Source organism: Sminthopsis crassicaudata, chromosome 5 (assembly GCF_048593235.1).
Source record: "Sminthopsis crassicaudata isolate SCR6 chromosome 5, ASM4859323v1, whole genome shotgun sequence".
Taxonomy (NCBI): domain Eukaryota; kingdom Metazoa; phylum Chordata; class Mammalia; order Dasyuromorphia; family Dasyuridae; genus Sminthopsis; species Sminthopsis crassicaudata.
In genome coordinates this window covers 108,171,759-108,243,847 of record NC_133621.1, presented here as the reverse complement: position 1 = coordinate 108,243,847, position 72,089 = coordinate 108,171,759, and the positions used below count along the sequence as shown (strand labels likewise).

At 36.8% G+C, this 72,089-nt stretch overlaps 1 protein-coding gene across 3 annotated transcripts; it reads left to right on the top strand.

Annotated features, from left to right (window-relative positions):
* The first annotated feature begins 13,146 nt into the window (after positions 1 to 13,146).
* On the top strand, positions 13,147 to 64,105 carry BPGM (bisphosphoglycerate mutase). 3 transcript variants are annotated; one of them, XM_074267873.1, is made up of 3 exons: positions 13,147 to 13,359; positions 35,607 to 36,267; positions 60,886 to 64,105. In XM_074267873.1, exons 2-3 carry the CDS (start codon positions 35,667 to 35,669, stop codon positions 61,062 to 61,064), a joined length of 780 nt encoding a protein of 259 aa, XP_074123974.1. In that variant the 5' UTR covers positions 13,147 to 13,359; positions 35,607 to 35,666; the 3' UTR covers positions 61,065 to 64,105. The 3 variants fall into 3 exon arrangements, with proteins under 3 accessions (XP_074123974.1, XP_074123975.1, XP_074123976.1); XM_074267874.1 differs by having other exon boundaries at positions 13,147 to 13,445; XM_074267875.1 differs by lacking the exon at positions 13,147 to 13,359 and adding an exon at positions 34,304 to 34,435.
* The last annotated feature ends 7,984 nt before the right edge of the window (positions 64,106 to 72,089 follow it).

Sequence of the window (72,089 nt, the reverse complement as noted above, 5' to 3'; positions counted from 1 at the left end):
AGAGCCGCTGCTCATGTTCACTTCTAGGAGCCACAGGTGAAATTTGAATAAAAAGGCTGGGGAAGCCCCTTATATCAGAGGTGCTGTTCCTCTCTGAACACCCCCACACCTCATATAAACATATATGCTGCCTAATATATCTCCTAGACACTGTGTGAAAGTTCTAGGGAGATTATATAATAACACTATAGTACAATATGAAGCTCTAAGGATGTGATATAATAATATTGTATTCTATAACATGTTATTTATGATTTTTATTATATAGGTTATAGTATGTACTATATATTACATACTATATAGTACTCCAGGCATACCTTATTTTATTGCACTTCACTTTAATATGCTTTGCAAATATTGTGTTTTTTATATATTAAAAGTTTTTGGTAATCCTTTTTCAAACAAGTCTATTGATACCATTCCTGAAACGGGATGTGCTTACATTGAGTTTCTGTGTCACATTTTGGTTTTTAAGGCTCTTTATTGTTGCATTATATGTTATGATGATCTACAATTAATGATATTTGAAGGTACTATCGTAATTGTTTTGGGGCACCTTTAATTGTGTTCATATAAGGCTGCACATTTAATTGATAAATGCATTCTCTATCTGTCTCCCTCTTCTCAGGCCTCCCTGAGACACAATAGTGTTGAAATCAGGCCAACTAATAACCCTATAATAGTCTCTAAGTGTTCAAATGAAAGGAAGGTGGCAATCTTCATTGTTGTATTATTTTAAGAAACTGTCACAACCACCCAACCTTCAGCCATCAGTACCGGCCATCAACACCAACACAAGACTGTCCAACAGCAAAATGATTATGACTCAGTGAAAGCTTAAATGAAGTTAGCATTTTCTTAATCAATTAAGTATTTTTAAATAAAGCTATGTTCATTTTAAAAACATAATAACATTACATATTTAATAGACTATTGTATAGTATAAACTTTTACATGTGCTGGGAAACCAAAAATTTTGTGTGACTCATTGTAATATTTGCTTTATTGCTGTGGTCTGGAACCAAACCAAAATATTTCTGAGGTATGACTGGCATGCTTGTGTGTGTGTGTGTGTGTGTGTGTGTGTGTGTGTATACACAGAGAATGGTGTGTATATGTGTATCTATCTATCTATCTATCCATATATTTCATGATGAGAAAAGAGTTAATAATTGAGGGTTTTAAATTAATTTAATTTAATCAAGATAGTATATACTATACATATTATAATAAATAGCATATATATATATATATATATATATATATATATATATATATTCAGTAAAAAGGCAGTGTAGTATAATGGAAAAAGCCATGGTTCTGAAGTCAGAGTACTTAGATTCTAATCTAATTTTTTGCCCTATAGGGATAATGCTCCAGAGGTCCAGGAGGAGACACAACTACTCGTGTTAAAACTTCACTTGAATAACATCATGTTTCCTCAATGAGTGGCCATCCCAAATGAGGAAGTGGGGGAAATGCACATAAAATCTGACTTCTTTTATTGTTGATGGGAACAGAAAAGGCAAACACCTTGGCTTATGGGAATAAAGTAATTTATTACCTTAATTAAGAAAGAGGACATATTGTGATCATTTTAAAGTTAAGTATTAAAATACTGTGCCACAGAAAGAGACAACATATGGACAAAAGTATTTGAAGGGCAACATGATTTGAATCCAGTTCTTGGTATACCGTCTGTAGACAAGAGTAAAAAATTAATCTTTGTTGCCTAATAATCATTCCCCCAATTGACAGTTCTGAACCACATTAACACTGAGAGGCAGTGTAAGGAGTAAACCATTAATTATAAGTCAGAGGAGTCAATTTTATCCTCTGTGATACTCATGGAGAACTCCATAATCTTATGCAAATTCTTCCTCATCTTTGAGCTTCAATTTCTTCATTTATACCTATCTCACACAATTTCAAAGTAGTTGCTATGGGCATCACAAGACATACCATGAATTAAAGTCTTTTGAAAACAATCAAGTGCACACAAAAAAGGAATTTATATTAAAACAATCACATTTATTGGAACAAAATGCAAAACACATCAATTAGTCAATAAGCATTCAGGCAGCTAGGTGACACAGTGGATAGAGCATTGATCCTGAATTCAAATTCATCTTCAGACACTTAACTGTATGACTCTGGAGAAAGTCAATTGATCTCTATTTGCCTCTGTTTTATCAACTGTAAATTGGAGATAATAATAACAACTTCCTTTCAGAGTTGTGAGAATCCAATAAGATAATATTTATAAAGTTCTCAGCACAGGGCTGAAACATGCTAAATAAATGCTAGATGTTAATATTTACATTATTAATAAACATTAATCAAGAGCTTACTATGGGCCAGGTAAACATATAACATACTTTCTGGGGATAAGATATCACTGATGAAAACTAAAACTTCTCCATAGCTATTTGAAAGGCAGTTTGATATAATGGAAATAATTTTATTGGACAGAATTATTTTTTAAAATTTATTGATGCCTTTTGTTTTTACAGTCCAGTCATTTCCTGATATATACCCATACAACACTCACCCTTCCATTGGAAGAAAGAAAAATAGTCATGCAAATATGACATCATCAGCACATTCCACACCCATGTTTCTTCATCTCTCTACCAAGAAGAGGGCTTTTGTTTTAACATCTGTTCTCTGGGAGCAAGACTGGCCATTATAATTGAGCAGAGATCAGTTCATTTTTAGTGTTCTTTTCATTCACATTGCTGTAGAATTGGGTACATTGATCTTTTAGTTTTGCCTAATTCACTCTGTATAATTCCAGGGATTCTCTGAATTTCTCTTATTTTGTTCTTATGGCACAGTTGTCTCTCAATATGTTTGAATATCACAATTTACTTAGAAATCTTCTGATCAATGGATAACCAGTAGATTTTTTTTAGCATTTTTTTTTTTTTTGCTACCACAAAAAGTTAGGGCATTCGCTTTAGATAAAGTCAGAGAAGCTAGGTTTGAATTTCAGTCCTGTCCCTTACATCTTTCATAATCTTGAGATATTCTTGGGATGGGTCTCAGTTTCCCCATCTGTAAAATGAGGTTATAATCCTATATAACATTAATGGCTCCTTCCAAATCTAAATCTATTAAATAGAAAAAAGACAAATTGAACTGCTTATTTTTTAGTTCTCAGATGTTAAGGACCATGCCTAGGTGAAGGGGCAGGCCAATTCTCTGAGAGCCTCCACAGCTGTGAATCATAATACTTGAAGGAGTTACAAAGCAGCCTTTGATGATGTTCCTTATGGATTGGGAATAAAATAAATTGGAGGCAAGAGGGAAGAGGAGAGAGGTCAGAAAATGCAACTGCCTCTCAATCTCCTTATATCATCATCATCCTCTCACATGAAGAGATCCATTCTACAGGTCTGAGTTAGACCTCCAGCAGCCAGGAGCCAGGAAGGTGGCTCCCGTATCACAACACTCAGACATGAATCCTCACCCAACGATTCTATGAATTTAACTTAAAAATGAAAGATTGTCTCAGTTTCTTTTAAAATAGAACTGCTTTCCCCTCACAAAGGAAGAACATCAGCTTAATTTTGAACTATGCTATATTTACAGCTCAGTTGAGATCATTATTAGTCTTTATCACTTCAATCAATTAAGTGGCATTTAGAAAAATATCAAATAAAACCAAATACTGTAGGGGCAGCTAGATGGCTCTGTGGATAGAGCACTAGGCCTGAAGTCAGGAAGATCTGAGTTGAAATCTGATCCTCAGACACTTAATGGCTATATGACCCTTAAGCATGTAAGACCCTTAAGTCTTTTTGCCTGAATCCATTAGAAAAGAAAATGGCAAACCACTCCAGTATGCTTGCCGAGAAAACCTTTTGGACAGTAGGGGGCACAAGCTCTTAAAGAGTTAAACGAAACTGAACAACAATGCATATTTATTTTGGCCAGGGTCCCAACTCTCAGGCATTAAGTCATTTTAAAAAATTTTCCTCACAACAATTTTTACAAGGGTGAGTGTTGTATGGGTACATATCAAGAAAGTATTGGACAGTAGAGTAGAAAATGATGGACTCACATAGATTAATTTACTAAGACACATCTCACAATTTATTAAACAATATTATTTGTTACACAAAATACCACTTGATCTTCAAAAATCCCTGTGAAGTAATTAGAGAAAGGTATAATCCTCATTTAACAAATGAGAAAACTGAAAGACAGTGTTTTCATGAACTTGCCCCCAATCACATAGCTACTAAATGGCTCAACCAACAATAGGATTTGGCTAAATGAGAAAACTGAAATTTATAGGAGTTATATTCTCTATATATGGGAAGGCAAAGATTGATTGTACTAGTGAGTTTTCCTTTGCTATTTACTAGGATAGCTTGCCCTAATTAAATGTTTTACTATTTTATTTATTGTTCTTGCTGGTCTGTGGATGGGAAATGCATTAGGGGCTGGAGCCATTTTAGCTTAACAGTGATTACCTTCTCCCTCCCAGTTACCCAACAGTGAATGGGGGGTAGTCAGAGTACCAGGGTCCAGCTGATGGAACAATCGTATCTCTCTCTCTGACACGCTTTAGAAATTCCTTTTTCTCTGCAGTAGTGACAAGACTCATAGCCTTCATATTAATTTATCTATATCATAGTTATCTGGTAATGTACTTAATAGTGCCTGCTAAATTGTAAATCTTCAAACCTTTTGGGAGCAAAGAAATCATGTTTGGATGTTCTTTCCCACAGCATAGTCTGTAGTAGGTGCTTAATAAATGTTTATTAAATGAATAAATGGATTACTTAATTCCCTCTGGGTAAGGGGAACTAGCTGAGTTCAGGGAAAAGCCTTCCACTCTCCTAATGCCTCTGCTAAGGAAATATAGAACTGGATGACAAGAGATGAGTGATACTTTGTTAATACCCTCATCCTCCTGTTAATGTCTTTGCAGATACTGCTGGATTTGGGGATTAGGAAGTAGTCTCCTTTCCAGATTATTTTAAAGGAGTTTTTTTGAGGGAAGGCATTGTGGGAAAAACCTAAAAGATAGTTGCCTAGATTTTCTTTAATGGCCTGAGGTTTTCTTGGTGGAGAATCTGAATTCCACAATGTCTGTTGTACTGTCTCAGTTTATTACAGGGTGGTCACGAATCACCATAAACTGCATTAAGTCTCAGGAGAAAGCTTCCCCCTTTTCTAGAAATAACCCTTAGTATTATTCAACTACTGGATCACAAGTTGTACACAATGTTCAAACTCTGGTTTTATAGCAAAGCACAGAACATTATGTCTCCTTTAGTCATTGTGCTACATCTTAATAGCTTCCCACAGACATGTCAATATTCTTCAACTTTGCTGATTCAAAAAGTGTGAAAGAAGGCCATTGTTTCTGGCCCCAACACTGATGATTGGGGGATCAATAATAAACAGTTCATCTTTGAACCCTTTTGGGTAGAAATTTTTTAATGAAAGGAGGCATGTAATCACTATATTTATTCCCTAATGTGGAGTGGTAGAAAGAATATTGGACTAAGAAACCTAAGTTCTATTGTTTCCAATTTCTAAAACCACTTACTTTGATTCTTTGGGTCTCAGTTTCCTCAGCTGTAAAAAGAAGAGTTCAAATCCTCTTTTCTGTACTTACTAGCTATGTGAACATGGACAAGTAATTTACTTTCTCTGTTTCTTCATCTGTAGAATGCAGATAATAGATGTAGTAGTTATTATCTTGCAAGGTCCTAAGAATCAGATGAGATAATATATGTATAACACTATCTGAATGTCAGTTATCATTACTAGGAAATACTTTTAGTTCTTAAAAGGTTTTCTTGGTTTTGTTTTTTGTCCAAGTTATATACTCCCTGGGCTTAAAAAACAAATTAAGGGGAATATACCGGCATACAGCAGCAATGAGTTAACCCCCAGTACTTTCTGGGATTTAAGGTAATATATCTTCAGAAGGGCTTGACAGTGAAGCAGTCAACAGACATTTATTAAGTGCTTATTATGTGGCAGGTAACTATGCTGAGGATAGGAAGGATCTGGTCTAGACATAAATTGACTTCAGAAAAACTGACTCATTTTGTCCCCTACCATGATTTAATCATGAAAATTTCTGGATTTTTTCCCTCCTCCCCCCACTAGTTAGTGTTCAACCTAATAGCATGTGTGTTACGGGACCTGTTGGTTGAATAATCAGCACACTCTTTTATTTTTATCAAGAAAAGCCTTTGGGACTTTTATCTTCTAGTTCCAGCTTTTCATTGCTTGGTGAATACCTTCTAGTTTGTTTTCTTTGTCTTTAGCAAGAAGTAAATAGGAAAAATTCAATAAGACACGTTCTACTTTTCCCTATTCCCACATCTACCACAAAGGAAAAAAAAACACTGGGGATTTATAATTGTAACTTAAAATTTTAACTCTTTTGGACCCCCAATTTCTTACATTCAATGTTCTTCTTTAATAAAATTTGTAGCCAAATACTTGAGAACTGTGCCTATATATTAATATAACTGATTTCCTTTGTAATTCTATGTTTTATGCTCAATACATTTAAAAACACCATTCTGAAGACTCCATAGTCTATCAAAATGGTACAGTCATCAATCAGCCAATCTGTTCTATGCCAGACATTATGCTACTCTACTACACTGGAAATGCAAAGAAAAACAAAGAGCCCCTAACTTCAAGAAGCTCCCATTCTAATGGGGGAGACAACATGCAAATATGTATATGCTAGATATACACAGGGTAGGTAGAACGGCATTTCAGAGGGAAAGCATTCGTATTAAGGGGCCAGAAAAAGATGGGATTTAAATTGAGATTTAATGGAAACTTGGGAAGCCACGACATGAAACTGAGGAGGGAGAGCATTCAGGAACAGGAGACAGCTTGTGAGAAATGCCAGGAGTCAAGAGGTGGCTCATTTTATGCCAAGAGGGTGCTGTAATTGGATTTCAGAATATGAGGAGGGGAATAAAGTGGGGGAAGATTTTCAAGGTTGGAAAAAGCTATGTCATAACAGAAGATTCTATATTTGATCCTGGAGTTAAGAAGAGCCCCTGGAGTTTTGAGTAGAGGAGTGACATGGTCAGACCCACACTGTAAGGAGATCATTTTGGTAGCAGAGTAAGGACAGACTGGAATAGGGTTTGGACTAAATCCTTGATCAAAGTCATTAAATGTGTTATGTATGTATATATTTACACACATATATATGATATATTGGGGTACTGTATATACCTATGTGTATTAGATATCTATATTATACATCTATATTAAAGTAGATATATTTGGATGATATGTACATATGTATAACATATATTAGATGTCTATATTACATATGCATGCTAAATATGGGTATTAAATTATACACACACACACATACACACACATATATATAGCAGATCTATTAGGGTAATGTCTGTACATGTGTATAATATATATTAGATGTCTATCATACATACACATTAAATCTATATTAGATAATATATACACATATGTAATATATTTTAGATTGCTATATTATATATAAACATTGAATATATATTAGATGTCTATATCATATATATTAAGATAATATCTATATACATATATAAAACCTATAAATGTCTACATCATATATGTGTATTAAATTTATGTATGAGATATATTAGGATAATGTATATACATATGCACAATATGTATTAAATGTATATATTATATGTGTTTATCATATATATGTATATTAAATGTCTATATATTATATATGTATGTACATATATTATGTATATTTTATATGTATATTAAATGTGTTTATATACACATAGAGAGATACATTTGGTACATTGAGATAGAGAGATGAGGTAGGAGAAGAGATGGGAATGAATACCCTAATTCATGTTCTCCTCAGCATAAAAATATTCCAGATATTAATTTGGATCCAAAGCATTTACAAATAAAAAAAATCACATGACATCACCATAAATTAAGGAGCTTTTAAGCAAACATGCCAGGACTAGTAGCCTTATGTCTTCAAGACCAGATGACCACTTGTTAGGTATGTTGGGCAAGATAGACTCTGATCTCCCTGTCACATAGGAGATTACATGATTCTGTAAAATTTAGATGAGTCAGAATACTTCATCATAGTCATCTGGAGAGGTCATATGTTTATTGCCATGTTACTTCCTTTTGCTCGAAGTATTTCTCTTTTGGAATTGCCTTCACAAACATATTACGCAGCTCATGAGAAAAATCAGTCACATTACATTATAGTCATACCTCAAAAGGCTCCAAAACCAAGAAAAGTAACATGTATTGTGCCATTTTCAAAAAGTCCAATTTTATGATAGATGCAGGATTTATAAAAACTGCTTTTTAAAAATGAGTTTTACTCTCACAAATATACTGTAAGATCTGGACATAGGCCACTTGAGAGGAAAAATAAATATGTCTAGAGGGAAAATATTGTTTGAAATCATCCATCAGAGGAAATAAATGAGTTTTTTTTTTTTTGTTTTGTTTTGTTTTGTTTTTAAGAACAAGCCAATTTAGGAAACATGAAGTAGAAGAAATCCTTGGGGAGAGTTGAGAAAATATTTCACTTGGTAGTTGGGAGAGTTAGAGATGTGGATCAGGAGATTAATACTACCATCACACCAACAAAGTGAGAATGGAGTTACCTGCTTGAATACCTAATATCCTGCCCTTAACCTTACTAATAGAATGACTGTAATTGCAAGAAAGATAAAAATGTCCTGGTCTCCCTATTGTCTTTTCAGAATACGAGTTTATGATGGAAATTGTTGTTCTTTTACCAGACCTGAACTCAGGGATCAAGTGTTCTAGTTATCTCAGATCTCTCTGAAATAGAGCTTTGCTCTGGGGTAATTTTGAGTTCCTGCCCATAGCACCCCAGTGCATGGTTATGACCTCCTCATAGGGCACTAGGCTTACATACACTTCGTTTAGCTCTTGACAAGATGAGTCTTGGGTTTCCTGTTCAAAATTAGGTTGTTGTTCAGAATTTAAAATGGCTTTAGAGGTTACCCATTCAACCTGCTATTTTACAGATGAGTAAACTGAGGTAACAATATTTGAAAATAACTCCAAGTTTTACACTCCTTCTCCTATGCCATGTTGTTTCCTATTTATTGATAAAGTTCTTTTGGCCTTCTGGAAGATCTCTTTTAAATCTTATTTTTAATTAAAGTTTTTAAATTTTCAAAATATATGCATGGATAATTTTTCAACATTAAGCTTTGAGAAACCTTGTGTTCCAATTTCCCCTCCCATTCCTCCCACCCTCTCCCCTAGATGGCAAGTAATTCAATATATGTTAAACATGGTAAAATATATATGTTAAATCCAATATATGCATACATATTTATACAATTATCTTGCTGCACAAGAAAAATCAAATCAAAAAGAAAAAAATGAGAAAGAAAATAAAAAGCAAGCAAACAACAAAAAGAGTAAAAATGCTATGTTGTCAACCACACTCAGTTCCCAGAATCCTCTCTCTGGGTGTAGATGGCTCTCTTCATCACAAGATCATTGAAACTGACCTGGATGATCTCATTGTTGAAAAGAGCCACGTCCATCAGAACTGATCATTGTATAATATTCTTGTTGTCTGTTGTGATACAAGAGCCACTTGCCAGTGGCTGCTGGAGGTCTAATTCAGACCTGTAGAATGGATCTTTCATGTGAGAGGATGATGATGATACAAAGAGACTGAGAGGCAGTTGCTGTTTTCTGATCTCCCCACTGAGAGGCTGTTGCATTGTCTGAACTCTCTCCTCTTCCCTCTTGCCTCCAATTTATTTCATTCTCAATCCACAAGGAACATCTGAGTCACTAAAGGCTGCTTTGCAACTCCAAGTGTTATGATTCACAGCTGTAGAGCTCTCGGAGAATTGACCTGTCCCTTCACTTAGGCATGGTCCTTAACAGTTGTCGTGTATAGTGATCTCCTGGTTCTGCTCATTTCACTCTGCATCAGTTCATGTAAGTCTCTCTGAAATCACCCTGCTGGTTGTTTCTTATAGAATAACAATATTTCATAACATTCATATACCATAACTTATTCAGCCATTCCTCAACTAACGGGCACCCACTCAGTTTCCAGGTCCTTGTCACTACAAAAAGGGCTGCCACAAATATTTTTGCACATGTGGGTCTCTGGGAGATCTTTTTACCTACAAACTATAACCAAAAAAGTATTGTATTCAGTGATATTGAAGAACAAGCTGTTATAATCAGAATTCTGTAGGACAGCTTACCTAGTATTCATAATGACTTGGTTGCCATTTCTGCTGCAGTGGAAACTGGGGTTTGTAGGGCCAAATAAATCAATACTCCACGAGCCCACCAAGTGCCAAATCTCACCATAGTCTTCCATACTCCTACTCAAAGTGTAAAGTGGCATAATGATTGCTGGAATATGAATCAAAATGCCATTTAAATTCAAGGGTTTTGCTCCTGAAGCTCTGAGATTTGCTGCTTCTGAATCTTGGACATTTCATTTCTCCCTTTTGATCCTTGATTTTCTTCATTTGTAAAATTGATTGAGTAAATTTCAAGATATTTCTTGTTCTAAATCCTTTAGCAGGAGAAAGAGGAAGAAGAATGCACATAGTGAATAGGTGTGACATTATATTGTGGTACAAAAGCTCTCTTCCCCTATATCTCTACTTTGGTTAAACCTAGCTCTGATCCCCTAGCCTTCCTATAATCCGATAAAGAGAATGTCTGGTGAGTAGGTCTTACTGGATAAAAGATCATCAAATCCATCAATAAGCACTTCTATTAAAAAAAAAAAAAGTCTTTGTTTCATTGTGGAGGTTTTACCCAGAGAAATAAACAAAATGGTGACATGACATAATATTAGTGCCTGATATATATGTCTCATATTCTATATATATATGGTCATATATATTTATAATCTTGTTATTGTTCAGTCATGTCTGACTCTTTGCCATTTTCTTCTCCAGCTCATTTTACAGATGAGAAAACTGAGGCAAACAGGGTCAAGTGACTTGCCCAGAGTCACACAGGTAATAAGTATCTGAGGCCAGATTTGGACGCCAGAAGATAATTTTTCTGGCATTTTATCTACTGCCCCACTTTGCTGCCCTTCCTAATAGACAGTATATTCTATTTAAATGTAATCTATTATTATAATAGTATTATTAAAAAAAAAAAGACTTAATTGTAGATTCATAAGATCTGGATTCAAGTCTTTGCCATTATTTACTAGCAAATCATTTAATCTTCCTGAAACTCACTTTCCTCCTCTACATAAAATGGGATGATCATGATACTTCTGTTACCTATCTTTCCCAGGTTTTCTTGTGAGGATCAAATATGTAGCATGGTGTATAAATGTGAACTGTTATTAAAGTCAGGAACATGGGATTTGGGGCACAGACTCCTATTTTCTCTACACCCCTCCCCCAACTCTATTCAACGTTCAGGATCTAGTTTATTCTCTCTTCTGCCCTCTGGATGTTTCAGGGAAAAAGAATTACAAATACTCATTATTGTTGGAGAGAAGTTGAATTTGGTTGATGCCAATGGAAAAGTTGTTCCGTGCCAGGCAAGGCGGGGGCTTGCTGTGTTAAGCACTATTTAATATATGATATCAATATATGATTTCCACCATGTGGAAAGAATTCTGTTTTCTGTTTCACTTAAAATCATGTTGCTGATGTCTCGTTCCAGTTAATAATTGGTATTTTGGTAGACATTAGAAAGGAGAATAAACACTAGATTGCCTCTAAAAAGGAGACAGAAGGGAAAAAAATCTTGTGCTAAGTTACAAGACTGGGTTTCTAGGGGCAAGAGAATGTAGGGGAGAGCGCCCCGGGGACCTGGGTTTGAAATTTTTTCCCTTTCTGGGTCTCAGTTTTCTCATCAATAATATGATGGGTTGGACTAGTTGAGGATGTTAAAGTGGAGATTCCTCTGAAGTGTGGTTGTCCTAAATGGCCACTGAGTTCCTTTCCAATCCTAAAATTCTGCAATTTCATGATAAGATGCTTTCTAAAGTCCTTCCAATATTTCAACCAGTGATTTCGAGGTAGAATGGACTTTGGAGGCCACGGTGTTCCACCCTTCAAATTACGTATGAGGAAACTTATTCTGAGATTAAAGTGATTTACCCCTAGGGTTACACGATTAATACATTATCATGCCTGGGACTTCCTGACTCCACCGAATCATCTGTGGCATGGCTGAACTTTTTCCCTCAAGGAAATTTTTAAAAATCGAGGCTAAATCAAAACATCCTGCTAATGAGGCTATCCAAGGATGGCTTTTTAAAAAGATGGTTTTCATAAATGTAGTCTGTTCTTCAAGGGGAAGAAAAAGCTTAACAAAAATAAGAAGCACACGAGCAAGTCTATTTCCTCACTCCAAGCTCACATGGAAGAGTGTCTGTCATACTCCAGATTGGTTGGATTAGATGTCACCGGGTCTATTTTTGGATGGTTCTTGCAGCCGGTGCTTCTAGACTCAAAGGTCCTTGTTCAGGGGGTCTCTGCCTCTATTCCTTCCCACTTTGTAAAGGCTTTGGAGGCACCCCCTCGCTACCATTCACAATACCTGTCTGCATGCAGGTAAGGAGCATGATCTCTCCCTGGCTGAAAGAAGTCTGGAGGGAAGGGGGTTGTCCAGGGCCCAGACTCCTTTGCAGACTGCGTGACTGTAATAATTTCCCCCCCTCCCAAAAAAGTCTACTCAGGAAACCGCGATGTCTCATAACCTTTGATATCCAATTAAGGCACTTAAATCACAGGCGCCTCTACCAGAAGGGTTTTCTGAGCTACAAGACTGTTTATAAGAGACTCATCCCCGTGTTAATGCTAGCTCCTCCTATTGCACTAAGATCATTTCCTTCTTACTACTCGAATCCTGCTTCCAAGGCTCGGAGTTACAGATGGAGCATCCTTGATTAATTACCAGGCCACAGGGTTTGTGTTTTTTCCCCAGTGGCCCCGCTAAGCTTTCCAGCTTCTCCGTTTTCACTGGACTGGGAGACATACCAGGTGTCTCATCACACAGCCTACTGGCTCTTGCAAGTGCCAGTCTCTGCAGAAGGCCAATGAAAAGGTTACTTCCTATCCTGGAGGCTTGGAAACACTACAGGCCTCTGGCCAGTGTCTTGGAGCCCGTCCCACTTGCCTGGGCTGGGGCTGTTGTCTCGGAGAGCCAGCCGGGGGGCCGGAGTGATAGCTCGGCCTGCCAATGGGCAGGCCCAAATAATTTACCCTCCCGCCCCTGGCTACTTCTATATGAGCTTGTTTGAGCCTGGTGAAGCTATGAGGAGTCGAGGTTGTTGCTGGCTGCTCGGAGGAGAGGCAGAGCTTAGTGGTCTCTGGTCAGGCAAGTGCTTTCTGCTGGGGATTGGCAGCTCGGAGGGAAGCAGCTCTTATTTACTGTGTGCCGTGGTCATGTGTTCGCACAGCAAAGTAGGTGCTTTGGGAGGGGATGAGAGAGGAAGGTCATTTTTTAAAGTTGCCTGGTGCAGTTGGACTTGGATGAGCTCGCCCCGTGAAGCCCCCAATGGCTAACTAACCCCTTGGAAATTCCCTTTCTTCCTCTCCACCCCGCCCCCACCCACGGCCCCCTAAGCTCTCCCCTTCCTCTGAGCCTTTCTTGCAGCTGCTTCTCTGGCAGCCGTGTGACATATAGAGGTGCCCTGGCAGCCAGAGTGAGTAGGAGTGAGCATGAGCAGTGGATGGGCTTCCATCCGACTTAGGGCCATCAGCTGAGGCCGATGAAGGCCCCTGATGTGAACCTTTCACGATGTTCAACCTGGTGGCCTGAAGTCTGATTTAAAAGATTAGTCTTAAAAGTCCCTAGGAAAAAGAGAAATATGGGAGAAAATGGCTATTTTAATGCTATAAGTAGGCTATTTAAATGGTACCAAATTGGACTCAATTTAAATATTTTTAAAATTTTATAATGGCATAGTTCAATCCATAGTATTTTATTTTATTTTTGAAAGCTCTAAAATAGGATGCCATCATTAATTTTACTAACTCTACTTCTGGGTTGACAGTGGAAAGAGCTCTGGCTCTCAGGATCTGGGTTAAAATCCCCTCTCTTATATTCCCTTTGTGATACTACACAAGTGCTTTAATTTCCCTTAACTTTGGTTTCCTCATCTGTAAAATAGTTTGAATAGAAAAAATAGATAGTTCCCATACAACTCTAGCTCTATATTCTGTGAATTGTTAAAAAGCAGTAATTTAAAAAACCTCTATGGTGTTATCAAAAACCAACAGGTTAATCCACAAATAAAGTACCTGCTATGTATCAGGAACTGAGGATACAAAGATCTTCCTGCCCTTCAATTCCGTCTTGTCAGCTTACTTTATATATATATACACATATACATACATACATATATAAATATATATAATATACATATATATAAATATAAAAATATATATTATATATATAAATATATTAAATATATAAATATATATAAATGTATATGTATGTATATATATATATATATATTTGCAGAATTAGTAGAATGGTAAGTTTGGGTGGTTCTATAGAAAGAGGTTTTTTTTTTTAACATAATTTTATTTTTTTCCTCCACTTATATGTCAAGAGTGTATCTCTTTGATGACCCCATTTCTTTCTCATTTGATCCCCACTGTTCCTGAGAAAATAAAACCCTACATTGGGTAGAGGCAAGTGGGAGGATGCTGATCTTCATCAGGGCATAAAAAGACAGAAAAAAAAGGGGAGAAAGAGATTCTCTCTCTAGTTCCTGGTTTTCAATACGGCCCTTTAAAGCAGCATTATTACATTAATAATAAATACCTGAATTCTGGAGATAAATACAAAAGCAAAGACTGCTCACTTTCTAGAGGCTTACATTCTCTTCACCTGAAGTATAATATATTCTGCTCCGGTCCTTTACCTTCACTCTGTATGTGTCACTATACTTTAAATGTGTTTCTTGTAGACAACCTATCGTAGGATTCTGGTGTTTAATCCAGTCTGCCATCTGCTTCAGTTTTATGGGGGAGTTAGTCCTATTCACATTCACGGTTAAAATAACTAATTCTGTATTACCTGCCGTTTTATTTACCCTAGATCATGTTTTTCTCTTTCCTATCTGTCTTCCCTCCTCCCCCGTATTTTGTTTTGATGACCACCTCCCACTAACAGTTCTCTCCCCTTTTTTACACCTTTCCCCTAATTCTTCTGTTTTCCCTTCTATTAGTCTTTTCCTTTCTTTCCCCCCTTTCCCTCCTCCTTCCTATAAGGTGAGACAAATTTCTTTGTTTCTTTTCTGTTAGAGCCAAATCTGATGAGAGTAAGAGTCACACAAAGCTCATCTTCCTCTCTTCTTTCCCTCAATTATAATAGGTTTTCTTTGCCTCTTCATGAGATGTGATTTCCCTTATTTTACCTTTTTTCCTTTTCTTCCAGTATGATCCCCTTTTCACCTCTATTTTTTCATATCATAATAAAATCAAATTATGCCCACATTCTCTAAATATACTTAGAAATATAATATACAGAAATATAATTCTCAAGAGTTCTTTGTTTTTTACCTTTTTATGCTTCTCTTGAGTTCTGTGTTTAGAGATCAAATTTTTTTGTTCAGTTCTGGTCTTTTCATCAGAAACAGGTGAAATTCACCTATATCATTGAATGTCCATCTTCTTCCCTGAAAGATAATGCTCATTTTAGCTTGATAGCTTATTCTTGGCTGTAATCCAAGTTCCTTTGCCTTTCAGAATATTATATTCCAGCCCCTTCCATCCTTTAAGGTGGAAGCTGCTAGGTCCTGGGTAATCCTAATTGTGGCTCCTAGGTATTTATATTGTTTTTTTTCTGGGTGCTTGCAATATCTTTTCCTAGGTATGATAGTTCTGAAACTTAGCCATGATAATTCCTTGGGGATTTAATTTTGGGACCCTGGGGCAGTTCTGCTGATTGATTTCCAGTGCTGGGTAATGGTGGCTAAGTCCTGCCTTCTTCTGAGGCTCAGTGGTTTACAATTTATCTTTTATAAAAGGCAAATCTGCTAAACCATCTGCTTGGGTTGCTTTGATTTTTGCAAAGCATTTGTCAGAGTGCCTTATCCTATTTTTGTGGTCAAATGGAAAGATATAGAATTCAGAAATGATTCAATGGCTAGATCCAAAGAATAATGTTCCATATCATTTTGGGCTCTAATAGAGTACACCAGGAATCTGGGTTTGGTATGGTATGCTTAACCCATTTATGGATAACAGGAAACAAGGAAACAAATCAGGACTGAAAAAGATCTTGATAGGCTTGAGCTCAATCTAACAAGATAAAACTCAAAATAAATGTAAAATCATCCTTGCAGTTCAAAAAACAAATTTCATGAGCACAAGACTGGTTAAACATGGCTAGAGCATTTGGAAAAGACCTTGAGCTTTTAGTTAACTGCACGCTTGATATGAATCAACAAAACTTCTATTTGAACCTCTGTTTTGAATATTCCAAGTATTGACGTATATACTTTATAAGTGTATGTATTGTACCATCTGATAAAAAAGTAATTTCCTTAAGGAAACAAACTGATTTTTTTTGTTTGTTCTTGAAACCCTAATAGCCTAGCAGAATACTGGTCAGGGACAACATCCAGAATAATGTGCTCATTTCTGGACTACATTTTAGAAGGAGATCATTAAGAAGCTGGAGAGTGATCAAGAAAATGAAGGTCTTAATGATTTTTGTGGTTTAAGGGTTAATTAGAGGAAGTTGGAATATTTAGACTGACTTGGTAATGATAATGAGGGGATAGGTGTGGTTGGGCACAGGAGAGATGTCTTGAAGTCTTTCAAGGACTGTTTTATGAAAGAGGAATTAAATTTGTTCTGCTTGGTCCTAGGAGACAAAACTAGGAACAATAGTAGAAGTTGTAAAGAGACAGATTTGATGGAAGGAAGAAAATGAACAACAACTTACTAACTACTGTATTCCCAGCTCCTTACTAAGTGGTTTACAAATATCTTATTTGAGCCTCACAACAATGCAGGAAGATAGATGCTATTATTATCCCCCTTTTATAGTTGAAAAAACCCGAGACAGACAAGTTAAATGAGTTGTCCTGGTTGACACAGCTAGTAATTGTCTGAGGTTAGGTTTGAACACAAGTTTCTTAATTCCAGGCCTTGTGAGCCACCTAATTGCCTCTAAGGAAAATATTTCCTGAAAATGTGAAGAATCTAAAAGGGAAATAGTTTTTTCTCAGAAGTGAAGAAATTCACCTTCAAGGGTGAAGGACCCTTCTAAGGCATGTTGAAGAAAGGATGCTTGTTAAGTTATAGCTTAAACATGCTGACCTTTGACTTTCTTTCCAATTCTGAAATCATGTGGCTTTCTCTAGTGAGGAAGAACAATTACTAAACTCATGGATAAAATTTCTATTTGTAATTCTATTTGAAATGTTTTTCAAGTGTTAACGTTTATGTTTTGTGTGTACACATTTTGTTTCCCTTGATAGAATATACTTTTTTTGAGGCTAGAGATTGATTATTTATTAATTGGTCCTTGAAAGCTAAAATCTTATCATCGTCTCTGGCATTTAGTAAGCACTTTATAAATGCCTAATGACTGTTCATAGAGTGTGAAGTTATTGACACCTACCTTGTCAATACAGGCATTCACTAAGTACTGTGACAGTAAGAAAGGCAGAAGAGTTTATTGAAAATGAAGAATGTTTGATGAGTTAAGAGGCTTTGTACAACTGTGGTCACACTAAATTTTGTATGATTGGACAAATCACTTTTGACTACAAAGAGCCTAAATTCTCTTATCTATGAGGTGAGAGTATTCAACTCAGTGGTGTTCAAAGTTCTTTAACTTTGTTTTAAAATCTATAAATCTATAGTTTTAAAAATCTGTAATACAGAAAATTAGTTAGGATTTTCAAACCTTGATTTATAAGTACTTCTTCCTTGTAATGGGCCTTATGCCTTCATTATGTACTGCTATAAACACAAAACAGATATAAACATACAGTATCAAAATGTGTAACTAAAATGTTTTTAAGATGCAGGATGTTCAAAGTTTTTCTAAATAGTAATTGCTACAGAAAATCACTAGTGTGGGGGCAGCTAGGTGGCGCAGTGGATAGAGCACCAGCCCTGAATTCAGGAGGACCCGAGTTCAAAATCTGGTCTCAGACACTTAATACTTCCTAGCTGTGTGACCCTGGGCAAGTCACTTAATCCCAACCTCAGGGGAAAAAAAAAAAAAAAGAAAAAAAAGAAAACTAGTGTGGCCAAAGAGTTTAAATGGACTTCAGAGATCACAGAAATCCTTATACTGTGAATAGGAAGAAAGAATAGAATAGTTAAGATAGATTCAATTTAATTGAAATTGAAATTTGGCTCCTAACCTGGCCGAGCAATACTTTTAGAAAACAAACTGATCAAATGATAATCAGAACCTCAATGCATTTGTGTTAGGGTAGGCTTAAGATTTCTATGTTGCTCCTAGTAAGTTTTTCCAACTTAACCCTCTCAAACATTGAAAGAAAGCCCTTCTCCCATGTTCAACCATATCTTATGTTGAGTCCAGTGGTGTAGTGCTAAGTGTTTAACAACTGGTTCTTCAGAGAAGGACACACTTTATAATTTAATCTGCATTATTAACATTTTCCCCATCACTTTCTTAAGTCTAAACTGTACACAGCAAATGAGGCCTCACTTTATAAAATATGGTAATTTCTAAGATGCAGATGCTCATGCTGAAAATTTAACTGATTGGCTCTTCCTTCACACTTGCTCTAGCACAGACTAGGTAGTAATCCTTTTTCACCTACTCCCTCCACAAAACTTATCTCATTTTACTGCCACCCTTTCCACTAAGTGCTTAGGCTGAGCCAAGGGACTGTGACTGGTGAGGTGCCAAGAACTGGTCATTTCTAATTCTTGTTTGACTGTTGCACCTGGTTTCCCACCTGTTCGATGTTAACCAGAACTTCTCTCCTTTTAATCACTTCTTTCTTCCTGTGATCCTAAGTATGGGGGGAGTTGGAGCTACAATGTGCTAATGGATTGGAACTTGTATGTTATTTAGGGGAAACCAGCTTGTCATTATTTTCACTGGGGGGAGGGAGTGTTACCCCAGGCAAGACACAATCTTTGTTAAGCCCTGGCTTCTGCTGATCTGAGTATTCCAGTACTAGACAATCTGAAATGTGTTTCCCAAGCCAGCTTTCAGTGCCCTCAGATTTGTTTTAAGGCAACTAAGGGAAGAAGAGTGCAAATTTTGGGAGGAGGGGCTTGAAAGGGAAGGCTGCTGGAGTAAAGTCATCTACTAGGTAATGTTCTTGATAAATAGAGCACATGGGCAGGGAGTCAATATTCTCCTTGATTAGATGGGATTTTAAAAAATAATTTATTTATATTTAAGGAAGGGATTAGAAATGAGCAGATGAAAAAGTATTTATTAAGTGCTGGAAAAATAAATAGGCAGATAGGCCCTGCTTTCAGGAACCTGTTATATCCAGATTGGAGGAGACCAGATGGTTGGGGTCATCAGTTAGGCAGAAGTAGAGTGCAGGGTCTGTCATTTTACTGCAACCATTGTAATTAGTGTCTGTTCTAGTATAGTCCCTTGACCATTTATTAGCAGTGTTACCTTGGTGTAGTGGTGTCTGGAACCAGAGGAGATAGCTTCAAATTCAACTTCTCACAATTACTACATTTGTGACTTATCACCATTCCTGGGCCTTTATTTTTTCATCTGTAAAATATTGTCCTACTTGGCTCTCTTCAACAATGAGGTGATTCAGGCCAGTCCCGATGGTCTTGTGATGAAGAAAGCCATGGGATTGAATGTGGATCATAACATTGTATGTTCACCTTTTTTGTTGTTGTTTGCTTGCATTTTTTTCTCTTTTTTCCCTTTTGATCTTATTTTTCTTGTGCAGCATGATATTTATAGAAATATGTATAGAAGAATTTCACATGTCTAACATACATTGGATTACTTACCATCTGGGGGAGGGGATGGGGAAAAGGGAGGGAAAAAAACTAGAATACAAGGTTTCGTAAGGATGTATGCTGAAAATCATCCATGTATTTATTTAGAAAACAAAAGCTTTAATTAAAAAATGATATTGTCCTAAGTGACCTCTAGGTCCCTGTAATTCTATGATTCTAAACTGCTCAGAATCTGTTTTCTTATCTGTGAAATGGGGAGGATCAGATCCACTGGCACTTCCAGTTCTAAGCTTCCACGAACCTTTTCTAAGAGACAAGTAAATGCACATGGACATAGTGTTATGATTGGGTTGTTGTGGTTGTTGTTAATCAACAAGCTTGGCTTCCTTGGGACAAGAGAATTTTTATAGAAAGTCTAAGGAATTCTACTTTAACTGAGGTAAGACTTTCCCTATTTGTAGTCTTTTGCCTCATCTTCATACATTGGTATCTCCTTCTAGGAATCAATTGTCAGTCAATAAACATTTATTAGATGATCATTAAGTACTGGGCATTGTACAAAGAGGGGGAAAAAAGAGTTCTTGTCCTCAAAGAGATTACAACTTAATGGAAGAAGACAACATAAAAAATAAATATGTATGTGTGTGTGTGTGTGTGTGTTCAGAGACAGACAGACAGACAGATGGGTACACAAATAAGTTATGTACAGAGTAAATAGGTAAATAAGAAATAATTAACAAAGGAAAAGTACTAGAATTAAGTGGGGTTGGGTAAGACTTCCAGTAAAAGGTAGAATTTTTATTGGGACCTAAAGGAGGCCAGGGAGGTCAATAGTTGGAGTAGAAAGAGGTAGGAAAGATAACCAGAGAAAATGTCAGGCACTAAGCTGACAGATGGAGTGTCTTATTCATGGAGCATCCAGGAAGCTGTGTCACTGGGTCAAAGAATACTATTTGAGAGTAAAGTATAAGAAGACTGGAAGATAGGAGAGGGTTAGATTATGTTGGACTTTGCTCTTGTTCTAAATAAACTCAAGGGTTGATCAAATAGGCTAGTGGATCACTTTCTATTTAGTCCTTTAAATACATTAGAGGACTTTCACTTTGTACTTTGTAGTATTAGACAGCAATGTCTGCCAGCCAGTTGGGGAAACTCCCAGGTAGTTGGACAATGTAATAAGAAAATGGCCCATGGATATTTAGAGAAGGATGAATACATAGGAACACTTCTTATGAAATCTTGATGTATAAGAGAACATCAATGCCAAAAGAGGAAGCCCTAGGTTTGTGGGGAAAGTACCTTCTTGGTTCTTACAACTAGTAGTGTGACCTTAGGCAAGTAACCTAAGTTCTATCTCAGAACCTCAGGTTCCTCTTCTGTAGAGTAATGACAACTATTCTTGGAATTACAGATTTTATAATAAGATTCTATAATGAATAAGGACCAGAGACTCTATAATGGATAAAATAATATAGAAAGGACATGCTTCCCTGACCCATCCCCAGTACTCTGTTCCCAACAGGCTTCACTTTGATCTTGAATTGTCTTCTGTGAACAGTATGTCCACTTGGAGGGCCACTGTAAAATCAGAATGTTCCAATGGGGAAATGAGGCTTTCTTAAACAGGAAATAACTTTCCCATAAAGGAAGGGGCTCAAGTCTACCCTCTTTGAGACACTTATAACTGAATGATAATCAACTGATTTTTCAAACCACATTTTTGTATTGTTGTTGACAAGAAGAATGCATGGAAACTGCTTTTGAGCATATACATGTTGACTGAGATATGGCTCAGCAAAATTTCTGTTAAATGAAGACATTTCACAGATGTATAACATTCTCAAAATACAATGACAATAATTGGAGTTGGAGGATATGTTTGTGACAAATTAAAGAGATAAATGTTTTACCTTCCTCTCTTTCACAAATAATTGTTCCAAAGAAACTCTCTAGTAAAGAGACCTGTTAGGCATCTAAGTGCTCAGTAAGATGATAAAGAAGAGTTGTTTATTTTAATTGGGTTGGCTTCAGACTTGTGACTTCAGTGGAGGAACCGAAGTTATGGAAAGTCCGTCCACCCATGTAAACCAGAGACTCCCTTAGCTTCAGCTTAGTCATAGTTGCCTGGGGTGATTGAAAGGCTTTGAGACTTCTCCATTATTCAAGTAAGGCTTAAAACTAGATCTTCATTCTAATTCCACTCCACACCAGTATTTACTGAAGGAAGTACAGAAGACTTATATAAAAACTTCCCTAACTTTTAAAAATTCCAGTGGGAGACAAAATTGATGCATGAATAATGAAGTGTTAAGTTGGTACTCATTCTAAATATGGTAGGAATTGGAGGAGGGCAGAGTTTCTTAGGGGTAGTGTTGTAGCAAAGATGGAATGTAAGTGAAGTAGAATGTAAGCATGCAGAAATGGAGGAGGGCATTTCAGGCAGGGATGACTTCCTCAGCCATGACAGTGCCCTCTGGGATGGGGGAGAGGAAGAGACTGTGAAAAAACCAACCTGCTTAGAGCTGAAGTTGTCTGAAGTGGAGCAGAAAAGCAACTATTGTTAGAGCCAAATGCTAAAGGTCTTTAAAAGCCAGGCCAACAACTTGGACTTAATGCCATGGGAGATTTTTCTAAACTGGGTAGAAACATGGTGACACTGAAAGTCTAATCTGGAAGGGACCTACAGGCTGGGCTATGGGGAAAGACTAGAAGCAGGAGATCAGTAAGGATGCTGCTTAAGTCATGAAGTCATAATCCTGCACTAGAGGGCTAACGCAAGAGTTAGATACCAGAGACTTGACTCTTGGGAGATGAAAAAGAAAACTGTGTTTTTGTTTTGTTTTTAATGATCACTAGGTTTTAGGAAAATGGAGATATCGCTAATAATCATTGGAATCATTGGAAAACTGTCTTCCCCATTTACCTTAGGTAAGAGAGGTTTGGAGAATAGTTTTTGTTTGTTTGTTTGTTTTTAATGACATTCAGGTTGGGATATTCTTTATACAGATGGAACTACAGCCTTGGTGAAAGGCATAACAAATATATCTAATCCTTAAATCTGGGAATTGATGAAGGACAGGTCCAATAATTTGCAGGTGGAAATTAAGTATGGAGACATTACTTACCAAAAGAAATGCTAGGGTATCCCAGTTAGATGTATAGGTGAAGGTTTAATCAATATTGATGTTTCTGGTTGATCTCCATGTAGTGCTTGAGATTGTAATTGGAAGGCAGAGTTATTTTTCCTCATATATGGCATATTTTCATCTATCATCTGCCTTGATGCTGGCTGCCCAAACCACCACCCTCATCCATTTCCCACTTCATGACTAGAACATCCTTTCCTCACCTTAGCATTTTTCAATCTCTGGTTTTCTTAAAGGCTTAATTCAAGTAGTACTTTCTATATGAAATCTTTTCAGATTTCCTCCTCCCACCTGCTAATAGCCTCCCCTATATTAATATTATATCTATTTTATATATTTGTATATGTTGAATCTCTTGGCTAGAATGTAACCTCCTTGAGAACAGAAATTTTTACTTTTACCTTTGTATCTCCAGTGCCCCTCATAGTGAAAATTGTTCAGCTTCTTCTGTTTCTTGTTTTAAAGTATTTGTTGAAAAAGTTGACTGATCACCAATATAACTTTTCAGAGTCAAATGACTAGAATATATAATCTACCTTTTTTTTTTTTTTTGAAGGGCATTAAAGTCAGGAAGTGGAGAAGAAAGGGAAACAATTAATGTGAGTCCTGAGGAATCAAAATAGAAGACTGCTTAGAAACAGAGTGCAGTGTTCAGAACAAAGTGAAAGGCAGGTCATGGCCGTCCTGTGGGCAGAACACCAGGGATACAGACTTGAAGCAAGTAATCCACTGACTTTGAAACAGAACACAAGACAAAGGAAGAAAAGGGTTCTCTGCCTTTCCATAAAATAGAAAAAGCAGCCTGTATCTGTGGTGGGAATTGAACGAGCTTGTAACAAGAACAGTGACTTTAATAGTCCAGAATTAGAGAAGATTTTCATCTGGAGAATAGAAAAAAGAGCTTAATACTTTAAATCAGGATTCTTAACCTTTTTGTGTACCATGGATCCCTTTGAGCTATTTCTCAGAATAATATTTTTAAATGCATAAAATACATAATAGAGGAAGTCAGTTATATTGAAAATGTTATCAAAATATAAAAAAACCCACAAATTTATAGACCACAGATTAGGAACCCGTAGTAATTCAAAACTGAGTAAAATAACCATTTATGTTTCTAACTCCAACCTAAACAACACCATAAATGGTTTGTAACAGAGCTTCCTTTCAAAAAATATTTTATTCCCCCAATTACATAGAAAAACATTTTTTTAAACATTTGTTTTTTTTTAAAGTTTTGAGTTGCAAATTCTAACCTTCCCTTCTCTTCCCCCAAGATGGTATGCATCTGATACAGATTATATATGTACAATCATATAAAACATTTCCATTTTAGTCATCTTGTAGAAGAAAACTTGAATTAAAAAAGAGAGAGTGAAAAATAGAATGCTTTGGTTTATATTCAGATGTCATCAGTTATTTCTCTAAAGACAGCATTTTTATCATAAGTCGATGCATATAGCAATGTTTTAGCATAAATTCTTTGAAATTGTCTTATATCATTATATTGTTAAGAATAGCTAAGTCAATCATGTGGATAAAGGTACAATATTATTGTTATTTCTTCTGGTTCTATTCACTTCATTTTGCATCAGCTTAAGTCTTTCAGGTTTTTCTAAAACCAACCTGCTGAGCTTCCTTTGAACTATAACAGTCTTGCTTGGTACAAAGTTAACTACTGTAAGATTGGACTTGGTGGGGAAGATGTGGGGGAAAGAAGAATAACATTAAGGAAGAAAAAGAAAGGAAAAGACCAAAAATCCCAGGGTTATAATTTTAGAAGGCAAATCTCTGCTCCTCTTGATTTACCTGGGGGCAACAAGGAGACATTACTAAGAGAGTGGTGGTATTTATCAATCAAAGGGTGTTTATGGAGGGACACTTAATGTATCACAAGATAGGAATAGAGATGCCAAATTGGAAGTTACTTATTTAGAAGGGAGAGTTTTAAGCCATAAGAATAGTTGAAATGTTAGAAGAAGCAAATGTAGTGACAAAAGAGCAAGAACCTTTAAGAATGACACATGCTAATAAGGAGAAGAATGGGGGATAGGAGAGACACTGGAAGAAACCGATAGCAATAAAAAGGGGGAAAAACCCCATGATTTCTACAGCATGAATAATGATGTAGATTGTAACACTGTTATACCTTAAGAGATCTTTATGATTTGCTTGGCCCAAGGGACCAAGTATCTATAGTAGCACCTACTATGTTTTGGGTATGTTACAAATATTACCTCATTTGATTCTCACACCAAGCCTGTGAGGTAGGTGCTATCTTATTCCCATTTTACAGTTATGGAAACTGAAGTAGGAAGAAGTTAAATAACTTCCCCAGTGTCAGAGTATTAGTTAGTTTGAGGCTGGATTTGAACTAGAACTTCCTGAATATGAGCTCAGCTCTCAGTTCACCCCATCCTCTATCTTTTAACGAAGATGCTCTTTGAATTTAAATGCATTGCTAGCCACATAATTCATCATTGGGACCACACTCAAAGCATCTTCAACATTTATTAAGTGCTTACAAGATGTGAGGCAATGTGCCAAGTGCTGAAGGCTGAAATTAGAGACATAAAGCGGAACACTCTCTCTGGGAGACTTACATTCTAAATTGGGGAAGTGGTATATGTGTCTGTGTGTATGTAGGTAGTTACAAGGAACAGAGTGCAATGTTCAGAACAAAGGGAAAGGCTGGTTATGGCTGTCCTGTGGGCAGAACACCAGGGATATACAAGATGATTCGTGTTAAAGGAGTGATTGGAAAAGGCTTCATGTAGAAGATAATTGAGCTGATTTTTGGAGGAAACTAGAGATTTAAGAATTCTAAGAGGAAGAAGGAAGTGAAAAACAAATGAACAGCTTCAGGTGTGGCTTCAGGAGCTGGGGTTTGTGAGAGACTGTAGGAAACACAAAGGAGAGTGATGTTCAGTAAGACTGGAAAGGGGGGGTTGGCCACCAGGTTATGAAAGACTTTGAGAGGCCGAGGAGTTTTTTCCTGCAAAGTAAAACTTCTTCAGTTTGGGATTTAGGAAAATCACTTTTAGTTGTGAGGAAGCAATAGAACAGAAGAGACTTGAGGCCAAGGGACCAGTTAGGAAGCTACAGAGTTCAGGACAGGGGTAATGAACTAGGATGGTGGAGTATAGAGAAGGGGACATATTTAGTGGAAAATTTTGTACATAGCGGGTACTTTCTCTGACTCTTGAAATGTTTAGGAACTGGTGGAGGGAGGAAGGCTAATGTATTTAGCTAGTAGGAGACATTTTGTGATTTGTAGAAGAGTTGTTTCTCAAACTTTTTGGTTTTAGGACTCTGAACTCTTAAAAATTATTGAGGATTCTTTAGAAAGTAGTTCTTTTTGTGAGTTATCTCATGTTGTTGATGTTTAGTCATTTTTGATCATGTCCGACTTTGTGGCCTCATTTTTTTTTTTTTTTTTTTTTTTTTTTGGCAAAGATACTAGAGGATTGGTCATTTCTCCAGCTAATTTAGTGGAAAAGGAATATGAGGCAAGCTGGGGTAAATGACTTGCCCAATGTCACACAGCTAATCTAAGCTGGATTTGAATGCAAGTCTTCCTGATTCCAGGCCTAACATACACTGTCAGCAACAATCTTAGAAATTAAAAGCATATTTAGTATGACCTCACAGCTCTAGAAGAGTCTTGAGCACATCTGATCTCTGTTGAGAACCACTACTGTAGTGTATTGGTGGAGTAGGAGGCCAATTTGCAGGAGATTAAGAATGGGATGAATAAAAAGAGCATTTCCATAAACCCCACCTCATAAAAAGATGATTATGGGTAATTTAGGGCTAGTTGACTTGCTTAGGATCACACAACTAGTGTTAAGTGTTTGAGGCAGGATTTGAACTCAGGTTCTCTTGGCCTCAGGATCAGTGCTCGATGCATTGTGCCATCCAGTTGCCTGATATATCATTGCTTTTTAAAAATAATATATAATTCCACAAGTTAATTTCAAAAGTTTCCTAATTATCTGGTACTTCCTTCTGGACCTTTTTGTACATAAACAATAACAACAAAATATTTCAGTAGGCCTCTTGTTTTTGACTCCTCTCTTGTTAACACCCTCCCCCCTCCCCATCAAAACCCAGGGAAAGAAAAAAACTAAATAACTTTTTAAAAAATCACTTGAAAAATCAGCATAGACTAAACAAATCCACGTAGTTGCCATGTCCAAAAAATGTCTTTCTGCATCCTTTCTCTCAGCTTGGATGGGTAATAATGTTGTCATTGTATTGATCAGAATTCTTAAGTCTTTCAAAGTTGTTTTTCTTTAAAATGTTGTGGTCCTTATGTAAATTAATCTCCTAGTTCTGCTCAGTTTCTGTCATAGAGATTTTTTTTTTTTCATTTCTTGGGATGAAATACTATTCCATTACCTTCGTATATAAATCAATTTGTTTAGCTGTTCTTAAATTGATGGTTGATTTAATAATAGACTTTTGGTTTTTAGGTTTTTTTCCCCCTTTAAAATTACTTTTGGGGATCAAGAAGTTTATTTTTCTTACAGCTATTTTCTTCCAAGTATGACTGATATTATTGTCCCACTTAACCTGGTCCCCTCTTGTCCTTCATATTCCTTGCTGGTTTCCCTTTGAGTTTTGATTAATTTCTTATATTTCTGTTTGAATTCATTCAACACCTACTATAAAAGGCACTGAGGTTATAAAGATAAAACAAATAAACTGAGTAGTGAAAAGTAGGAGGGGCTTTGGAAGAGAGAGAGAGAAAAGTGTTTGCTTTTTTTTTTTTTTTTTTTAAAGATAAGACAACTCTTGAATTTCTTTAAAAGAAAGGGAAGCTGGAAGTCCCTTACCTCTCTCTACTCCTCCCTGTTTTAGTACTTGAGTGTCAACCTCCCCGCCCCCCTCAAAAAAAATTTCTTTCATAGCATCCTTAACTAATGAGTTTCCAGCTTTTGTTTGAATATCTTCTTTGACCAAGAACTCATTACCGAAGAGATAACCTGTTCTATTTTGAGACATTGCTATTTATTCTTTCTCAAATTAAGCCAAAATAAAAAGCCAAAATTAAGCCACATTTCATCCATCCCATATTCTCCTACTCCTTCTTCTGCCCTCTATGAACCAGCAGCATACCCTTAATCCCCCTTCTCTAATAAATAGCATGGCTCTTAAAAGTCCTATACCATATATTTAACTTTAGTTAATTTATTGATTTTGCAAGACAGTCTGGGTTAATTGACTTAGGGTAACATAGCTTCTTGTGTCAAGTGTCTGAATAGATTTGCATTCTTCCCCTTTCCAGTGCTAGTGCTTTTTAAAATATGGGTTGTGATCCCATATGGGGTCTACTAACTGATATGGGGATTACAAAAAAATTTGACAACAGTAAAAGGTTTCTGAATGCAGCCACTAAAAATTAATTCAAAATCAAAGTGTAATGAATCCAAGGTGTTTCTGGGAGTACTTTCCCATAATGATCATCACCCAACTTCAGCCTTGGTTCTGAACACACAACACACATACTTTGCATGTACTGCCAGAAACACCTCTGCTCAGATTTGAGATAGGATAGCGTAAAAAATTGTTGGGTGAAAAGGGGTTGTGAACAGAAGAAGTTGAAGAAGTTCTATACCACCTAACTGCTCCCAATCCTTCATTTTAGTCTTTCCTCTAGGATAAAGGAGCTTGAGTCCTTCAGCAGAACCAATCCAATAAACATTTACTAAACATCTACTATGTGTCAGGTGCTAGGAATACCCTGACAAAAATGGGAGGGAAAAATAGCTCAAGGAACTCATTCTATCTATGATAAACATGTATGTACATGCTTAAGGAGGGACTACTAACACACTAATGACTGGGGAATTGGAAGGACTTTAAAGAAGAGCCAGAAAATCATTTTGGCTTGTAACAAAAAATATTTGAAACAAGTAAAGGGAAAAGTGTGGAAAGGTAGTCAGTTCTTCATAGTGAAAAACTTTGATTTTGTTTTTACCCTCAATTAGACGTAAATGAAAAATTTTAGTATTCATATTTTAAAATTTTGAGTTCCAAATTTTCTCTCTCTCTCCTTTCCTCCCTTCTTGAGAAGGTAAGGACCTCAATATAGTATATCCATGTACAGTCATGTAAAGCATTTCCATGTTACCCATGTTGTCAAAGACAATGTAACCAAAAGAAAAACAAACCCAAGGGATAGTAAAGAAGGTAACAACAACAACTTAAACTACCCCTCCCAATAAAAACAAAACAAAAACCCAAAACACCCATATCTTTCTCAATCTTCATTCAGAATCCTTCATTCTTTCTCTGGAAGTATGTAGAATTTTTCATCCTTGGTTCATGAAGGACTTTTAAATGCTAAACTGATGAATTTGTATTGTATTCTAGTGGCAATAGGGACCCACCTGAAGTTCTATAGCTGGGGAATCACAAGATAAGATTTTTATACTTTGAGAAGAGTGTTTCTGAATGAACAAAAATCGATTCTTTCCCTCCCACCTTAAGAAAAAAGATGAAATAAAGCTCTTTTAAAAATCAATTATGTATAGCCAAGCAAAACAAATTCCCACATTTGATTATATCCAAAAATTATATGTTGAGAAGACTGTTTTGACACTTTTAGAGAGAGGTTGGACTGAAGAAAAAAATTAGAAGCCAGGTGTTACCAGGCCTAAGTGAAGGGGCAGGTCTATTCTCTGAGAGCTCCACAGCTATGAATCATAACACTTGAAGGAGTTGCAAAGCAGCCTTTACTAACACAGATGTTTCTTTTAAATTGGAAATGAAATTGTAGGCAGAAGGAAGAGGAGAGAGTTCAGAGAATGCAACTGCCTCAGTCTTATCTTCTCACATGAAGAGATCCATTCTATAGGTCTGAGTTAGACCTCCAGCAGCCACTGGCAGGTGGCTCCCTTATCACAATAGCCAGGGATTCTATTAGAAGGTTGTGGCAGCATTAATCTAGGAGAGAGGGTTAAGGAGGGCCTAAATGAAGGTGGCGAGCCCCTGTTCTAATTAATGAACAGATTTATAGATTTGTTTTCTGCAGATTTTTTTTTTTTTGACTAGGTAATCCAGGTCATTCTCTCCCTTATTTCTTATCTAGCTTCAATCCCTGAATGGGTAATGCTTAAGTCAAACTGAGACCTGTTAAAGACCTTAATTTAAAAAGCCCAAGGTGTCCCACTGCATCCAACCCATCTCCAGTTGTTTTGATCTATATCTTCTCACTGGACCCACGTGATTCTGGAGGAGTGACCCTTGTGACTTTGCCTAGTCCTTCCTCACTTAAATCCGAATTCATTTACAAGTCAAGGCATTACTTTCCTAATGTCATGATTAATAGATCCTCCACATAGTTTTGAGTCCCTTTAACCTTGTCCACTTCATCTAGGTCTGTCACTTGTTAGTGAGTGACTTTAGAAAAGGTTTCACTGAGTGGATGTCCATCAGTTGGAGAATGGCTGAATAAGTTATGGCATATGAATGTTGGAGAATATTATTGTTCTATAAGAAACGATCAGCAGGATGTTTTAGCGTCTGGAGAGACTTACATGAACTGATGCTGAGTGAAATGAGCAAAACCAGGAGATCACTATACAGAGCAACAACAATATTATGCAATGATCAATTTTGATGGGTGTGGCTCTTTTCGACAATGAGATGATTCAGGCCAGTTCCAATGGTTTTGTGATGAAGATTGCCATCTACACCCAGAGAGAGGGCTGTGGGGACTGAGTGTGGATTTCTACGTAGTATTTTCACCTTTTTTGTTGTTGTTTGCTTATTTTTTTCCTCATTTTTTCCTTTTTTTGATCTGATTTTTCTTGTGCAGCCTGGAAAATGTGGAAACGTATAGAAGAATCACATGTTTAATATATACTGGATTACTTGCCATCTAGGCGAGAGAGTGGGGAGAAGGAAGGGAAAAAATTTCCTTCTCCCTGTCCCTGTCCCCCTCTCTCTCCCTGTCCCTGTCCCTATATTTATTTTAAACACGAAGCCTCTTCTTTGGTGCAGAACAATAGTATAGAGAGAGCAAGTCCATTCCCATTGCATGGTTATCCTCTAAACAATTACAAGTTGATTGTATTTATGTGGTGGCTACTTTAAAAAAAAATCAACTTTTTTAAAAACTAGAATTTAAATGTGTGTATGGCCGTAGGATTGGAGAGGGGGGATGTATTGACCCCAAACTGAGCTGACCTTTTTCTGCTAAACTGAATGCTGATGTGTTTTAAATTCCTGATTTCTTTTTCTGCCCAAGCCTATAGATATAGAGCTTTGTACCTCTCAATTCTGTTAGTCCTGTTTTACAATATTCATTAGTACTCTTATGTTGTTGTGCTGAAATTGTGCCAAAGCATTAGAATAATACCCTAGTTTTCAGACAGAACTGGCTCCCTTGTTCCCTTAAGGCATTTGGTTTTCAACCATGGGGTTTCTTTTTTTCAAAGCATGTGTGTGATACCATACATAGTATTAATGTTCTTTAAACACTTTGAGATCTAAGATGTTTGATTTCATCTCTTGGGATCTCATTTTCCTCATCTATCAAATGTGGGAATTGGAGTACATTACTCCTCAGGGCCCTCCTAACTCTGTGATGCTATCCTAGAGATAGAGACTTAGAAACATTTTGTGAAACCTGCCCTCTTCCTCTTTGTGCTGCAAAGTGAGCCTCTTAAGCTTCAAAGCATCTTAACCTCCTTGTTTCTTTTGCAAGCTTTTGCAGCCACAGGAAAACGAGAGTCGTCATTTGGGAGAACTGGGACAGAAATTGAGTTCACTAAACATTGAGTAGTTTAGAGCACTGTGTTAAATAAAACTAGGGTAAGGAGAAGGAGGAAGGGGATACAGAGCTCAAAAGGAAACTGAACCTTTTAAAGTAAAATTCTTATAGGGGAGAAAAGCCCAGTTCCTGGTCTGGTGCTTTGCCAAGTTTTATACATACATACATACACAAATATGTAATTTTATGCATGTGTCAGTGATCTGTAATTTAATTTTTGATATATTTCCTTGCACTGACATATATTGTAAGACCATTATAATTTAGGTAGTCTCATAATTGCTCTTTCCTTCCCTCCACACCTACCAAAAAAACCAAAACAAAACAAAAACCTGAGGCCACTTGGTTATAATATCCAGCAACAGATACTTACCCTCTACTTTTTCAGCTGAGTGCAACCTGATTGATCTGTTGGCATTACTTCTGAGACTTTACAATCACCTCCTGATGAGTGTAATGTAAACCAACATGTTTATATGTATTTATACTAGAATGATAGGTTTTAAACTAGAAGAGTCCCCCACAAAAATCTAGCCTAACCCTTTTGTTTCAGAGAGGAGGAAATTTAAGCCCAGAGAAATTATTTGACTTGACCAAGGTCACATAGTGATTCGGGAATCAATGTTTTTATTTTCTAGTACTTGTGTATTTACTATTTCTTCTTGTATAATCATCCCCTCAGCCCTTCCTCTGTTTTTGTTATTTTGGAGATAGTATTTCAGTATTTCCTCCCACACACATGCACATAAGCTCATATAAATATGCACAGGTATGCACACACATTTGCACAAATACAGAGACATGCATGCACACAAGTATATGTAACATGTACACATGTTTGTGCATGTGTACACAGATGTATGTAATATGTATACATGTTTGTGTGTATGCACAAAATTCTACTTTAAAGACACATGTTGCAGATACACAAACATACGGGACAGGACGATTGTTATTGGCTGATTGCCTTTAACCTTTTCTCTCATCTCAGCCTTCTTCCTCACCTCCTAGGCTAGGAGCTTGGGATTCTCTTTCTGCACCCCCACCCCACCCCAGTGATTTTTCTAGCTGGATAATTAGACTTGAGCTGCCTTAGCCCTTAGTTCCTGCAGCCTAGCCCTGGCTCTAAAGAAAGGCTGAGGCCCCTAACTTGCCCGGAAAGAGAGAGCTTAAAAGTTGATGCTACCTCCTCTTAATGGCTTCCAGATCTTCTTCCCTCCTTTGTTTGTCACAAACCCTCAGGCTCCTTTTAAAAGGCATTTTCCAGTAGCTCTAGACGCTTTTAAGGAGAGATAGAAATGTTGAGTCTAGAGTCTTAACCTTGCTACTGATGACGATGTATTTCTGGGTGAATCATGGTCTTTTGGTAAACAGGGAAAGAATCTTGAAGATTAATGAGTTGCTAAAAATAGCAGAGTTTCCTGTAATCTTTACTCCCCACATTGCAAAGATGCTGAGAGAGCATGGGGGCTCATGCATGTAAATATATGACTTGCTGGGATAGACAGGATTTATCTAGGGCTGGGAGTATATCTTAATGATCTTTTTGTGTTTTTTTCCCAAATACTGGAGCACACTGTGCTGTTACAAGTATCCCCTTAATTGGTAGAGTCAAATGGCAACCATCTGGCTAGGTTTTGGTGCTTTATGGGAGAAAGATGAGATGAATGAGATACACAGCTAAGCACCATCAACAGCTAGAAGGAACCCTAAAACAACAAAATCTAAGGCCTTTTTACCTGGTTTTTAAAATAAGTTTGAGCTTTGTTATTGTTCAGTTATTTTTCAGTCTTTTCTGACTCTCCATGACCCCCTGGAGTTTTCTTGTCGGAGATACTGGAGTGATTTGCCATTTCCTTCTTTATTTTGTTTTACAAATAAGGAAACTGAGGCTGAGATAGTGAAGTGACTTGTACAGGATCATCCAGCTCCTAAGAGTCTGAGGTTGGATTTGATTGGGAAAGATGACTAACTTCAGGCCTGGTTCTCTCTCCACTGAGCCACCCAGTACTTGGATGATTGTAGTATAATTTTGAATTCCTTTTTAATCTTATGTGTGCATTTAAAAACCTTATTCTGAGGCAATCCTAGGTTTTAGCAGACTGCCAAAAGTGTTGGTGACACAAGTTAAGAACTGCCCAGAGATTACTTAGTATAACTTCCTCACTTTACACATGAGAAGAATTCCCCTATTTGGGGAGGGAACTGTTCCCTCAGAGGGCATATGGTTGAGCAGTCATTTGGGTTGATAGCACATATTTGTGACTTATAATTGGTTGCAAGACTAACTTCATTTCATCATTGGACTAGATACCCTTTGAAGGGTGTGGTTAGGGTGTATGTGTGAAGGTCCTGTGTTATCAGTGTCTTCCCTCTTTGACCCAGTTCAGACCTTGCTGGTTTTTTTTTTTTTTTTTTTTTTTTTTTTTTTTTTTTATCTGCTCCTCCAGGCGGCTTTGCCCAGCTGCACTGGATAACTTGTTGTAGTGCCCACTTTTTTTTTTTTTCCCTACCAGAGGCTTCCCTTTATAGCAGGACAGAGACCTGCTACAAGTTAAATGCCTCTGACTGTCCAGGTGAGTGTCAGCATTTTGAGCTCATCTTTCGTGTATTTTTCATGTCTGTCAGTTGTACTCTGAGCTCCTTGGGGCCTTGCTTGGGGAGCTATTTGGGAGAGCTGTAGCATTTGATTTTCCATTTTGGATGATGAAAAGGGGCAGCATGGTAGAATAGTGCTGGACTTGAAATCTGGGGAGGTACCTTTAAATATGGCGTTCTGAAACTCCCCAGAGGCCACTTCACCTCAGACCCTCATTTCTTCAAATGTAAAATGTGGGTTGTATTACCTACCTAACCCAGGCATGTTATAAAGTATTTTTTAAAATAATTAAAGTAATGATTTTTCCTTCCCTCTCAAAACTATCACATTTGTTTCTATTTGTACATATTATCTCCCCAGAGAGAATGTTAGTCCCTTGGGGGAAAAGATTTTCTCCTCTCTTCTTCTTCTTTTTTTTTTTTTCTTGTGTCTTTTGCATCTAACAAAGTCTCGCACATGCTATGTGTTTAATAAATACTTGGTGATTGTTGATATAAATATGGGTAGTGATAGTGATGGTTGCCACATTTCAGAATGACTTCTATATACAACATGGATATGCTCATGTTCTTTTACTGGGGTGACCCTTATTATTAGACTTTGGGGAAGAAAGGGAATGTGAGCTTTCTAGAACCCACAAATAATTCTTCCCCCTCTCCCCCCCTCACTTCCTTCCTTCCTTAAAGAGAAAGTGGAACACTTAAAATAGGTGGAACTTCTTCGAAGCCCAAGGCACTGTCTGTTAGGAGTTAGGTGTGTTCCTATCTCCCCGATACAATTAATTCTCCATCCTCTCTTCCCAGAATGAATACACATTGCTCATGCATGTGGAGGAAACACCACATACCTTTTGGGTGTAGTGGGTGTTCTGTTAATTGATACCCTATAATTAACACATAATATCTTGCCATCAAAACACCTAAGTCAACTTGGTTCCCTGTAATTAAGGTAAGGTATAGTCAGAGTATGTGCTGGCCTATGAGTGACTAGATAGGTATGATGTGAAAACGTGTTCAAAGGAATGCTAATTTACTTTGGAAGCTGTCCATTATTGAAAAAAAATGCTTATTGTTTTTGCTACCTCTTCCAAGTGAGAGTGTTGAAGGAGGAGCATGACTCATTTTGCTTTTTTTCCCTCCTCTTTCTAGATGAATTGCCATCATTAAACGTGGGTCCTTTCAAGAACTGGAGGGAAGCTCACTATCACGATGGCCAAGTATAAACTTGTCTTGTTAAGGCATGGAGAGGGAGCCTGGAATAAGGAGAATCGTTTTTGCAGCTGGGTGGATCAGAAACTTAACAGCGATGGAGTTCAGGAAGCTCGAAACTGCGGCAAGCAACTCAAAGCCCTCCACTTTGAGTTTGATCTTGTCTTTACCTCTGTCCTTAATCGGTCTATCCATACCGCTTGGCTGATATTGGAAGAGTTGGGTCAAGAATGGGTCCCACTGGAGAGCTCTTGGCGACTAAATGAAAGGCACTACGGGGCCCTCATAGGTCTTAACAGAGAGAAAATGGCACTAAATCACGGTGAAGAACAAGTGAGAATCTGGAGAAGAAGCTATAATGTAACTCCGCCTCCCATTGATGAATCCCATCCTTATTATCATGAAATCTACAATGATCGGAGATATAAGGTTTGTGATGTGCCTGTGGATCAGCTGCCCCGTGCCGAAAGCCTAAAGGAAGTGTTGGACAGGCTTCTTCCCTATTGGACTGAAAGGATTGCCCCGGAACTGAAAAGTGGAAAAACTGTTCTCATCTCGGCTCATGGCAATAGTAGTAGAGCCCTCCTGAAACATCTGGAAGGTATGAAATTAGGTGTTGCTTACGAGATTTACATGATGTGCTTATGGGCTATTCTTGGTTTAGAAAGGATGTAGTTATTAATACATCAGCTAGACATATTTGAATATCTTTGTCTTCTCAGCCTCTTTGTAATTTCAGGTCTGAGAACTATCCTAACTTAAAAATCAGATAATGTATTGTGTTTTGTTCTTTTGTTTTTTTCCTAAACATCTTTTCTTTCCAGACAATGACTATATAGGGGAAAGAAAAGGCTAGGAGAAAATGTAATATTTAAAATGAGAAAATGAAGTTACTGAGTTTTTCCATCCTCACTATGCATTTATTATGTGTGTACTACATACGAGGCAGAGAAGCTAAGATAGAGTGCCAGTTCTGGAGTCAGAAAGACTCATCTTCATGAGTGTAAATCTGGCTTATACAACTTAGTAGTTGTGACTCTGGGTAAGTCACTTAACTGTGTGCCTCAGTTTCCTCATCATGCATATGGAGGAAACACCACACACCATTTGGGTGTAGTAAAATGAGCTGGAGAAGGAAATGGCAAATCACTCCAGTCTCTTTGTCAAGAAAACTCCAAATAGGTTTGGGAAGGGTTGGACAAGACTAGAAAAAAAAAAAAAAGTTGAACAAGATCACATACTAAACACCTTATTTTAATGAGAGAGCACCAGCTTTCAAAGAGTTTTCATTTGACTAATGTAGATTTTCTGAACCTTATTTTATATCCTGGACCTTTTTGGCAGTTTAGTAAAGATCAATGAGCACCCTCTCTAGAATAATGGATGAAATATATAGCAAAGAAAACTGAAGATTAATAAAAATAAAGATGCAGTTTTTTTTTTCCTTTCAGAGTTTATAGATTGCTCCTCAAGTCTATCCATAGATCCCTTGGGAGTCTATGGCCTTCAACTCAAGAACCCTTGTATTAGGGGATAAACAGGATCACAAATATAATAAAATACATATTAACACACATGCATATATGCAAAATAAATATGCAGTGAGTTGATTTCTAAGGATTTCCTTAAGTTCTTTTTTATATGCCAGGATCTGTGAGAATTACTTTACAAATATTATCTTATTTATCCTTCACAACAGCTAGGTGCTGTTATCCTCTCCGTTTTATATTTGAGGCAACTGAGGCAAATAGAAGCTAAGTGATTTGACTTGGATAGGATCACAAAATTAGAAGGGTCTGAAGCCTATTTGAACTGGAGTCTTCCTGACCGCAGACCCAGTGTTCTGTACTTGAGCCACCTAGTTCATAGGGTGAAGGAGAAGGGATGCTAACAGCTAGAGGAATTGGAATAGCTGTCTGTTTTGAGTTGAACCTTAATTTGATCTAAGGATTTCAAGATGTGGAGATGAAAATTAGAGAATTCCAGTTATGAGATTGATCTGTACAAAGATGTGGATGGAAGCAGGAGAAAGAATGTTATGTACAGGAACCAGTAAGGAGGCTTGGGTAGGGACTGGCAAGGCTGGAGTCAGATTACGAATCAAATTCTGGAGTTCTTTGTTCTGATTAGCTTGTGCCAACTTTAAATGATGTTTTAATATATTCAAAGTTCTTTTCTGTGACTAATCCTCAGACCCCCCCCTTCTCTTTTCCATGACTAGCTCAATCAATTTTCTGTGTGTGGAAGAATAAAGGAAAAGGACATTTCTCTCCAGATTTACATAGAATAGCAGAGGGCAGGCCCTCTGCCCAAACATTTTCCACTTAGCTGAAATTTAAGGGCTAAAACCTTTATTTCCACTATTTCTAAAAGTGCTTTCTGTAGTTTGTATGCTTCCCTTCGATTTTAAGCAACATATCAGAATGAGTACCCTGAACCACAGTTTATAGAGTTGAAAGTTTTTAGAATCCCCAGCTCCCTTCAAAGGCTTCTTTTGGGAAATCCTTAGTTATTATTTGAGCCCCAGTTTCTGATGATGTATTTTCATCTTCCTGAAGTAATCACATGTTTGTGCTTATCTGTGAAATGGATGTCCTTAACAATAGATTGTAAACTTGTTGGGGATGGGAACATCTTTGTCTTTATAGCCTCCAGTGCATTGTTTGTAATAGTTTCTCAGTAAATGCTCATTAGATCAGATGGAAGCTTAAGTTATAAACTATATAGTATTTGAATTGCAAGAATACAGTAAAAGCTTCAAAGGCTGTCAACGTTTTAAATTTGTTTTCTTCACTTGCTGATTCAGTGTAGCATTCTACTTTGAGATCTTGGGATGGCTAATTTTTATGTGTTCTTTTTGAGTGTTCCTTTGTCAGTTGTTACTATAATGTGCTTCCAGACTTCTATTCCTTTTTGTTGTTGCTGTTGTTTGGGGATTTTTTCAGTCTTGTCTGACTCTTCTTAACTCCCATTTAGTATTTTCTTAGCAAAAGTGCTACATTGGTTACTACATTGTTTTCCTTCTCCACTCATTTTAACAAATGAGGAAACTGAGGGTAACAGAGTTAAGTGACTTGCTTAGGGTCACACAGTTAGTGTCTCAGCAAGATTTTAACTTGGGAAGATGATCTTCCTGGCTCCAGGCTTGGTGCTCTATCCACTGCACTACCTAGCTGCCCCTTTCTTTAAATGTGCTGCTCCTGCTACTCTTGTCAGTTTGGAGAACAGAAACTTCACATTACTCTATGTAGAATAGGTACTAAGCAATACAGCCATGCATAAAGAAAAGAGATTTAGTGTGAAGATGTTGACATTTGTTTTTGGCTGGTGAAAAAGCCCTCATTTGTTTTTATGGTAAAAATAGTTTGCTGCCTAAGCTTTTACCAGGTGTTTTTCAGGGTTTTTTTTAATGACTTTAAGACTGCCTAGGTAGAGGCTGATATAAATTAGATTTTATGTTCCTATACTCATGCCTTGATTTAACTTTTCATATCGATTTTAAGTCAGGACAAGGACCTTATCTTTTACCAATAGTAATCACATATTCCATATCTCATGGAATCTCCATATCCATGATTTCAAGAAAAAAGTATTCTTCCAACAAGACTTTTAAGTCTTTCCTTCTTTCTTTCCTAAGGCAATTGGGGTTAAGTGACTTGCCTAGGGTCACACAGTTAGGACATGTTAAGTGACTGAAATCAAATTTGAACTCAGGTCCTCCTGACTTCAGGGCTGGTGCTCTATCCACTGCGCCACCTAGTTGCCTGCTATGAGTAGACTTTTAAACTATGTCCCCATTTTTTTTTTTTTTTTTTCTAAAGGACTCCCACCCCCAACCAAAAAGCCTATTTTCATTGCTTAGATCAGGGCTTCACACTTAATATGTGCTCAGTAAAATCACTTTGAAAGAAGATATATAGTACCTTTAAATATCTTGTGCTCCAAATAAGATTGAGAATTCCTTTGGGGAGAGTGAGGAAGGAAAAGCAAAGTGCATTCTGAAACTGATGTTTTGGAGGTATTAGAAAAAAAGAGTATCTCTACTACCCTCCTATCTCAGGACTGCAGTTGGAACTCATAACTCTATACAGACTTCCCTAAAGAATAAAGTCTTTAATTTCCCTTAGAGATTGTTTCTTTCTTTCTTTTTTTTTTTTTTTTAAAGGACATTCTTATATTTAACCTATCCTTCCAAGGCTCAACATCATTTTTTGCTCTTTTCCTCAGAGATTACTTTAGTCCATGTATGGGTACAAGATTCTAGAGTTATAAATGGACCTCCTCTCAGATACTTCTTATGCCATCAACTTCCTTCTATTATGTATGAAATTGAAGGTCCTAGTCATAGGCCAGTTTATTTAATTGTCCTCCTGTTAGAGTTGTATCCTGAGTCCTTTAAAAGACAAAGTGTGTACTTGGATGGAACAGGAGTTACCATTTTAACAGAAGGAGATTTAGGAATTTAGGTTTGTTATAAAAAAGAACACAAGTGGAATAATATAAAGTGTTTTGAGGAGACCAATTAGGAATTATTGCAATAGTCCCATAGAGAGATGATAAGGGGTTTGAAATAAGATGGTAGTTGCCTGAGTGGAGAGGAGTGAGCATATGGGAGCACTATTGTACATAGAAAAGTGATGTCAAATAATTGTTCTCACTCATTTAAAATATCCAAAGGAATTGAAGATGACGAAGATTAGATTTTGAGTGACTGGAAGGATGATGATATTCTCAGCAAAACCAGGAAAATTTAGAATAGGGGTAAAATTTTTAGGGAAGATAATGAATTCTGATTTGGACATCCTGAGTTTGAGATACCTAGGGACATATTCCATGGGCAGTTAGTAGTGTTGAATTGAAGCTGGGGGGAAAAAGGGTTTGGGAATCATCTACAAAGTGATAATTTAACAAACCCATGAAACCTGATGAATTCTATAATTGGAACTGTTGAAGTAGAGGAAAAAAGAACTTGGACTAGAGTTTGGATACACCCATAGTTAGGGAGTATACAGCGAAGGAGATTGAGAAGTAGAAGAGAGGTAGAAGGGAATGCCAGAAGAAGGCAGCACAGAAAACCTCGAGAGCCTGGTCAGCACCATCAGATACTTGAAAGAGGCCAAGAAGATTGAGAAAGGGCCATTAGATTTGGCAAGTGAGGATATAATTGGTAATTGTGCAAAGAACAGTTGAGTTGTGTTTAGATGCCATATTTCAGGCTAGAGTTAATCTCTAATATTTTAAACATTAATTTTAGGGAATAAGAAAGAAAAGAAAGGTGAGAGGCATGAGGATTAAAACAGTGTAGAAGTAAAACTTCATATAGTAGTAGAAATAATACTGACTTTAAGGAAGAAATATCTAGGTTCATGTTTTTTTACTTTCTATTTACTGCCAAAGTGATCTTGAATGAATCACTTCCCTTAATCTCGACTGATTACTTTTTTCTGCCAAGTGAACTTGAATAAATATCTCTAAGGGCTCTTTGGATTCTAAATCCTACAGTTCTCATGGCCCAACCACTAAGGTTTATGGGCTTGTATTCCTCAATCCATAGCACCCTCTGCTGGCATATTAGTTCAGACAACACGTATGAGATGGAGTTGAGAACAGTCATAGTCTAATGGAAAGAGTAGATTAGGAGTTAGTCCCAAGCAGGAAGTTGAATTTATATGTCCTAAATAGCCTTCAGCAACACATATAGAATTGGTTCATTTCTCTGGATCTTAGCATCTTCATCTATAAAATAAGAGGTTGTACATTATGGGAAAGGGTAAATTTTTTCTTCTAGAAGAGAAAGGTCAATTTTAAAAAATGGTTTATTAATGCTTCTCTTATCTTACTCCCTAAAAAAACCCTCCTTTGCAACAAAAGATTAGTTAAGTAAAAAAAAAAAAGCACATACCACCTGTTTCCTGAGATAGCAAATATAGCAAAGTCAATTCTCAAAATCATTAGTCATCATTCTGATGAAGGTTCTTAAGCTTTTCAATGTTTTCTGTTTCATTATTGTGGTCATTATATAAATACTTGGGGCTCTGCTTACTTAGTTCTGTATCATTTCATAAAGTCTTCCCAAATTTCTCTTATCTTGCCATATACATAATTTCTTATGCCATAACAATCTATTGTTTCATATGCTACAGTTTGCTCAGCACTTCTTTGGTCAATGGGTACTTAGACTTTTCTTATATATTTTTTTCCTACTATAAAGTACTAGAATTATTTTTTTAAGTACATGTGGTATCTTTATCTTTTTGACATACTTGAGGATATATGTCTGGTAATGGTATCTAGGTCAGGGAGAATGTATGGTTCTGTGACTTTTGGAGGTTTGGGTTTGGGGGGCTTTTTTGGTGGGTGGGGAGACACTTGATTTCATTGGTATGGGGAACTCTAGTTAAGGCCCATCCTCTTTCAATGCAGATCTTAAAGAGATGCCTGACTTTTCTAGTATAATTTTAAGTGATTTTCCAGAATGGTTAGACGCTCTCCCAAGCTCCACAGACAGTGCGTTAATGTGTCTGTCTTCCCATTGCGCCTCTAAAATTTACAATTTCTCTTTATTTGTTGTCTTTGTCACTTTAAATGTGAGGTGGGAATTTTCTTAATTTGTATTTGTCATATTAACTATTTGTAGTATTCTTTCATATGGTTGTTAAGCTTTATTTCTTTTGAAAACTGCCTTTTTATAGCTTTTGATGACTTCTTCTATTAGAAACCAATGATTTTTGCCATAAGTTTTAAAGGAAGTACTAAAAGCAAATCCTGGAAGGGAGCTAAGTAAGCTAGCTCAGAATTTCCTGAGAGGAAAAAGAATTTAATCTCCTTAACACAAAGCCTAAAATTCTAGGAATTGGAGCCTAGTAATTATCTGAGTCCTCCTACCATATCTTTATCCTTCAGTGTTTATTCCTGAAGTATCATATCTTTGCATGATGTAATGCAAAAAACAAAGGGGGGAGGATTCAGTCAAAGAACCTGGATTTTGTATTTTTGCTCTCCTATTTTATGACCATGTTGACTTTGGAAAAACCATTTAACTTCTTTTGACCTCAATATCTTCATATTTAAAATGGGATCTCCAAGGTTCCTTCCAGCATTAAAAGCTATTATCTGTGACCGAATGTGCCACAAGGACAGGGGACTGCATACACTCTTAAATATCAGTTAATATATGGGTATCCTTAACCTATATTGCTTTTCCCTACATTCTTATGAAGTAGGGATGATTAATAATGCTAATTAAAGGAGAACCCAATTAATTTCACCATTATCATAGTTGGTTGAATTGAAAACGGTTTAAGAACTTCCTTTGCCTACATTCTTATGTACCAGATGTCCTGGATGATGCAGGAAGATCTAAGTTCAAATGGAGCCTCAGACACCAATTGTGTGACCCTAAGCAAGTCACTTAACTTTCACCCTTCTTAGTTTCCTCCTCTGTAAAATTTGGTAATAACAACATCTATCTTGAAAGATTGTAGTAAGGATCAAATAAGTTTGTATTTGTAAAGTGCTTAGCAAAGTGCTGGCACAAGTTGTTTAATTTGTCTGACTTTCTATGACCTTATTTTGGAGTTTTCTGGGCAAAGATATTGAAGTGCTTTGCCATTTTCTCTTCCAGTTCATTTTATAGATGAGGAAACTGAGGCAGACAGGGTTAAGTGATTTGCCCAGAATCACATAGCTGAGAACTGTCTGAGGCTAGATTTGATCTCAAGAAAATAAATCTTCGGATTTCCAAGGCCAGTGCTCTATCCACTGAGTCACTTACCTGCCTGTAACATATTGGTGCTTAATAAGTTCTTCCTTTCTTATTTAAATGTGATGCTTTTTGTTTGGAATCTTCTGAAAGATTTCATCAATCCATTGAATGTTAGAAATCTATTAAAAAGAACTTGCCTTGTGGAGATGTTTGTGATTAACTTTTATAGCTACCAGGCCCAGACAAAGAACAACATTGATACAGAAAGCCATTTAGTTGGATTCAAAATGAATAATAAAGCAGTAGCAAACACTCTCAGCCACATCCTCAAATACAGTTTTAGTTTACTTTCCCCCCAGAGTAGTTCTGGTCATAGCCTCCTCTATAACTCACAGCTTCAATAGAGAAGGAACAGGCAAAATCTCAGGAACCTCAGTGTACTCCTGGACGGGTCCCAATCTGCCCTGTTTCAGATACTATTTGTTAGTATCTCAGTGTGCTTTCTGTTCTTCCCATGGTCAAGACTGTTTTGTCGCTTTCAATTCCACAAATATTTATTAAGTACCTAATATATGCTAGGGAAACAAAGATAAAATTTAATAATATCTATTTTCAAATTTACATTCCATTGGATCTGTCAACACACACACAGGTAAGTTTAGTGAAGGTAATTTGTGGAAGGAGGAATCCGTGACAATTGGCAAATTCAGGGGTAGGTTCGTTGGGAACATCCTTGAGTTAATTCTTAAAGGATAAGGGTTCTAAAAAGTAGAACTGAGGAAGACGTCCATTCTAGATGTGGGAGATGGGGAGATGATGTTAGCAAAATGTACTGAGTTGAGAGATGGAATGTCTGTTTGGAAATGGATGATTTTTTTTTTAATCTAAAAAAGAATGAGTAAATAAGAGTAATGTAAAATAATATTGGAAAGTAAAATTTCAAGTCATATTTTCAATGGCTTTTTAAATACTAGGCTGAATGGTTTATATTTGATCCATGAGGCAGTAGGGAGCCACGAACTTATTTTAACACAAGTGACATGGTCACATTTATGCTTTAGAAAGGCTTTTCAGCAGATATGTAGAAAATGGCTTATAGAAGGAAGAGGCTAGAAAGAAGCAGGGAGACCAATTAATATAATAAAGCTAATTATCATAATCAAGATCAAAGATAATGAGGACTCATACTATATTGGTGATTGTGGGAGTATAACTAAAGGTTTTATATATATATATATATATATATATATATATATATATATATATATATATATATATATATATATATATATATATATATATATATATATATATATATATATATATATACTAAGGTAATGAATGTGATGGAGGTGAAGCCATAGGTCTTGGCAGCTTATTGAATACAAAGACTGAGGGGACAGGAAGACTTAAGATTTAGTAAACTTGGGGGACTATGAAGATGGCAGTGTTAATAGAAGTAGTTAAGTTGTTAGGTGGGTAGGTTAATGGTGACATTTAGACTGCCTGTCAGGCAACACAGATATCCAATTCAAGAAGACATAGTTACCTTCATCAAACCCCCAGCCTGAAGCCCTGGCCCCAGGTCTACTACCAGACTGGGAATGAAACATCCCAGCCACATGAATAGTGCAGAGGAGCAAGAGCACATTATTTTGGTCAGATATACCATTGACATTGGGCATAAAACATTTAGGGATACTGGAAGTAAGCAGGGGATATATTATAGATACATAGAATAAGGAAGAAGAAATTGAAGAATTATATTACACAGCTAGTGAAAAGCAGAGCTAGAGTTCTCTGCTTTCAAATCTAGTGTTCTTTTCACTATCACTCATTTCTTTAATATTTTGATGCAACTTTTGAAATTCGAAAGTCTACCTGTGAAATTAGAGGTGGGAGGAGGGAGACTGGTTCTAGTATTCTTTTAACTCTTTTAGAATGTTTTCTTAAAAACAGAACTGTCTTAATGGAATAATACTGGTTTTATTAATATCATTTTGGGTTTGGTTTTCATGAGATAATAAAGCCCTAGAACCCAAGGAAATTAAGAAACTGGAAGGCTAATAATGCCCTAGGTAAAAATGTCCCAGAAATCTTTAAGGAAATCAAGACACTGGAAGCCTGAGTACTTAAATAGATTAGGCTATGTGTTAAGTGCTTCTACAGTCTTTTTCTGCTAAGCTTCTGATTATTGAATCATAAGAGATGGTAAAAGGAAGTAAAGCCTGAGAGTGGCTTTTCTTTTCTGTATAAAAACAAAGAATTGCTCAGGACTTTAAAGGAACAAACTTAAAGCTCCTCAGAATTATCTTCATTTGATTCACCAATTTGGCAATGGCTCCTGGTACTCAAAAGATACTTTTTAAAGTAGATTTATCAAACATTTGATATTTGATCTTTTGTATAATGTTAGTAACTCCTAAATTATTAGATTTCAATTTTAAAAGGTCCCAGCTTATAATGTAGCTCCATGTTAGAGCAGAGTTATGATATCTCAGTATCTCAGTGGGAAGGAACCTCTAAAGATATGTGGTAGTGCTTGGTGCTATTTCCATAGATTTGATTCTTCATGACCCCATTTGGGGTTTTCTTGGTAAAGGTACTGGAGTGGTTTGTCATTTCCTTTTCCAGCTCATCTGACATATGAGGAAACTGAAGGAAACAGGGTTAGATGACTTGCTCAGGGTCATCCAGCTAGGAGGCATCTAAGGCCAGAATTGAACTTGGGTACTTCTAACTCTAGGGCCAGCCTAGAGTTAGAACACATATTCACTGTGTCACCTCACAGTCTATTCTATACCTAAATAACAATCCCTTTCACATTATACTGCCTTTGGTTTGAAGATTTCCAATGGCAGGGGATGCATTGCTTTTCGAGTCAATATTCCCTTTTGGATAGCTCTCATTGTTAGGACATTTGTTTTATTCCCTTTAGTCACCATTGCCACCCCCTGAATGGTGCATCAATGCTGGGTTTGCCTCTTTACAACTTCTGATTGTTTGTCATTCTACCCTCTGAACACATGCAGAATTACCCTACTTGACTTAATCTTAAAAGTATTTATTAATGATTTGCTGGAATGGATGCTGGGGTTAGAAAGACAATATTAGTTTGGAGGGAAACAACATATATGCAGATTAGTAAATGCATATACATATACATAGTAACTTAATAAGAAGCATTAATGAATGGGAGATCTGGAAAAGGGCTGACATTTGGCTAAGGGCTTGAAGAGTTCAAGAGGCACACATGAAGAAGGAATGCATTCTAAGAATATGCAGTGGAAAATGGAAAGTTGGAGACAGGGAGTACCAGCAAGAGGCTAGTTGGACTGACGCGTAGCCTAAATGGTGGGGAGTAGTGGAAAATAAATCTAAAAGATCAGTTTGGAGCCAGATCGTGATGAGTATTTTACCTTATCCCTAAAGCAGAAGGAGTGACATGGTCAGAATTGTTTTAGGAATACCATTTTGTTATCTGTGTAGAGAATGAATTGGAGAAGCTAGCTAAGAGGGAAATAACAAAGGGGGCTGTTGTATTAGTCTAAGTGAGGGATGATGAGAATCTATTTATTAGATTGTTGTGAGGAGAAAGTGTGTCTTCTCTTCCCTCCCTCTTCTCTGATATAGCATCTACTATGTACCAGGTACTGATCTGAGTGTTTTATAAATAGCCTCATAACAGCCTCATGAGGTAGACTGGATACAAAAGATCTTGTGTAGGTAGAAAAAACAGGTTTCAGCAGCGGATTTAATAAGGCAATGAGAGAAAGTGAATAGTTGAGGATAATACCAGGCTGGGTAACTGGAAGGAGTTTCTATTTCCATAGAAATAAGAAAGTTAGGAAAACTGGATTTGAGAGTCTGTGCAGTTATGTAAAACATTCCCATAGTAGGAAGAAAGAAAATGAAAAATAGTATGTTTCGGTCTGTATTCAAATATTATCAGTTCTTTCTCTGGAGGTAGTTGGTATGCTTCATCATTAATCCTTTGGGATTGTTTTAGATTATTGTTTTTCTGAGACTAGATAAATCATTTACAATTCTTCATCGAACACTTATTGTGTACACATGCTCTTGGTTCTTTTCACTTCACTATCCATTAGTTCATGTAAGGTTTTACAGGTTTTTCTGAAATCATCCTGCTTGTCATTTCTAGTAGCACAATAATAATCCATCATAATCATATAATACAATTTATTTAGCCATTTCCCAATTGATGAGCACCCCTTAAATTTCCAATTATTTAGCTACCACAAGAGCTGCTATAAATATTTTTGTACAGATAGATTGTTTTCCTTTTTTGGTATTTCTTGAGATATAGATCTAGCAGTGGTATTTTTTTTATTAACTTTATAATTATAACTTTTTTGACAGTACATATGCATAGATAATTTTTAAAAATATTATCCCTTGTACTCCCTTCTGTTCTGAATTTTTCTCCTCCTTCCTTCCACCCCCTCCCCTAGATGGCAGGCATTCTCATACATATTAAATATGTTATAGTATATCCTAGGTACAATATATATGTGCAGAACCGAATTTTGTTGTTGTTGTTGTAAAGGAAGAATTGGATTTGGAAGGTAAAAATAATCTGGGGAGAAAAACAAAAAATGCTAGCAGTTTACACTTATTTCCCAGGGTTCCTTTTCTGGATGTAGCTGATTCTGTCCATCATTAATCAATTGGAATTGGATTAGCTCTTCTCTATGTTGAAGATATCCACTTCCATCAGAATACATCCTCATACAGTATTGTTGTTGAAGTGTATAATGATCTCCTAGTTCTAGCAGTGGTATTGGTGGATCAAAAGGTATGCAGAGTTTTATAGGCCTTTGGGCATAGTTCCAAATTGCTCTTCCAAATAGCTGAATCAGTTCACAACTACATTAGCAGTGTATTAATGTTTCAGTTTTCCCACATCCCTTCCAACATTTTAACATTTTCATTTTTTGTCACATTAGCTAATCTGATAGGTGTGAAGTGGTACCTTAGAATTGTTTTAATTTGCATTTCTCTAATCAGTGGTGTTTTAGAACATTTTTTTTCATATAGACATCTTTGATTTCTTTGTTTGAAAACTGCCTGTTTATATATTTTGATCAGGGAATGACCTGTATTTTTATAAATTTGACTCATTTCTTTATATACTTGAGAAATTAGGTCTTTATTTTTCCTTGTAATTTTGATTGCATTTGTTTTGTTTGTGCAAAACCATTTAAATGTTATTTAATTAAAATTATCCATTTTATATTTTGTAATGCACTTCTATTTTCTTTGGTCCTAAATTCTTCTCTTATTTATAAATTTTACAAATAAGCTATTCCATGCCCTCTTAATTTGCTTATAATATCACTCTTTATTTGTAAATCACATACCCTGGTTGACTTTTAGATATTCTGAAATTTTATCTCATGATAACCATTCAAATACTAGAATACAGATATTATCTCCATACTCCTGCAATCTTTTTTTTTTTTAATTTAAACGTTTAGTTCTTTCAATTAATTATCATATGGGCATGATCTCAAGGTCTTTCATCATGCTAACTGCTCTCCTTTGTAGAGCCTCAAACTTATCAGTGTCATTTTTAAGATGTAATTCTCCAAAGTTGAACCGAATATATGTATGGTCTCATCAGGTTAAAGTACAATAAGGCCATGACTACTATGCTCATCGGTTATAAGATTTAAAGCTTGGATGGCTGTTGGAGGAATCTCTTAATGAAGCTCAACAATAAGTTAGCTTCTTCTTAACTGACATATTTCATTGTTGACTCACTTGAGATTTATAGATATTTTTCAGAAAAACTGATAGTTATTCCAAATCTTTTCTATCTTCTATTTTTGTCTGGCTTATGTTACTTTTAGTCAACAATTGTTTAGCCATTTTGTTCAGTTCTCTCATTCTCCTTTGGCTTTGTAGAATAGATGCTAACTAAGGATTGACTAGATTTGCTTTGTCTGTCAAGTTTCATCTTATCTACCCCAAAACAATAGTCCTGTCTCTTCTATTTCTCTTCCTTCCCCCAGTGTGATTTACACACACACACACACACACACACACACACACACACACACACACACCAGGTCTTTTTGTTATCCCTAGCTTTCATTGTAAGCCTTGCCTTCTTTGAACCTTGAGGATTTCTGACAATAATTTCGTAAGAATTGTAATAACCTTTTCTGTTTATCTTCCACTTTCTGTTCTTGTTTCTATCCCCTTTGATGTTGTCATTCCAATCATATACAAATCTTTGTAACTCCATTTAGGATTTTCTTGGCACAGATAGCAGAGTTATTTGCTATTTCCTTCTTCAGCTCATTTTACAGATCAGAAAACAGGCAGATAGAGTTGAGTGGCTTTCCTAGGTTCACTCAGGAAGATGATTTGACCTCAGGAAGATGAGTCCTCTTGCCTCTATGTCTGGTGTTCTATGCATGGCACTATTTAGCTTCCCTAGTACATATCTTTTAAAAATCTCAGTTGCTTAACTTGTTGTACACCCTTATCTTTTGATAACTTTTCCTGCTCTTCCCTATTGAAATTGTATTCTCTGATTTCCCAGAATTTCTTTTGAGGGATTCTAATCTTCCTGTGTAGACTTGCCTTGTAGAATTTTAAGTCATGGGATGCTACCTTTTTTCTTTTCTCTTTGAAATCTCTACCCAAATCTAGGATAATTGTCATACTATGTCTAGATTCCCTCTGTTTTTCTAATACAAATTCAGAGGTAGTCATTTCTCTCTCAGACTTGTACCATTTTTCACTCCAGCACATACATCATCCTAGTTGGTATGAGAGAGATCCAGAATCTGTATGTCCCTTTATTAGTTTATTCTCCAAAATGAAATGATCACTAAAGCAAATTAAGAAATTTTTATCCAGTCAGTTCTTTCTTGACAGAGAAATCAATCTGATGAATGTCATAAGTGGAATAGTGGATAAAGTACCAGAGACAGAAAGACCTGAGTTCAAATACTTCTTTAGATAGTTAATTAATTTTGTAATCCCAGGCGAATAATTCTCTTGTTTTTAACCTCTGTCTGCCTCTCTGGGCATCTAGTCAATTCAAATCTGGCCTCAGACACTTTACTAGCTAGTTTAACTTGGGCAAGTCACTTGCCCCTGTCTGCCTCAATTTTCTTATCTGTAAAATGAGCTAGAGAAAAACTGTAGTAGCTTTGCCAAAACAAAACAAAACGAAACAAAAAACCACCACCAACAACAAAAAACCCAAATGAGATCACCAAGAGACACAACTGAACAACACTGCCTTGCCTTTTTCATTTATAAAATGAAATTAATGCTAGTATCTCCCCCATTGTTGTAAGAGTTAAATATATGTAAAGTGCTATGCCCATTCTAGTCCTAGACACATAAATATTAGCTCTTATTTTGTCTCTATGGCAGACTGTGATCTGTTTCTCAAATGTCTTTTCAGACCCACCTTTTATAAAGCATTTTTATGGAAGCCCTTAATGTGCCCTGAATAATTTAATAGACTCTGGTTCAGTGGTTTGCTGGGCAGGAAGTTTTCGTTTCCTTCTCTGTCTAGCCTGGTCACTTCTGGCATTTGTTTTTTGCCAGCCCTCATGGAGTGAAAAAATGTCTTTCCAATCCAACATTGGCGATTATCTGGCTCCTGCCAAGGAAGTAATTTTATTATTATTATTATTTATTTTATTATTACTAAGTCTCTGTGACCAATCCTCAGAATATGGAGACTTCTTAAGTTGGGAGCAGGGGTGAGTGTGACACACCAGAACACATAGATTCAAACCCTGGAGGGTTGTGTATCGGAGGATAACTAGACCCAGAAATGAGTGGGATGAAATTAGAAATAGTTGAAAGGGCAGCCAGGTCTAGTTGCAGAGACTGGGAGTTAGGGCGCGGAAGAGACCAGAGTGGTTGCCTTTTGACATTTTAATGGAATCCATTTTCATAAGCAGTCAAGCATTACCTCCTAAAATAAAAAAGCAACACCTACCTAATGGTGGGATGAAGTTTGATTTAAGTATTCCTGTATGGGATTTGAAATGGAAGCTCTGGGAACCTTGAGCTCAGCAGCTTTTTTTATAGTTAAAATATACCATATAGAAAGGATTTCCTCCCTAAATATTCCCATCCCCACCTCATCTTTATTATACAATCAAGATGCATTATAAGTGTTTTTGTTCATTTTCAAGTCAGCTTGATAACCTCTGCCAGATATTTTCCTATCTTCCAAATGTGAAAACTGGATATTTAGAACAAACATCGTATGTTCCAAGTTAGCTGGAATAGAACTAGGCCATTTGGACATAACTTTAAAAGGTTTACTTAAGTGTTTTTATATTTAACTTTTTTTCCTTAGGGCACAGTCATTGTAATATGGTGGAAAAGTCATAGGCTTGGAACTTGAGTTCAAATCTGATACTTACTGATACTGTAATCTTGGGAAAGATCCTTTAACATTTCTGGGCCACAGTTTCCACATTTGTAAAATGAGGAAGTTGGACAAGATGGGTTTCTGAGCTCCTGCCAGCTATAGATCTGTGGTTTTTATAATTCTGTGGAGTAAATTACTTTAATTCATACTATATTAATTTGGAATTTATAGTTTAAATTTTGACTAAGGAAGGATGGCTAGAAGATATAAATTCTGATTTAAACATGAGGGACAGAGATTATTTTACTTTCTTTTATCCTAAGTGATAAGGCAATAGTACACACAGTGGTTTGATTTCTTTGGATCAACAAATCTTTTGTTAGTCTTACTCTTTCTAGCCCTATAGCCCACATTGGGAGAAGTTGAGCACATTTTCCTTTTCCAACCTGATTTGACAGGCTTTAATTTTGTGGATATTGTAAGCAATTTTCTAAGACTACAGAAGAATTACAGATGTGCATTGATTGGTGGAAAGGAGTTCCCAATATCAGTGGTTAGGTCAAAAACAAAAACAATAACAAAAAAAAAAAGAAAAAAAAACCAAGAGTGATTTAAGTACCACCTGTTGACAAAGCCTAAAGACTTTAATACTTCACTAGCTAATTTTGATTCTTTTTGGTTTCCCATTCTCTTTCCTCTCCCAGAAATCATGGAAAAAAGATGATTTCCCTAATCTTTAATCATAGCTTCGTAGCAAATTAAATGTGACCCAGATGTGTGTATGCACTTCAAAATATATACATATTTGACAGTTCTAAATAATTTGGGACTTGACAATTAATTTTTAATAATAGCTTTTTATTTTCAAAATACATCCAAAGATAGTTTTCAACATTCACCTTTGCAAAATCTTGTGTTCCAAATTTTTTCTCCCTTCCTTCCTCCAACCTCCTCCCTTAGACAACAAATCATCCATGTTAAATATGTGCAATTCTTCTATACATATTTTTACAATTATCATGCTTCACAAGAGAAATCAAAAAAGGAAAAAGAGGGAAAGAAAAAAAGCAAGCAAACAACAACAACAAAAAGATGAAAATGCTATGTTGTGATCATTTAGTCCCCATAGTTCTCTGTCTGGATGCAGAAGGCTCTCTCAATCACAAGACCATTGGAACTGGCCTGAATCACTTCATTGCTGAAAAGAGCCACATCCATCAAAGTTGATCATCACATAATTTTGTTGTGTGCAATGTTCTCCTAGTTCTACTCATTTCACTTAATATTAATTCATGCAAGTTTTCCCCAGGCCTATTCTGACTGACCATTGATTTTTGCATAGAATACTTGCCTAATAGAATCAAAAGTCTTTGCAAAATGGGAATATGGTCTAGAAGCTAACAAAAGTTCACCCTAAAAGAAGATCCTGACAGGAAGGAAATAAAGTGTGTGTGTGTGTGTGTGTGTGTGTGTGTATGTGTGTGTATGTGTAGAAACAAAAGCAGCCCATTTCCTAGCCAAAAAATAAACACTTCTATGAAATTTTCTCTGGAGGAAAATTCTGCTGCTTCTCCATGAACATTTCAAATGTTGTTACTTTTACTTTGTTCTTAGTCAACTTGAACTCTGATCTTGTGCTTCTCCCCATCAGGTTAAAAATTCCTTAGAGACCTTTTATCTACTTTATTTTTTATTCTTGTAGTTTATATAATACAATATTTCAAAAATGGTGTTTAACAAATAACTTGGATTGGAAAGTGTCTGTATTCGTTGTAATAGAACCTTAAAATGTTAAAGCTGCAAGAGATTTTCAAGATCATCTAGTTCAAACCCCTCATTTCACAGAGGAGAAAACCAAGACTCGGAACTTGGACAAATAAGTAGCAAAGCCAGGATTCAAATACAACTTCTTGGGCTCCCAAATCACTGTCACTTGATAAGTCAAGAAGGCCTAGAAGGTAATAGAAGTTTATTCACAGGAGGGAAGTTTCTTTCCCTTTTCTGCTCTGAGTCTCTTAAAAAAAGCTTTCAAACTGTGTTTTCAACCACTTCAACCTCTATCAGGTGCATATCTCTTGGGCCAATGGCCTTAATTATGAAAAGAGGACTTCTTTTTTTAAAGCTTTCCCCATTCTCAAAGACTTCCTCTTCCACTACCAGGTGGGGAAGACATGTCTCTTCTATCATGCTTTTTCTTTCTCTTAGATACCTAGCTGACTGCCTAGTTTAACTTAGGAAGATTTTTACGGAAGACAATTAGAAATGGAGTTTACATTTCAAAGACTTTGTAGATTTTTAGACTACTCTTGTCACCAAGAATACTATGACTTTGGAATAGTTCACTGAAGAAGAAGCTAGAATCGACCTTGATCTCAAAAGATTTTCCTCTGGAAAACCTCCATCTCTGGAAGAAATGAGTAAATAATCCTGCATTGAGTGAGGTAGGCAATGCAAAGAAAATTTTTGTGGTAAAATTGATTGGGGTTCTGGTAGATGGTTTATTGATAACTTTGCTTTTGTTTTGGCTAATTATGAATTCTTTACAAAACAACTTATATAGCAAGGATTTGCTGCTTTGTCTTGCTAAATGTCAGACTTCTCTTGGTATGTGTGGCCATGGTGGCAGAGACTGGAAGAGGAAGCACATATTTAAAAAAAACAACCTACAAACATAATTTCATTTATTTGCATTGTAGGCTGGGAAGGGAAGTGTGTATGTGCATATATTCATTATTTCCTTGATATCAAGAATCTATCACTCAAAAATACTTCTTCCTCCTCCCTGCCTGAAAGAGTCTAAGCACTTAAAGCCTGGCACTCCTTAATTCTAAAACTCTCTTCACAAACATAGATTCAGGAAGCAGAGGGAGGAAGGTTCAAGGATTTGTTGGTCTTTAAAAATTTTTTAATGACACTTCCTTCCTCATTCTGGGCAGTTCTAAACTAGGCCTGTCCAACTGCTTTGTAAAATTGCAAAATTGGAGGGAGCTCAGAAACAATCTGCTTCAATCTCAATGGAAAACATAAGTCTCTTCTTTAATGTTGACCATCTAACTAATGTTTAAAGACCTTCAAAGAACTTGCTGGTCTCTGGCTTAGTCCATTTCATTCTGGAGCAGCTTTACTTGAAATTTTTCCTTTCATCAATCTGAAATCTTCCTCTTTAACTTTCCTTTCCAGACTCCTTAAAAGCAGGATAGACAAGATATAATGAGTGACATTTTGTCTGGAAAAAGTCTACAAAGTGCTTTGTTTCTTTGATTCTCATAATAACCCTGTGAGGTAGATACTATAGGAATTATACCTACCTCATAAACAAGTAAACTGAAATTCAAAGATGTTAAAAAGCACTTGCCTGGAGGCTCAAAGTAAGTGACTGTGATGAGATTTGACTGACCCTGGTCTTTTCTGACTTGGAATAAAGTAAACTATTCATTATGCTTTGTGGCCTTCTATTAAAATAAAATTACTTGGAAGCCCCATAAAGTGAATTTTTGAAATGGATATTTGCCTAATGTTGACGCAAATTGGTCAAATCAGGTTCTTGACTAGGTTACTCCAGCTTTCTGAAATCTGCCCACTGATCTTCTTATGGCTATAAATTGAGACTGAGTTGAAATTAGCAGCCTAAGGTGTATAAACATGAGCAACTATTGGACTGTAAATCTTCTGAATTTGCCCTTTTTACATCTTAGACACCCGGCATACAGTTGACTCATTAACCAGTTTGCGTGTCTTAAATATTTATAAGCAATTAGTTTGTTGCTCCATGTGTGTGACTTCCAGTCATTTAAGTGGAATGGAAAGTCTGCTGTTCATTGGAAATGTTTTTGTGTGGTTGTTAAACTAAACTAGTTTGTTTTCTATGCTTGCATGTGATGGATTTCACTGGAAATTTAATAAGGATGTATTATTACATTGCTGTATGTTTTTTTTTTTTAAAGGAAAATGGCTTTGGGTAGATTGCGTCAAAGTTGGTATTTTAAATATATACAGTATGTTAACACTTTAGATTGAGAGTGAAAATTGTGCCATTGAAAAAAGATCTAATTAATTGGATCGTGAGACTTATTAATAGAGTTGAGTGATTTAGCTCTCTGCTTTGCTCCTGATTTTTACGAAAAAGGGTAAGTGTTCAGAGAACCTATTTATCTTCTAGAATCTTCTTGGTATAATGTTTAGAGTGCCAGACTTGTAATCAGACCCGGGTCCACAGCTAAGGTATCTGCCACCAGGTGATTGATCAATGATACATTGCAACAAGCCAGGCATTGTGGACAGACAAGTCATCACTTAAGTCTATGACCATGTTATAGGGAGGGAGCTACATACCAAGTCATCTAAAAACACTGTTAAGTGGAGAACCTCACCATAGATCCAGACTTAAGCTTTTTATCTTTAGTCCTCACTGTTTTCTCTGCCCCATCAGGCCTCTGTCCTACCTCTTACAAGAAGCACCCGAACCTGTCTTTTTAACACATCTACTGAGGGAGATGAAGAACTTTTAATGTAACAGAAAGGTTTGGGGTGCCTGCTTAGCTTCTGTTTAAAGACCTTGCTCCTCTCTGGCTTAGTCCCTTCGTTCAGGAGCAGCTTCCTTCCATAGATCTGAAATCTTCCCCTTTCACTTTCTCTTCCAGGCCCCTCAAAGGCAGGATAGACAACAACGATAGACATTTGTCTGGACAAAATCCATAAAGTGCTTTGTGTGTCTTTGATTCTGTGAGGGAGGAAAGACCTCTCCTTGCCAAGCTTGATCATTAAGTATCAGAGAACTACCGCTTTGATACAAAGTAGAAGGTAAAGATACAGTTAAGACAAAGTTCAGAAAAAAGAGAGGATTATGGGGATACAGGAAGGGCTTCCATTGAGCTGATGGGAATCTAGAATTGGTTAAGGAGGGCTGAAAGAGGGAAGTAGAATAGCATGAGCAAAGGCAGAGATGGCCAAGTGTGCGGCGGTTTTCAAGAGGCAATTAGTTTGGCTAAATTAGATAATGAGTTCTTTACATAATGAGAGGAATTGGGAAAGGTGGGATGAGGTCAGATCACATGGGACCCTCAAAGTCAGCTTGGCAAAAGTATTTTGATCTTTATTCACTTGGTGATGTGAAGCCACTGAAGATCTGAATAAAAGGGTGATAGCATGAGAAGCTTTGGGAGGTTTAGTTTTCCAGTGGTTTGTATTGTGTAATGGAACAGAAGAGACCAGAGGCTGGTTGAGTTGGACATACAATGGATGAAACTGACCAGTAGGAAAAAAAATCAGATGACTTAAAACACCCCAAAAACAGCCTCCCAAAATTCCAGGTGATTGAAGAAACTCATTTGGATATTCTTCTCTTTAAGAAAGTTTGCCTCCTAGAAGCTGACAATCCCTCCACCTCCCTCTCTGCCCCCTTTCCTTCTCTCTGTCTCTCTTCTTCCTTCTGTCTTTGTCTGTCTCTCTCTTCCTCCTCTCTCTGCTTGTCTTTGTCTGTCTCTCCTCCTCCCTCTCTTTCCCCTTTCTCTCTCCCCCTTCCATATTTAACATAGTAACTCTGTGGGTAGGGCATGGGTCTACCTGAACATGTCGGATCACAAATTTTTATTTTCAGCTTTGGGGGGACAGAGTGGGGTTTGCAAACAGAAGAGACCAGCATCAGCCATCACAGTCCTTGGCATATGTTGAACACAATACAGCATTTCCACAAGAAATAGAAATGCTTGTTGGTAGGTCCTGGCAAGCTTCAACAGGAAAATTCCTGCCAGGGAAGCATAAACAAGAGCATGTCACCTGCTTAGCAGCTCTGGTCTTTTCTGGGCCAGACTTGGCCCCCTTTCGGTTTGGTGTAGGGTTTTGGGTTTTGTTTTGAGTGTGCCTTTTGATAGGGGACATTGACTTGAAGCTCCTGGAAACTGTCAGATGTTCTGCTTAGGGGCTAGGAAGGCTTCTTCCATGTCTCCCAGAGACTTCCGAGCTACCTTGCAGCAGAGACGCCCTCCAGATCTCACCCAACCCCCAAAATAATTATGTGTTAGAGCTAAGAACTCCTGGGTCTGACTTAAGTCATTGTCATCTCTTCCCACCTCCAAACTTAACCTCATTTTTAGAAACGTTTTTTCCTTGTTGGGAGAAATAAAATTAAATGTTAGACTCTGAGTTTATTCAGATTAAGGATCTTGCTTTATGGTTAAGAGATACTTTTTGGATGGATGAAGGATAGACACTCAGAGAAAATAAAGACAAAAGCATTTATTTTATAGATGAGGAAATTGTAGCTCAAGCAAGATGCCACAGTGGATAGAGTACCAGGGAGACCTTAGTTCTAATACAGCCTCAGACATTGAGCAAATCACTTCATCCTTGTTAGCCTCAGTTTTTCCATTTGTAAAATGGGAATAATAATAGCATTTATGTCCCAGTTTTTTAGAATCAAATGAGATAATAATTGTAGAGCATTTAGCACCGTGCTTGGCACATACAAAGCACTATATAAATGTTAATTGCTAGTAGTGGAGATTAGTAGTAGGGGAGTAATATAATTCATGATGTGATGCACTTACTTAGAATTCAGTAAATATTTGTGATTGAATGAATAGGGGAGTTCTTGGGTTTTCAAGATAAGAACCGTGAGTTGACTTGACCAGCTAGCTGTGGGTAAGAACATCCATGTGGCAGCTTCTATGGTCCTGTCCAGTGATGGCCAGTCTCAGAGAATACAGAGTAGAGTCATATCGCAGAGAGCTGGGTTTCTGGTTTTATGTATACTTTTTCTTCCTCCCTCTCTCCTTTCTCCTTTGGTTCATAGTGGGATTAAGTGATCTTGGTTGAATCACTTAATCCCATTTGCCTCAGTTTCTTATTTGTCAAATGAACTTGAGAAGGAAATGCCCAATCACTCTAGTATCTTTACCAAAAAAGTCCAAATGGTATCACGAAAAGACCCATGGTTGAAGTGGGTGAACAGCCACAAAATGGTAGGATCCATTGGAATTTCAGGTTATAGGGAAGGTTATGAGAATTATAGATCTACATAACTCCACCCTTCATTTTATGGATAAGGAAACTGAGATTGTGACTTGTACAAAGTCACCCAGCTGGCAAGAACCAGGGATAGGATTTGGATCCAGTTTTTATGAAACCAAAGTTGATATATTTCTGTGAGACTGACTAACTGGAGTAGACTTCTCTTCTACTTCTCCATCTATATGGAATTTATGACAAGATATCCAGCCTCCTTTATGCATATATTCTGGCTTGTTTTTTGAAATCTCTGAGGGTCTCTTGTACATAGTTGGTTCTCACCCTAATTTCAATTTGTGAGTCAATGTTTAACACCTGTTTTCTCTGGCTAGGTTGATGGTAAATTAGAGAATTTGGGGAGTAGAGGGGGTACTGTGACTTATCATTTCTGGTATTTTGTATTAGATTGATACCTAGATTTCTTTCACTTCAAATTCTGCTGTGGTTTCCACTAACTGATCATGATAACCTAACAAAAGATAATATTTACATAGGTTTGCAAAGTGCTTTGCAAATTTTGTATCATTTGATCCTTCCAATAATGCTAAGGTAATGGACTGTTATTATTCCTGTTTAACAGATAGGAAACTGAGGCTGAAAATTATAATTTCCCCTGAATTATGCAGTTAGTGAGGCAGAACTGGATCTTGTCTTCTGGATTCCAAGCCCAGCGCTCAATCTGTATCCCCTTTGGCATGAGGAGGAACCTGGGGCCTACATATGTCTTATTTTTAGTTAGAAGTGTGAATGATGTCTCCCTTGTTAGATTATAAAACTCCCTGAAGGCAGGAACGGTTTTGCTTTTGTATTTTTATTTTAGTTCTGGGCACATGGTGGGCATTTCATAAATGCTTGTTGACCTGATATGTACTTCTGGATTCCTTTATTAAATAAAATATTTTCTATGTAAAAGCAGGGAGATTGAGTATTTGTTGTTTTCTACTTGTAACTTTTCCTCCACTTTACCTTTTTGTTCTAATTGTATATGGGCGCAGCCTAGTGTGCAGATGTAAAGGTAACACGTCCTAAATGGCTGGTATGTATAAGAAAAGCATGTGCTTGGCAGAGTCTGATCCAGGGTGTTGCAGGCCTGATTAGTATTGGAAATACTAACCACATTCCTACCAAATGAGTCTGGCTTGTAGAGGAAGAGATCTAATTTTAGTAATACCCCCAGAGAACTAGGGCAATGTTTGGCTTTGATAGTTTTTTTTTTTTTAATTCACTACTATATATAGAAGAAAAAGGAAGTGAGAGAAGAGGCCCCTGACCTTCAGATTTCTAGAGAAGAAGATGAAGGCTTTCTGAAGAAAACTGTCTACACACATGTAGAAAGATCTAGCCCATTTATCTTACAGAATGGTACCATGTGGTCTTAGCAGCGAAATAATTCACTTAAGGTCATAAAAGACAAATAGGATTAGAATCTAGGTCCTCTGACTTCAAATTTTGAACTCTTTTTTCCCTCAATAGTAATCCTTTTCCTCCAAAACATATAAAAATAATTTTCAGCATTCATTTTTGTAAGGTTTTGTGTTCCAAATTTTTTTCTCTCTCTCCCTCCCTTATCTCTCTCTTTGCCAAGACTGTAATCTGATATCATTATATAACTAAGCATATTTTCTATATTTGTTTTGAATTATTTCTTTAAATTTTTTTTTCCTGAACTTAATAACAAAACATACACACACAAATGAGCATTTCTATTTAGAAAAATAGGATTGTACATGTAACTGAATCTCTCATATATAGCCTGTTTTTCCTTTGAAAATATAAAGAAGAAATCCAATGTGTAACTTTCAAAGCTATTCTGCTTGTCTCTTTCCCCCACGCTCTTTCCAAAATGTTCTGAGCAGGAACAGATTAACAAAATGTTTTTTACCCTCCTAAAATTCAGAACTTGAGAGAGTATGCATAGTCTTGTTTTCTTCCCCATGTTTTAGTCTTTGTGGGCAGGGATCAACTTACATTTTATTTGTACCCTCATAATTCCCAGATTATGAACATGTAACAGGAAAAGAAGAATAAGCTACTCATTAAATGTGCTTGTGGTGTTAGTTTATTTTTTTAAAGACCCATTTGCGTGTTTGTTTGTTTTTAAAGTATTTCTTTGCTCTTTTCTCCCTGTTCTGTAGGTATCTCGGATGATGATATTATCAATATCACTCTCCCTACTGGAGTCCCCATCCTTCTGGAATTGGACGAGAACCTCCGCGCTATTGGCCCTCATCAGTTCCTGGGTGACCAAGAAGCTATCCAAGCAGCTATCAAGAAGGTGGATGATCAAGGAAAAGTGAAGAAAGCTGGAAAATAAAGTTCTTGTTCTAGGCTGTCTGCTGACTGTGTATAGAAGTCATGGCAATGTTATGTAGTATGTTGTGGATACTAATCTGTATTCTTTTTGTGTATAAAGTTGAGTGAAACCAAAAGTTAGCATTGAGTGGCAGGCTGTGAGGTGCAATGTATGTCGGATGTCCTAACCTTTCAGCCCAGGTGTGTCCACATCTGGCATGGATTCAGTCTCCCCATTAGATGCCATGTGATGATCCTAATGCAAACTGGCTAATGGATAAGGCCTTGAGCATTAACAAAGACCTGGGATAGGGGAGTGGTGGGGGTGATTTCTAAGTGAGGTTGAGAGGTTCTAATACTGTCTCTTACAGAAACTTTGTGCCCCATTCCATTCACTTGTGACATAATTCACTTTCCCATGCTCTAAGTTCTGTCAGATTGTATTCTGGGATGCTAGATAATGCATTGTACCTAAGAATTATTTATTATTAGATTCTATTCCTCTTGTCCATAAAGGAATGGGTGCTCTGATTTATTTAAGACCAATGGCTCATTGACAAGGAAAAGTCTTTTTCCCCCTCATAAAACTGTGCCCTCTACTTTTAATATTTAGTCCTAAAGTTTCCTTTCTTTGGTATTTGGTCAAATTCCCTTTGGCTACTGGAGTCTTCAGAGCATAAATAACTAGAATATTTCATGCTCTGATTATTTTTCCCTCTCTTCTCTGGATTCCTGGGATCTAGAAGATTGGGATCAAATTTTTTGTCATCAGAATAGCTTAGGTAGAGAATTCACATGGCATAAGGACTTTCATTGCTAGCACCCCAAGTGTAACATTTAACTAAAAGCTGTTATTTGTGCCTTTTTGTGACATACTTCATTAAATTTAACGCCCTTCTTGTAACACTGGGTTTATTTCAGTGTCTGGGCACTCCTGATTTTTTTCTATTTAACAAGCTAAATTTTAAAGCGTGTGAAGGCAATATGGTGAATATGTTTGCAGTCAAGGAAAAAAATAATCAGTTGTGTCTATTATGTAACACCAGCATAAACTAAGAACTAATTATTATAGCACATAGTCTGGTGCAAGGAGTGGTTTCCCTTTTCTGTTTCTTTTTGTTTTCTCTTTATCTGTGTTTGTAAGGGCCTCAAACAAAATGTTATTCTCAGCCAGTTTTCTGAATTTTGTACAATAAGGCAAGGATTTAGTTACTGGATACTTTCAAAAAGTTATTTTTTAATAGTGAGTTCGCCATTGACCCTATAAAGTTGACCTTTGAAATCCAAGGATCTAACAATAGCTGTTACCAGGATAGATAATTTGCTCAATAAGGAGAGACACGAGTCTTTATGAAGATGTGGACCTTCTATATGGGACTTTTGAAGATGAGCATTATCTTAGGGCTGGGTTATAGCTGTAGATATTTCGGAGGTTGAATAAACTCTCAAAGAGGCAGTAATACAAGAAACTATACTGAGGTAAAATCTATGCATAAATTCTGTGAAGATTTTAATAAGTTACAGGGGCAGCTAGGTAACAAAAAGGATAGAGCACCTGTCCCAGTGTCAGAGTTCAAGTCCAGCTTTAGATGTTTAGATTTAATCCTAATTGTCTAGGAAGGAAGGAAAGAAAGAAACAACATTTAATAAGTTACAACAGCTTTGACAGAAATCTATATTATGTTTTTAAGAGTGATTTTTTTCAGAGGCATAAAATTGAGCATCCTGACAAGCTAGAAATGTATGTTTTCTATATCTTTGGAGACCTGGATTTTACTTGCAGAAAAGAAAGATTCTCTTTTTTTCTCTGAGAGGATCTCATGATTTTGTAAACATTGAGTTTGCCAAGGGTTCTTAGCACGATCAGCACCCATTCCTGTGCTTCTAAAGGTCGTGCGGAGGCAATTTCCTATAAGTGAATGAACTCGTACTCCTCAACTTTTTTGTGTATGTATGTGTGTGCAAAATATATACCTATCAGTTTTTAATATTAGGTCTGGCCACTTATTACAAGGAGTTCATTCAGAATACTAGGGGAACTTTTCCCCTTGTTTTTCCTTTTCGCATTTTCTTTTGGATCTTAAAAACCCCTTCATTTAGCTTGAGAATAAGGGGTGTCTTTTGAATCATTTACTTACCCAAGTAGCTATGTGACTCTAGTTACTTAACCCTAATTGCCTCACACATACCCCCCAAATTAATAATAACTTGGTCAAGTAGTAGGTTCCTGAATGAAACATGAACCAGAGAAAACAAATGAGAGGAGAACCCAGATGAATGTCCTCCCTTTTAAACAAACAAAAAAACCACAACTTTTTTCTTTATTCTTTTGAGGGAAAAGAAATTTTTATAGAACAAAGAATTTGTCTCATTTTCTTAGGAATAGTTTTCAGCCCCTGCTTTGTTTTGCCTTGCCAGAAGGTCATGCCAATTTTTGGGAAATCAGCATACCAAAAATTCTACATATTGGGCAATGTGTACTAATTATATATTTTTTTAAAGCTTGTATAACTCTTCAGGAATCAAATTAGAAGGAAAGAACAAAAACCTTTATCTAGGTCCCATAGCTAAAGTGAAGCTTGGAGAAATCAGGAATTTACTTTTCCTTGTCCCTCAATATCCTTCAGTTGGATCTTTCTCTTCCTTTTAAGGTCTTTCATAATTTGGCAGAGAGGTCTGGTAAAGAAACGAGTAGGTTGATTGCTCCCAAACGGCATTTGGGAGTAAGAAGGGAAGATAGGGAAGCTTTCATATGTCCATTAGACTCACCAATCTTGGAAGCATTTTGAACACCTTGCTGAGCTTATAAGGATTTATTCTAACCATTCTTTTTAAAACACATGCCTGAGAATGTGTGGATTGAAGTGGAATGATCATTTTTCTCGCTTCTGGGTTTTTTTTTTTTCTTTCCTCCCCCTCTACCTCCCAAGCTTCCTCAGTTTACTCCAGAGTAGTTAATAAAGTACCTTAGTTCTTCCTGCGGGATGTGAGGGTGGGGACGGTTGTGTTCAGTGTTATGTTTGATAATGTTACTTTTGTGTATCATTAAAAGCATTCATTTTCCCCCATTGTCTTAAAGATGTGTATGATTCGGCCGTTACCAACTTCCTTCTTCCTCACTTGGTACACAGTTGTCCCATAGGCCATTCTTTTCATCTCACTGTGGTCTCTCCCACCAACAATGCTGTAGGCGCAAAAGTGACTCTCACTATGCTATGAGGGGAATTTAAACCACAACATTCCAAGGACATCAAGCACAGGAACAAGAAGACTTTTTGGTCATCCAATCTCCTCTTCAACTCTTGATGACAAGAATTGTTTTGGCAAAATTTAAGAATCTAAATCACCTTTTTCTCCACATTTGGTAAAGGACTGTTTACTGAAGACTAATTTAGTCATCTTTGTTTTGACCTTTTAAAGTCTTTAATATGGCAGGAAAGCTTGCTGGAGACTCCTTCTATTCTAGGAGAAAGAAGTAAGTAGCCCACAGGCATAAGGAATCCCCGGGACCATTCTCTTTCTTTCTTTCTTTCTTTTTTTTTATTATAGTTTTTTATATACAAAACATATGCATGGATAATTTTTCAGCATTGACCCTTGCAAAAACTTCTGTTTCAACTTTTCCCCTCCTTCCCTCCACCCCTTCCCCTAGATGGCAGGTAGTCCTATACATGTTAAATATGTTAAAGTATGTTAAATACAATATATGTATACATATTTATACAGTTATCTTGTGGCACAGGAAAGACTGGATTTAGAAAGAAGGTAAAAATAAACAGAAGAAAAAACAAAAATGCAAGCAAACAATAACAGAGTGGAAATGCTATGTCATGGACCATTCTCTTTTTTTATTATAGATTTTTATATACAAAACATATGCATGGGTAATTTTTCAGCATTTACCCTTGCAAAAACTTCTGTTTCAACTTTTCCCCTCCTCCCACCCCCTCCCCTCGATGGCAGGTAGTCCTATACATGTTAAATATGTTAAAGTATGTTAAATACAATATTGTACATATTTATACATTTACCTTGTGGCACAAGAAAGATAGGATTTAGAAAGAAAGTAAAAATAAACAGAAGAAAAAACAAAAATGCAAGCAAACAATAACAGTGGAAATGCTATGTGGTGGGACTATTCTTTCTTTGAAATGTGTTTTCTGTAGTACAATTATGTAGGATGAATTCACATCCTTTGAGTGGTTTGACTTTGTATGGTACAGCTCTCTTATGAAGTAATCATCACCAAATAGCCAAGAAAAACACACAACATATGTTCATGCAAACGGAGAATTTTTTTTTTTTGCTTTGAAAAATTATGGGCTAGATGCTAAAAAAGAGGTTATGGGTAAGGAAAGAATTTTAAAGGATTATGGATCTTTCAAAACAGTGCAACAGCAATAAAGTGTAAGTGAAGTGTAAGAGTGCAGAATAAGACTACTAAATAAACAGACATGATCCCTCTGTCTCTGAATCAGGTTTAGTTTTAGAATACAAACAATGACTCGGATCCAGACATTGTGAGCTAACACTGTAGTATAATAGTTTTAATTCAAATGCTCTCAGAGAAAATGGTAAAGCAAGCACCCATTCGCTTAGTTGATATGAAAACCTTGACCAAAAAGAGTAAGGAAAGTACTTTTTAAAATATGATTTTTTAATGGCAACTTAACAACTTGCTTTGTGGCCTGAAGAAATTTCATAGCCTGGGGTTTCAGTATGTTTCAGGATGATGTGAACTTTTTAGTTGTGGTCTACTTCAGTAGTTTTTGGAAATCTTTACTGTGCTTTGCATGTGATGATGCTGACAATTGGGTAAGAAAAAATGTTCTTAACAAATTATTAGGCATTTACATGTCATGATCACATCTGTCACGAGGGTTGTGGTTTGTCCTATAGACTAGGGAACTAGAAACAGTGTGATGAGCATCCTATTGAGACTCAAGCAGTCCACCTTAGTTATGTTAGTTTGCTCATTCAATAAACCCCTTCTCCCTTGTGTCACTGTGAAATACTTTTGCATTTCCCAAATATGGTTCAATACATGATTTTACTTACTAGCACCTAAAATTGCCTGAGTGGTGTGATGTCAAGTGGATAGAAAGCTGGACTAGGTCAGAAGAATTGAGATTCAAGTCTCATCTGATACTAGCTGTGTGACTCTGAGCAAGCTCTCTGCACCTCTGGCCATTCCCTAAGAATGAGGTTTCTCCCTAGAGAATTACCACACAGGGATATATAATGATCTGCTGTGCTTTAGGGTTTTCCCCAAAGACAAAAAATGTTTTCCTTAAATTTTGATATACAATTTGCCCCCTTATGGTCAGTTATTTAAACAATTAAAACCTAGACTTAATGTCTTAAAAGTGAAGTTCATATTGCTTCCTGTTTTCAAGAATATTTGACACTATCTGCTGGCAAACAGTGGCTAACATCCTCCAGTGAGCAGCTGTGGGCCTTTAATTCCTTGCAGAATTTCTTCTCTGTGTTTTTAGGAGAGCTGTGGTAAAAACTTCTTTATAAAAAGAATGTTTGAACTGACAGGCTGAAAAAGGCACCATGTTACTTGGGGAACCATTATCATGAAATGAGTCTCCCCTTAATGTTATATCCACCCAAGACCAAGGGGAATGGGGTCCTCTTCCCATCTGCTCCCCTTTCTGATTTAAAAAAGTAGCTCTTACCTTTCAATTTAACTAAACAAAACCAAACTGGTTTAATGGGCAAGCCCTTGGAGTTGTTAAAGATAGCAGATTTGGGGGATGAATAATGTTCATCTGTTCTGGGAAGCAGAAGAAAAGACTCCTAGAGCAAGTTATCCACATGGGAGATTTTGATTCATGGTGAGATCATTTATGAACTGGTAATACTGGCACTGCCTCCTAGTTGTGAGGTTGTGACTGACTAACTGGTTGTAAAGATCAAATGAGAATGAATATTTTAAACCACTAATATTAACTTTCTTGTCTGTTGTCAGTATCACCTCCAGCCTTTGTCCAGGAAGAATTGGAATATGGGGAGGATCAGTTCATCTTTAAAGATCTCCAGATGTTGGGGAGGTGAAAAGAAGCTGACATAAAAAGAAAATTGCTCTGTTTCCTTTCTATCTAAAGGCATGTAAGGACACATTCACAAACCTTTCTCCCTTGCCTTTTATTATAGGTAGCAAGAGTCCAGTGGCAAGACGTAGCTCAGAACGACCAGTGATGAGAGTTTCAGTGGTAGAAGACCTTGGCTTTTTAAACCTCAGGTCTTGCCCAGATCTCAGTTTGTCTGAGGCAACACCATTCAGTAATTAAAGGCTAAGTAAGAATGGAGGGAAAAGATGGTCTAGTTTGCCTCTACAAAGAGTTAATCCAGGAGGGGAAGACCTTCAGAACTTTTGGCCACGACAGAAACAATTGCCATTTGCTGTTGCTGGTCTCTGGGGGAGAGAAGAAATTCCATGATTTTGCACAGCTCGGTCTCACTTAAATCCAGTTCACTTGGAAGTCAGGACGTCACCCTCCTGAAGCCATTGGTCCTCTTTGAGAATGAAGGACAAAAAACAAGTCGGCAAGAAGTGAACGCCTAAGAAGGAAAGAAAGAAAACCCTCTGGAAGCACTTATTTTTGAGAACCAATGCCCAATTCAGGGAGAAAGGCCAGGAAAGCTGAAGTCCAGCATCTTAGCAAGCAAAATACACAACTGAATTGCAAAGAAAAATATCCAGGATCTCCTCAGATGAAGACTAATTATTCTGTGATCTGAAGCATCTATTTCTGTAGACAGACACTGGAGGTCAGTGTTCAGTCAGGAATGCCTTCTCATATTCAAAGAAGATGTAGATTTGACTTAGAACTTGAGTGACAGGGTTAAGATGCTTCATCTCTTGCTTCTCATATAGAAAGCTGTGGCTCAATCTGAAGAGAGTAGATGGCTTACTAAGGAGCCTGGCAATAATTTTATGAATCTGGATTCCATTGATGATCTGGTGTGATTACCTGTGTAGATCCCAGAGGTGAAAAGCAGTTAGTATTGCTATCTGTTCTCTCCCTGGAAAGGAGGCACTAATCGTAAAGAGCATCCTTTTTTTGTCCAAACCTAATAGATGACAAATAAATGTTAACTAGTATAGCTTTCTGGTCTCATAACAAATCTTTCTACATTTGTTTTCTGATTTAGAGAAAGTTCTTGCAAGAAAAATATTGACCCCCCCCTTAAGAGCATTTCTTCAAGGCAAGAGTACATTGGGTTTTTTCCCTTTTGGCAGTTTGGTGAAATCTCTTTGCAGAATAATGTTATTTATTTGTTTATTTTTAGAGCAATGTTTTTAAATGCATAAAGTAAAGTACACAGGATTACAAAGGAAATCAATTATGTTGAAATACAGTTATCAAAATATTTTTTAAAAAATAAGTTCATGGACCCTAGATAAAAAAATCCCTGCTTTAGGGAAAATATATTAAAATTATAATCAAAGAATTATAGATTTAGTATTATTCTACAGATGAGGAACACCAGGTTTAAAAAAGGTCAAATGACTTGTCCATGGCCACACAAGTAGTGTCAGAGTGAAGATTTGAATCTATATCTTTTCAATTCTAACATTCTCTCTACTAAGTAGTCTGACTTCCAAAACATACTCTCAAAATATGGTGAAAAGATAAGTCATCTTGGGGGGCAGCATGAAAGGAGAATTTTCTGGATTTCTCAGTGCTTTCACCTTTTTCAGTCTGGCTCTGGCTAAAGTTCTTATATGGATGAGGAGTGATGGATCAAACTGGAAAGAAACAAATTTTACTCAATGTAAGGCAAAAACTTGTTAATAATTAGAGCTGTCCAAAATAAAAACTGTTTGCTCAGAAAGGTGGTAGATTCTATCTCTCTTGGAGATCCTTAAAAAAAAAAACCCCAATACAACAAAACTGATCAATTTGCTCTGTGCAAATCTTAAGGTACTATAAAAATACTAGCTATTAGTAATGGGGCAGCTAGATGGCACAGTGAATAGAGTGACCAGCCTGGAGGTCAAATCTGACCTCAAACACATACTAGCTGGGTGACTCTGGGTAACTCACCCAACTCAGTTTGCCTCAGTTTCCTCATCTGTAAAATAAACTGGAGAAGGAAATTGCAAACCACTCATGGGGTTACAGAGTTGGACATGACATTTTGAGCATCAAGAGGAGCCAGAACAATAATGTCTTGTTTTTCCTTTCTCATAGCTGTTTCCCCTTCTAGAAGGGAGAATCATTTGTTTTTCTTCCTGACCTGACCTATCATTTTGGGAGAGTCCAGAACCAGCTGGCTAAATCTGACTTCAATTAAAAGCCAAATACAGTAATTGGATCACAAGTTGGGGGGAGGGAGTGGGGGGAACAGGAACTCTGGGGCACGTGCAGGAATATACATTTATACATATACAGAGTAGGTGGGTTTTATGATCCTTTGACTTACAGTTGACATATTTCATCTGGCTTTATTTAAAGCCATCTTTCTATGGTTCTCTACTGACAGTGATGGACATGGACAAACAAAACACTGAGAAAGGGACTTTGGGCCCATTTGTGGGCAAGTGGTTTGGTATAAGGCAAAGACCAGTGGCGCAGGAGCCAGAGCACCTGGATCCTATTCTTAGTTTTGTATCTCAGAGCTTATGTTTCTATAGCATTTTAAGGCTGCAAAATCATTACTTTGTTATCTGATTCTCATCATAATCCTATGTTGTTCCCCTTTTATTTTTTATGCTTTTTAATAGTTTGTGTGTATATGTTATATAAATTATAAGAAACATGAATAAATACAATACATATAACTAAAGATAACATAATTAAATATAATAAATAAAAATAATTTGATGTATATTTTTAAAATTCTGGCATTAGCAAACATCACATAAAATTAGCATTTCTAAATGCACAATAGAACAGGAAAAAAAAAAAAAGGATTGCATGGATTATACCCAATTCTAGCACCTTATTGCCTCTAACTGGCCGCATGATCTTGGACAAATCATCTCCCCTCTCCTAGCCTCTGCTTCCTTTGTTGTCCAGTCCTTTAGTTGTATCTGGCTCTTCGTGACCCTGTGGACCATAGCATGCTAGTTCCATTTAGTTTCCACTATTTCTCAAAGTCTTTCCAAGTTCATGTTCGCGATTTCCATGATACTATCTACCTAACTCATCCTATATTATCCCTTTTTCCTTTTGTCTTCAATTTTTCCTGACATTAGGGGCTTTTCCAGTGAGTCTCATCTTCTCATTATGTGGCCAAATTATTTAAGTTTCGACTTCAGTATTTGACCATCCAGTCCATTTTCCTTAACTTGAGGCTTTTAGGCTGCATTCTAAAAGTTCTTTCTTAGTCCTCTGAGTTTCCAGAAGGTTATTAGACTACTTAATTGCATAAGAACAAGAAATAACATAAACAGCAAGTTCTGAGGTAGCCATGAGCTCACACCTGCCTCAGACGTAGAGAAGACTGACCTATTTTACCTCTTCATCATTCAACTCTCAGGATTAACTCAAAGGGGTCCTCACCTGAAGCCATCAAGAAAAAGAGTGATATAGTGGTCCTTTTCATGTACCTTTTCGGTGCTAGCTCAGCAGTCCTTGAACCATTATTTCTTCTAGCTATGTAGCCAATTAGAAAACTTTTCATCGTCACACAGTACAAATCCCAGAGTCATCCATGTCATTGCTTAAACTGAAACCAGGTGGGGGATATCTATCTGTCCATTCTTCAAGGACTGGCTCTCAGGTTAGACCACCCACACTACACTCAGGACCTGTTCTATATCAATTTACAGCTACATCATTTATCTTGCATAATAATCTTGGGGCATATGAATGACTGGATTCTGGTAACATCCAGATGGCTGCTAATTGGCTGGATCTTCTGTATCAGACAGAAACTTTCATGTAGAACTTGGTGTAGTGGTAATGGGATCTTTGAAGGATGACATCCTCAGTAAAGAACAAATCAACAAGCATTTAAATGCCTGCTATGTATTGAGGATACAGAAACAAAACCAAAGTAGTCTCTGCTCTCAAAGAATTTCCATTTCTTTGAGGGGGAACCGCATGTGCATAAAGAAGTGACAGTAAAGGGTGGGGGATCACTAACACTCATGGTGATCAGGAAAAGCCTTCAGTAGGAGATAGAATTTGGCTGGTTCCTTTAGGAGAGCTAGTAACCCAAGAGGCAGAGGGAGAATAATCAGGGGGAGAAGGAGGATGAAAAGAAAATAGGGAGGTCACAATCTGGGCAAAAATGTAGAAATGGAGATGAAATGTCTTGTGGAGGAAGAAGGAAATGAACCAATTAATAATGATGGCAAGAATTCAATTCAATGAACATTTAGTACATTATGACTACAAAGACAAAAGCAAAACAACCCCCATGCTAACAGAGATTGAATTCTTCTGGAGAGAACATCTTGTACACAGATAGGCAAGTAAAAATAGATTCAAGGTGATTTAAAAATAATTATAATAAATTTGTCTAGGGTTACACAGCTTAGTAAATGTCTAAGGTCACACCTGAACTGAGCACTTCCTATCTCCATGAGTCCACCTGGCACATTTTACATAGCATTTTTGTTTTAAAATTTGTACTTAGCATTTTTTTAAAATTTTTATTATATATTTTTAATAATATTATCCCTTGTATTCCTTTTTCCAAATTATCCCCCCCTCCCTCTACTCCCTCCCCCCGATGACAGGCTATCCCATACATTTTACTTGTGTTACAGTATAACCTAGATACAATACATGTGTGTAAATACCATTTTCTTGTTGTACAATAAGCATTAGATTCCGAAGGTACATGTAACCTGGGTAGATAGACAGTAGTGCTAACAATTTACATTCACTTCCCAGTGTTTCTTCTCTGGGTGTAGCTACCTCTGTCCATCATTGATCAAATGGAAGTGAGTTGGCTCTTCTTTATGTTGAAGATTTCCACTTCCATCAGAATACATCCTCATACAACATTGAAGTGTACAGCGATCTTCTGGTTCTGCTCATTTCACTCAGCATCAGTTAATGTAAGTCTCTCCAAGCCT

What these genes read in the sequence shown, in the direction of transcription:
- BPGM (XM_074267873.1), top strand. Translation starts at nt 35,667, where the DNA reads ATGGCCAAGTATAAACTTGTCTTGTTAAGGCATGGAGAGGGAGCCTGG. An exon ending in CCTCCTGAAACATCTGGAAG is followed by an intron (nt 36,268 to 60,885) that starts GTATGAAATTAG and finishes CCTGTTCTGTAG; the next exon opens with GTATCTCGGATGATGATATT.